At 44.2% G+C, this 72,089-nt stretch overlaps 1 protein-coding gene across 2 annotated transcripts; it reads right to left on the reverse strand.

Annotated features, from left to right (window-relative positions):
- Positions 1-16,009: 16,009 nt before the first annotated feature.
- LOC147111118 (ninjurin-1-like) lies at positions 16,010-59,689 on the reverse strand. Of its 2 annotated transcripts, none has more exons than XM_086001678.1 (4): positions 59,082-59,689; positions 28,897-29,125; positions 24,183-24,344; positions 16,010-20,579 (listed from the first exon to the last, which is right to left on the reverse strand). In XM_086001678.1, exons 1-3 carry the CDS (start codon positions 59,193-59,195, stop codon positions 24,184-24,186), a joined length of 504 nt encoding a protein of 167 aa, XP_085857804.1. In that variant the 5' UTR covers positions 59,196-59,689; the 3' UTR covers positions 16,010-20,579; position 24,183. The 2 variants fall into 2 exon arrangements, with proteins under 2 accessions (XP_085857804.1, XP_085857805.1); XM_086001679.1 differs by having other exon boundaries at positions 59,145-59,685.
- Between the last annotated feature and the right edge of the window lie 12,400 nt (positions 59,690-72,089).

A 72,089-nucleotide genomic window follows, 5' to 3' on the forward strand; every position in this document is an offset into this window, starting at 1 on the left:
GAGGGGAGTGGGGGGGGCTCTGATGATGAGCCAGTTGCCGGAACAAGCGGCCTGCAGCAACGCGAGGCGGGTAGGCAAGTTCGGCCACCAGCTCCCCGGAGGGCAAGGCAGGGAGTGATGACTGCAGCACAGAGTGCAGAGGGGGTGCGTAGCCTGGCTGAAATGAGCACCCAGGCCCGGCTCAGGCACACTGAGCTGATGGCTGCAGTGGGTAGGATGCCTCAGTCGATAGAAACACTGGCAAAGAGTGTGTTGGACTTTGGAGCAGCAATGGAGAGAACTGTCCAGGGCTTCGGGGCAGCAATCGAGAGGACTGTCCAGGGCTTCGAGGCTGCTATGGAAAGGACTGTTCAGAGCTTTGGACAATCCCTGGAAAGGTCTGTCCAGGGCTTGTCCGAGGCAGTGGAACGGACTGCTCCGGCCTTGTCCGAAGTAATGGAAAGAACTGTCCAGGGCTTCTCCGAAGCACGGGCACCTGCCACACAGGTTCTCACTGCTGCCACGCAGTCACTTGCTGGCCTCGTCCACACCCAGATTGAGACAACGCGAACTCTCACTGCAGCCACCCTATCTGCATCAGCTAGGATCACCCCGGGCCCTTCCAGTACCATACAAGGCCAGGAACCAGTGGAGCAGTCGATTGTGGCAGATGAGCCGAACCGGTCCCCTCAGAGAGCCAGTGTGTCGTCCGACCATGGTGCAGGTGTCCTCTCTCGGCAGGTGACCATTGCTCATGCCACCGCTGGTACGTCTGCAGTGCAGCTGCCACCACCTGCAGGGCACACTGCTTCCAGCCATGCTCAGATCAAGCAGCCTGCGTCCGCACCCTCCAAGACCAGAGGTCGTCCAGGCCGTCCCTCAGGGGCTTCTGCGCTTCCACACAGTCAGCAGGCGTCCCCCAGCCTTGACCATGCCACTGGGGTTCAATTACGTAGGAGCAGCAGGGAGGGAAGGGGCCGACCGCGAAAGAGAAGTCGTTCTCCATCAAGGGGCCAGCAGTAGAGGGAGGTGCAGAGACGTTTCTTTGGCCAAATTCAAGGACTCCCTCACCTGTTGTGATTGTTGGAAATGGTTTGTTTAGTTTTGCGGCTTTGCCGAAGAGTTAACTGTTATTTTGTTAGTTATGGTTTCTGTTGACATGACGTTGTTATGCTGGAAGGAAGGACTTGTTTGACAATAAAGAAAAGTTTTAATTTGCAATGTTACACGTTACTATTTACAGTCATGCTGGCCTTCAGAGGCTTTGAAAGATCCGAAGTGCGCAGGACGAATGACACCCATCATTCCGCCAGAGGGGCCTCAAACCGAGTCCTGATGAGCCTCTGACGGATGGCCCTTCCACTTTCAGGAGCCCTCCCATCTTCCTCCTCCTCGTCCGCATGCTCCTCCTCCTCCTCCTCGTCCACCTGCTTGTCCTCCTCCTCCTCCTCCTCATCCGCCTGCTCTGCTGGACCTTGAGGGACAGCTGGCATTAGCTGGGTGCGCCGAATCGCCAAGTTGTGGGGCATGCAGCAGACGACGACGATGTGACCCACTTGCTCCGGCGAGTACTGCAGGGCTCCCCCCGAATGGTCTAGACAGCAAAAGCACTGTTTGAGCACACCAATAATGTGCTCGACAATGTTCCTGGTCGCCTGATGGCTGCTGTTGTACAGCTCTTCTGCTGGGGTGGCGGCCAAATGGAGTGGTGTCATGAGCCATGGGCAGAGAGGATAGCCCTTGTCCCCAAGAAGCCAGCCTCGTGGGCGAGCCGGCCCCTCAAAAAGGTCACAAACTGAGGTCTGCCGCAGGATGAAGGCAGCGTGGCTGCTCCCTGGGAATTGGGCATTGACTGCCATGATCATTTGGCGGTGGTCACAGACCAGCTGCACATTGAGGGAGTGGAACCCCTTGCGGTTGCGGAAGTCCTCAGCATTCAGTAATGGCGCCCGCAAAGCCATGTGTGTGCAATCAATCGCCCCCTGCACCATGGGGAAGTCCGCAATGGCAGAGAAGCCCTGCGCGCGCTCCGCCTGCTTCTCCAGGGTCAGAGGGAAGGTGATGAATTGACGCCTTCTTCTATAAAGGGCAGCTGTCACTTGCCGGATGCAACAATGGACTGCAAGCTGAGAGATATTCGCAATGTCCCCAGTGGCTGACTGAAAGGATCCGCTGGCATAGAAATTGAGGGCAACAGTCACTTTAACGGCCACCGACAGAGAGGTCCTGCACCATAGACGCGGCTGCAGATCCTCAGCAAGCAGGTGGTGTTATGTTCATTAATAACTAGTCGTTTTTATTGCGAACAGCTAGCTTTTGCTAGACACGTTATTGAGCACATGTGGACTAGGTACAGTATCTGTAGAGGCCTCCATCTTGACTGCTGCCTTGTGGGTAGCCTAGTGCATCGTGGATAGCCCACTCTTATATACATACAGCACCACCTAGTGTACCATTCCAGAATGACAGGTCACTGATCATTACATCCCCCTTTCTTTGAGGTTAAACAAAATCAGTATCAATCAATATCAATCAATAACAACATAAACATCTTCAACAGTCAATACATTTTCAATGTAGTTTTCTTTGTACTCAAAGATTAAGTCTATCAGGCTTTTTTACTTCACGTGTGGATATTCTCAGCACAGGTAAGTCTGATGTGTTTTCATGAGAGCCTGTATGTGTATTTGTGTTAGATTGTTCTGGTGGTGAGTGACAAGATTCAGTTGCGGCATTGTCATCGATTTGCTCTTCGATAGTCTCTTGTGTTTTTAGGAGGGAACGGCGGTTCCTCCTGAGAATCTGTCCTTCCTCAGTTCTAACAGTGTATGACCTTGGTCCTACTTCCTCAAGAACTGTAGCTTTCCTGTTTCATGCATCTGGATCCTCAATCCTGACAACATCATCCCTTGTCAATGGTTTCAGAGTTTTGGATGACTTGTCATAGTATGATTTCTGTTTCAGCTTTAACAGTTGAAGTCTCTGTCTCAGTTCCTTACTCTGCTTTTCTTTTGCTCAGCAGGGTAGCGTGGTACGCAACTTGCGACCCATTAGGAGTTCAGCAGGTGAAGAACCAGAGTCTGAAGGTGAGGCTCGGTAGCTCAGCAGGGCGAGATAAGGATCAGACTTGCTTTCTGTCGCTTTCTTCAGTAGCTGCTTGTGAACTTGAACACCTTTCTCTGCCTTACCATTCGACTGAGCATACAAAGGACTGGATATGATGTGTTGAAAGTCATAATATGCTGCAAACTGTTGCCACTCCTTACAGTTGAAGCACGGACCATTGTCACTAACGGCAATCCTGGGAATTCCATGTCTGGCGAAGATGGATTTCACATGCATTATGACACTGCTTGCTGTGGTGCTTGAGAGCAGCGCCATCTCAGGATAGTTAGAATAGTAGTCAATCACTATTAGATAGTCTTTACCATTTAAATGAAAAAGGTCCATACCAACCTTTTGCCATGGTGCTGTTGGTATGTCAGCTACTATCATTGGTTCCTTTGCTTGTTTGTTTTGGTGTTTCTGACATGTCTCACATTTGCCTATCATGTTCTCAATGTCCTTATTTATGCCAGGCCAATAAACAGTGTCTCTTGCCCTCCTTTTGCATTTTTCAATTCCGAGGTGTCCCTCATGAATCCTTTTGAGCATGTCTTGACGTAGAGCCTGTGGAATGACTATTCTGTTCTGTTTTAGTAATAGTCCACTTGCGACACTCAATTCTGATCTTATGTGAAAATATTTTGGACAGGAACCTTTTGGCCAACCATGATGAATGTTCTCTATTACTGTTTGTAATACTGTATCTTTTACTGTTTCTTCTGCTATTTGCTTTGATTTTGTGTCTGACACGGGCAGCGCAGCAGTGACCATACTCACATGAACATCCACGTCTTCTTCAGTAGAGCTCACATGACTCATTGTGGGTGCTCGGGATAGTGCATCTGCTAACACTATGTATTTGCCTGGTGTGTAGATCAGTTCAAAGTCATATCTTTGCAGCTTCATCATGAGTCGTTGAATCCTTGGAGACATCTCATTCAGGTTCTTTTTTATGATGGCAACCAGTGGGCTGTGGTCTGTCTCAACTGTGAAGGTGGGAAGTCCATATATGTAGCCATGAAACTTTTCTAGTCCAACTACCAAGCCTAGACATTCCTTTTCAATCTGGGCGTATCGACACTCAGTATCAGTCATAGACCTGGAGGCATAGGCAACAGGCTTCCAATCTTCACCCTCTGCTTGTAGCAAGACCGCACCTAGGCCATCTTTTGATGCATCCGTTGACACTTTGATTCTTTTTGTTGAGTCAAAGAAGGTGAGTACAGGTGTGGTTGTCAGCACTGTTTTGAGGTTTATCCACTCTTGTTCATGTCTTTCTGTCCATGCGAACTCATTTGTTTTACGTAGCAGGTCTCGCAGACAGGCTGTTTTGGCTGACAAGTTAGGAATGAACTTTCCAATGAAGTTTATCATCCCCATGATGCGTAGCACTCCTTTTTTGTCAGTGGGTTGGGGCATTTTGAGTATGGCGTTTATTTTTTTCATATCTGGCTCTATTCCTTTACCAGATAGATTATCTCCTAGGAAAGTGACTTCCTGGATGCCAAACTGACACTTGGCTTTGTTGAGCTTCAGTCCATTCCAGCGTATGCTCTGTAGCACTTTAGTCAGTCTCTCATTGTGTTCTTTCAGTGTGGAGCCCCAGATGATGATGTCATCAACATAGACCCGAACTCCTTCCAGACCTTCAATTATGTGTTCCATCGCTCTATGAAAGATTTCAGATGCAGATATTATCCCGAAAGGCATTCTGAGGAAACAATACCTGCCAAATGGTGTGTTGAAGGTACAGTATTTGGTGCTCTCTTCATCCAGTTTTAGTTGCCAAAATCCTCGTGAGGCATCGAGCTTTGTAAAGTATCTGGCACCTGACATTTCACTGGTGATTTCTTCTCGCTTGGGAATCTGGTGGTGTTCACGTTTTATGTTTGCATTTAAGTCCTTTGGATCCATGCATATTCTTAGATCATTGTTCTTTTTCTTTACACATACCATGGAGTTAACCCAGTCTGTTGGCTCTTTGACTTTCCTAATGACTCCTAGTGTGGTCATTCTGTCCAGTTCATTCTTGAGCCGGTCACGCAGGTGTGCTGGAACTCTTCGTGGAGCATGTACCACTGGCTGAGCATCCTCCTTTAGCTGGATCTTGTAAGTGAATGGTAGAACTCCAAATCCTTTGAACACATCCTGGAAATTATTCACTACAGAATCCACCGAGTCATCTAGTCTGCTTATGGCACAGTTTATACGGTAGACTCCCTTGACCAGTTCTAAGTCCTCACAAGCTTTGTCACCTAGTAGTGAATCAAGTCCTTCAGCCACAACAGAAAACATGAGATGATGCACTTTGTCTTTGACTGTCACTAAGTCTGCATACACCTAAGCTATCTATTTTCTGTCCATTATAGTCCTTCAGTAGTACTGACTTTTTCTGTATTTTGGGCTTTTCTTTCACTTTGTTAATGTCACTCATACTGATTAAGTTTGCTTTTGCCCCAGTGTCTAGTTTCAATGTAACTAATACTCCGTTTACCTGCAGTGGGATCATCCATTTGTTCTCTTTTACTGCATTAACTTTATGTTCAGCATTGTTTATTCCTGAGGGCTGCACATTTTCTGTATCCTTTTCTATATTGTCACATGACACCATTCCTACAAAAAATGTCTCACTTAAAAAGTGTCCTCAATCATATTGACTTGTTGCCCTTTCTTTGTTGTTACTTTTGAAAAGCATTGTTTGGCAAAGTGGTTCTTTCCATTACACTTTGTGCACATTTTTCCAAACGCTGGGCATTGTCTTAACTGGTGTTTGTAACCACAGCGTTTACAATTAAAATTTCCTTCCTCCGATTGCTTTTCATTTCTGTTCTGCCCATGTTTCTTCACTTGTAGGACACAGTACCGACAGCAGCACTTACTACAATCGCATCATTATAGATTTCACTGAAGGTCTTCGCATGCTTTTGAGCTAGCTCGCTGGCTTGGCATATTTTCACAGCTTTTTCCAATGTCAGTTCGGTTTCTCTCAACAGACGTTCCCTGACCTTTTTATCCTGAATACCAAACACAATCTGGTCACGAATCATGGATGCTTTCAGTTCAGAGAAATTACATGTCTGCGTTTTCACTTTCAGATCAGTCACAAAGCTATCAAAAGTCTCATTTTGCTGCTGTGTCCGAGAACAGAACACATACCTTTCATAGGTTTCATTCTTTTTGGGAGAACAATGTGTATCAAATTTCTTTAGCACATCTTCTAATTTTTCTCTGTTCTCCTCTGGATTAAATACAAATGTATTAAATACCTCTATCGCCTGTGGGCCTGCAACCGTAAGCAGCAATGCTATTTTCCTTGCGTCTGGCTTCGTACCGAATCCGATGGCAGCAATGTAGAGTTTGAATTGTTGTTTAAAAGTCTGCCAATTGTAGTCGACATTTCCTGTGAGTTTCAAACGCTCTGGTGGCTTCAAATTCTCCATGTCGCGTTGCACAATATTCAGCAGATCTTACCAATCCTGGTACCATGTTATGTTCATTAATAACTAGTCGTTTTTATTAAGAACAGCTAGCTTTTGCTAGACACTTTATTGAGCACATGTGGACTAGGTACAGTATCTGTGGAGGCCGTCATCTTGACTGCTGCCTTGTGGGTAGCCTAGTGCATCATGGGTAGCCCACTCTTATATACATACAGCACCACTTAGTGTACCATTCCAGAATGACAGGTTACTGATCATTACAGGTGGCAGAGCTCAGATACAACCTCCTTACCGAATTGGAGCCTTCGAACACACTGCTCCTCCGACATGTCAAGGTATGACACCTGCTGCCTGAATACCCTCGCAGCGTACCCTCGGATTGGCCGACCTCCATTGCCCCTCCTCCTTCTGGTCAATCCCGGCCCTCTCTCCCGCCGTCTCTCTGCCCCTTCATAGTGTCCGGCCATGAGGACGTGGCCCTCCAAAGCAGCTCCCATTCCGATGCCAGTCGGTCAAAACGCTGTTAGGTGTAGCGCTCCAACTGCTCCGGACAGGTTTGAAGGTCCCAAGTATTCTAAGGCTAAATTCAAAAAAATCTGCTCCACAGTAGCTCACCAACTCTCTCCAGCAACGATCACAATGAACAGGCCAAGTGGCTGCAGCTTTTATACTAGAGCTGTCCCCTTTAAATAGCGCCCCCCCGACTCCGAGAAGGGCCTGGTAACGTTCCATCGAACTGTCACTAATAGCGCTAGGCGCAAAGGTTCCGGGCGCTGCCGAATATTCGGTCAGGGGCACCTAAAAGGCGTTGCACACTGAAATGACATCATGATCTGCCTGTGCACGCGGGCACGCGCTAACACTTAGCGCAGGCGTTAAATGTATAGTCAATATGGGAGGTGTCGCTATCTTCATTGCGCCCGCCCGAACATTGGGTAACGCCCCAATTCTCGGGCTCTTTAGGCGCTAATCGCTGGCGCTACCAACTGAATTTCTAGGCCAAAGAAGCATGTCCGCTCTGTAGAACAGGACAAAACAGAGGCAAATGACACTTCAGAGGAGGAACTATTACTGAATGTGCTGACTGTAGCTGGGGATTCGCAAGGCTACTGGGTCTCACCCTTGCTAGAGGGGCAGCCTGTGCGAATGCAGATCGATACCAGGGCAGCAGTATCTCATGTCAGAGACAGTCTACAAAAAGACATTAAAGCACCTTCCACTTCAGCCAGCTAACATAGCGTTGAAGACATATGCCGGTGAAAGAGTAACCGTGAGAGGTATCACTGAGGTCACAGTTCAGTTGAATGGACAAACTAGGAAGTTACCACTCTACGTAGTTAAAGGAGACTACCCCTCCCTGCTGGGACGTTCGTGGATGGAGAGAATAAAATTAGACTGGTCATCGGTCTACATGATGTCACACAATGATCCAGGCTTACCTGCCATCTTAAAGAACATGCAGAAGTCTTTAATGGAGAACTGGGTAGCATGAAAGATATTGCTGTGAAGCTTCGTATTAAGCAGGATAGCAAACCTAAGTTCATGAAGGCACGACCCGTACCTTATGCCATCAGACCAAAAGCCGAGGCTGACTTAGAAGCCCTAGTTGAAAGCAGAGTACTAGAACCAGTCAGCGTGAGTGAATGGGCAATGCCCATCGTACCAGTGCTCAAGAAAGGGGGTGGAGTTAGGATATGTGGAGATTTTAAAGTAACTGTTAACCCTGTATTGTCAGTGGAGCAATACTCGCTTCCCCATATTGATGATTTGTTTGCGGGACTTGCTGGGGGCCAGAAGTTTAGCACAATCGACCTCTGTCAAGCCTACCTGCAAATGCATGTGGATGAACAGTCACGAGAAATGCTGACTATTGTGACGCACAAGGGCCTATTTAGGTATCGTCGACTTCCTTTCGGAATTACATCAGCTCCAGCGCTTTTCCAATGTGCTATGGACCAGATCCTTAGTGGATTGCCTGGAGTACAGTGCTACTTAGATGATATCTTAGTTACTGGGTGAGATGACCAAGACTGAGGGATTACGGACTCAGAGTTCGCAGGGATAAATGCGATTTTTTTCAGGCATCAGTTGAGTACCTCGGTCATGTGATCGATGCCACAGGCCTTCACAAGGCACCGTCCAAGACCAAGGCAATCGTGGATGCCCCAGCACCTGAAAATATCAGCCAGCTGTGTTCTTTTTTTAGGGTTACTCAACTACTATGGATGGTTCATACCGAAACTAGCCTCGATGCTAAGGCCACTGCATTGGTTGCTATGTAAAGACAAGAACTGGGAATGGACTAACAAGTGCCAGGAGGCGTTCATGACAGCAAAGGACACGCTCCTGAAGTCAGAGGCTTTGACGCATTTTACCCTTTCATTACCAATACAGTTAGCTTGCGATGCATCGTCATATGGTGTGGGAGCGGTCGTTTCTCATATCATGCCAAACGGAAAAGAGAAGCCGATAGCATTCGCATCTAGGACTTTGAACAGAGCTGAAACTAACTACGCCCAAATAGAATGAGAAGCACTGAGCATCGTTTTTGGTGTTCGCAAGTTTCACCAATATTTGTACGGGAGACAGTTCACCCTACTAACAGATCACCGCCCTCTCACGACCATCTTCAGGCCACATACAGGGATTCCGTCACTTGCTGCGAGCAGAATGCAAAGGTGGGCGCTGCTGTTGTCTGCACACACATTTGACATTAGATATCGTAAGTCTGACCTGCACGGCAACGCCGACGGTCTTTCCAGGTTGCCACTGCCTGTCACCAAGCCTATGACGCGTAGCATGGACATCTGCTATTTTAGGCAGGTGGAGAACGTGCCTGTTACTTCGACACAGGTCCGACGAAACACCAGAAATGACCCAGTGTTGTCTGCAGTGCTGGACGTTATCGTCAGGGGCAAGCTTGACAGCGATGACCCAAACCTGAAATCATATCTCTTAAGGAGAAACGAACTGTCGGTGCAGTCTGGATGTTTGCTGTGGGGGAGGAGAGTGGTTATTCCACCATCGCTACGAAAACCAGTGTTACAGCAACTACACTCCGGACACTGTGGAATGGTTCGTATGAAAGAAATAGCGAGGAGCTACTTCTGGTGGCGGGTATGGATGGACAGATTGAGGACAAAGCTAAAACCTGTTCCTCATGTCAGAGAGTTCGTAATGTGCCACAGCTTGCACCTCTTCAGCCCTGGGACTTTCCGGAGGAAGCATGGCACCGCATTCATGTAGACTTTGCAGGTCCATTTGAGGAGAGAATGTTCCTGGTGGCTGTTGACGCGCACAGTAAGCGGCCAGAGGTTGTTATAATGAGGTCCACCACCGCTGAGAAGACCATCGAGAAGTTAGGTGAGGTGTTCAGCCGATTTGGATCTCCGATGCAACTTGTCTCAGACAACGGTCCACAGTGGGTGTCACAAGAAATGGCTACATTCCTGCAGGTGAATGGCGTACAACATATCAGGGCTGCACCATACCACCCTGCGACCAATGGTCTAGCTGAGAGGTTTGTTCAGACCATGAAACACTCTCTAAAGGCATCGCAAGATCAGGGAACGCTTCATCAGTGCCTGAACAGTTTCCTGTTGAGTTACAGGAACACACCACATGCGACCACAAAAGCATCACCTGCCACTCTACTGCTCAAAAGAGAGCTACGAACCAACTTTGACCTGCTGAAACCGCCAAAGGTGAAAGACGTGGTACAGTATCAGCAGGACAAGCAGATCAAGCGACGTGAACAACGCTCCAAAGACAGAGTCTTCAGTCCAGGTGAACATGTGTTGGCACGGAACTACAGTGGTGGACCTAAGTGGGTTCCTGCTACTGTCATTGCACAGACTGGTCCACTATCCTACACTGTACAGACAGCCGAGGACATTGTCTGGAAGAGACACACCGATCAGCTTCTACGAAGTACAGCAACACCCACTGAACCACCAACAGCAGTTTATCTGCCATTGGGTAACGCTGTGGGTCATCCGTCTTCTACACCGAGAGGCTCACCTTCTGAGGAAGCAGCTGCTTCAGCCCCTATCTCATCAGCAAGGGAGACCTGTATACAGGCACCTCAGCCGCCTACACCTGCGTTGACGTCACCTGTGAGAGGCAATGAACTGGAGAGCCAGGTTGACCGCCGGTATCCTACCAGAGAGCGGCGGCCCCCTATACGTTTGAACTTATAGTTCAGAGGCTTATCCTTTATCTGTGTTTTATTGTGTTTTAAACATTTTTGAATTATTGTGTTTTTAAATTTTGTGGTTCTATTGGGACATCTAATTTAAGAGGGGAGGAGATGTTGTGTATTTTGAATGCTGTATTTGAATTGTCCCACATAGCTTACCATAGTTGTGATGTGCAATGCACTATGGGAAATAGAGTGCATGAAGTGGAGAAGATTCTGGAAAGTGTTGGCTGTTAACTGAACTCTGTCTCCTGCGTACTCTTTTAATTGTTATACAAGCAAGGTTATTAAACCCTTGAGATTTAACACAAGCCAACTAAAGACAGAAAGCCAAACAACAGAACAATCATTCAATATGTATTTGACTTACGGCAGTTTTTATTACAACCTATCAGTCACAGGACAGGGGTATGATTTAGGAGTAACGTGAAAATATTGTTTCTCTTTAAAATTATTCGGACTGTACCAAAACTGGACTATAGCTTATTTTAAATGCTGTTGAGTAACAGGAAATATGCAGAAGTGATTATGCATGTGGAAGAAAATAGTGTCAGGAGAAAACATTACATTCCAGTCGATCCCCTCTATTAGGCTTATAGGGGTCATACAAAAAAGAGAACGGTGTCATCAGGGATTGATTGTCGGGTAGTGGTTAGTTTACTGGGCTAGTAATCCAGGAAGGTGAGTTCAAATCCCACGCAAGGCAGCTGGAGAATTTAAATTTAATTAAATAAATCTAGAATAAAAAGCTAGTATCAGTAATGGTGAGCCATGAAACTGTCAGATTGTCACAAAAACCCATCTGGTTCACTAATGTCCTTTAGGGAAGGAAATCTGCCATCCTTACCTGGTCTGGCCTATATGTGACTCCAGACCCACAGCAGTGTGGTTGACTCTGAAATGGCCTCGCAAGCCACTCAGTTGTAGCAAATCGCTACGAGAAACAATAATAGGAATAAAACTGGATGGACCACTCAGCATCGACCGAGGCACCGGCTTCAGACATGACAATGGCACACCCAGCCCAGTCGACCCTGCAAAGTCCTCCTCACTAACATCTGGGGACTTGTGCCAGAATTGGGAGAGCTGTCCCACAGGCTAGTCAAGCTACAGCCTGACATAGTCATACTCACAGAATCATACCTTTCAGCCAATGTCCCAAACTCCTCCATCACCATCACTGGATATGTCCTGTCCCATGTCAATCCAACAGAAGCAGCATGCTATAGACAGAGCTAAGCAATCCCACAACCAATGGATCAGATCAAAGCTGTGCAGTCCTGCCACATCCAGCCATGAATGGTGGTGAACAACTAACAGGAGGGGGAGGCTCCATGAATATCCACACCCTCAATGATGGCACAGCCCAGCCCAGCAAAAGACAAGGTTGAAGCGTTTGCAACCATCTTCAGCTAGAAGTGCTGAGTGGATGATTCCTATCAGCCTCCTCCGGAGGTCCACGCCAGTCTTCAGCCAATTCAATTCACTCCACGTGATATCAAGAAACGGCTGAGCGCACTGGATATAGCAAAGGCTATGGGCCCTGACAACACCCCGGCTATCGTGCTGAAGACTTGTGCTCCAGAACTATCTGCGCCTCTAGCCAAGCTGTTCCAGTACAGCTACAACACTGGCATCTACCTGACAACATGGAAAAATGCCCAGGTATGTCCTGTCAACAAAAAGTAGGACAAATCCAATCCGGCCAATTGCCGCCCCATCAGCCTACTCGCAATCATCAGCAAAGTGATGGAAGCTGTCATCGACAGTGCTATCAAGCGACACTTACTCACCAATAAACTGTTCACGGATGCTCAGTTTGGGTACCGCCATAACCAGGCCTCATTACAGCCTTGGTCCAAACATGGACAAAAGAGCTGAATTCCAGAAGTGAGGTGTGAGTGAAAGCCCTTGACATCAAGGCAGCATTTGAGCGAATGTGGCATTTAAGGAGTCCTAGTAAAATTGAAGTCAATAGGAATCAAGGGGAAAATGCTCCACTGGCTGGAATCATACCTAGCACAAAGGAAGATAGTTGTAGTTGTTGGAAGTCAATCCCTTTCAGCCGCAGGAGTTCATCAGGGCAGTGTGCTAGGCCCAACCATCTTCAGCTGCTTCATCAATGACCTTCCCTCCATCATAAGTGAGGATGTTCGTTGATGATTGCACAGTGTTCAGTGCCATTCACAACTCCTCAGATAATGAAGCAGTCCATGCCAGCATGCAGCAAGACCTGGACGACATTCAGGCTTGGGCCGCTAAGCAGCGAGTAACATTTGTGCCAGGCAATGATTATCTCCAACAAGTGACAATCTAACCACCGCTCCTTGACATTCAACAGCATTACCATCGCCGAATCCCACACCATCAACATCCTGGGGGTCACCATTGACCAGAAACTTAACTGGACCAGCCACATAACTAATGTGGCAACAAGAGTGGGTCAGAGGCTGGGTATTCTGCAGCGAGTGTCCCACCTCCCGACTCCCCAAAGCCTTTTCACCATCTACAAGGCACATGTCAGGAGTGTGATGGAATACTCTCCACTTGGCTGGATGAGTGCAGCTCCAAAAACACTCAGGAAGCAGGACAAAGCAGCCTGTTTGATTGGCACCCCATCCACCACCTTAAACATTCACTCCCTCCACCACCAGCGCACCGTGTCTGCAGTGTGTACCAAGATGCACTGCAGCAACTCACCAACGCTTCTTCGGCAGCACCTCCCAAACCCGTGACCTCTACCACCTAGAAGGACAAGGGCAGCAGGCGCATGGGAACACCATCACCTGTAAGATCCCCTCTAATCCTGACTTAACAACATATCGCCGTTCCTTCATCGTCGCTGGGTCAAAATCCTGGAACTCCCTCCCTAACAGCACTGTGGGAGTACATTCACCACACGGACTGCAGCGGCTCAAGAAGATGGCTCACCACCACCTTCTCAACAGCAATTAGGGATGGGCAATAAATACTGGTCTTACCAGCGACAGTGACACCCATAATCCCAGGAACAAATATTTTTTTTTTTTTTTTTTTTAAAAAGAGTTCTATGTGGGCTATACTTTAGGGAGTGATAAACAATACATACAATATAGAATCATAGAACATAGAAAAATAGGAGCAGGAGTAGGCCATTCAGCCCTTCGAGTCTGCTCCATCATTCAATATGATCATGGCTGATCCTCTAGCACAATACCATATTCCCGCTCTCTCCCCATACCCCTTGATGCCTTTTGTGTCTAGAAATCTATCTATCTCCTTCTTAAATATATTCAGTGACTTGGCCTCCACAGCCTTCTGTGGTAGAGAATTACACAGGTTCACCACCCTGAGTGAAGAAATTTCTCCTCATCTCAGTCCTAAATGTCCTACCCCGTATCCTGAGACTGTGACCCCTCGTTCTAGACCCCCCCCCCCCAGCCAGGGGAAACATCCTCTCTGCATCCAGTCTGTCTAGCCCTGTCAGACTTTTATACGTTTCAATGAGATCCCCTCTCATTCTTCTAAACTCTAGTGAATACAGGCCTAGTCAACCCAATCTCTCCTCATACGACAGTCCTGCCATCCCAGGAATCAGTCTGGTGAACCTTCGCTGCACTCCCTCTATGGCAAGTTTATCCTTTCTTAGTTAAGGAGACCAAAACTGCACACAGTACTCCAGGTGTGGTCTCACCAAGGCCCTGTACAACTGTAGTAAGACATCCTTGCTCCTGTACTCAAATCCTCTTGCAATGAAGGCCAACATATCATTTGCCTTCCTAACTACTTGCTGCACCTGCATGTTTGCTTTCAGTGACTGGTGTATAAGGACACCCAGGTCCCTTTGTACATCAGCATTTCCCAATCTATCACCATTTAAAAGTACTCTACCTTTCTGTTTTTCCTACCGAAGTGGATAACTTCACATTTATCCACATTATACTACATCTGCCATGTATTTGCCCATTCACTCAACTTGTCTAAATCGCCTTGAAGCCTCTTTGCATCCTCCTCACAACTCACAATCCCACCTAGTTTTGTGTCGTCAGCAAACTTGGAAATATTACATTTGGTTCCCTCATCCAAATCATTGATATATATTGTGAATAGCTGGGGCCCAAACACGGATGCCTGCAGTACCCCACTAGTCACCGCCTGCCACCCCGAAAAAGACCCATTTATTCCTACTCTCTTTTTCTTGTCTGTTAACCAATTTTCAATCCATGCCAGTATATTATCCCCAATCCCATGTGCTTTCATTTTGCACATTAACCTCTTATGTGGGACTTTATCAAAGGCCTTCTGAAAATCCAAATACACCACATCCACTAGTTCTCCCTTATCTATTCTACCAGTTACATCCTCAAAAAATTCCAGTAGGTTTGTCCAGTAATTTCCCTTTCATAAATCCATGTTGACTTTGTCTAATCCCGTTGATATTTTCTAAGTGTCCTGCTATCACATCCTTTATAATAGACTCTAGCATTTTCCCTACTACTGATGTTAGGCTAACCGGTCTGTTGTTCCGTTTTCTCTCTCCCTCCTTTTTTAAATAGTGGGGTTACATTTGCCACCCTCCAATCTGCAGGAACTGTTCCATAATCTATAGAATTTTGGAAGATGGGACTTAACCTCAAAGTTATGATTTAAAGTTCACAGAACAATATTTCTTATGAAAAAAACTGAAAAGTCATAATCCAGATTTTAAAAAGCCGACAGGAATCAATAGTATAGAAAAAAGATTATTTAACTTAGACTGTGAACATAGAACTATAATATACAAGTATAAAATTAACAAACCTTAGGCAAAGTTTGACTTTTTTTCCCCTTATAGAATCATGGAGTAGACTCCTAGTTAATACTGTGCTTACTGAGTATTTAGAAAAACACAAGCTGAATGCATTTGTGGTTGGGACTGGGATTGAGGACTATAATAAGTAGGGTTAGACATGATCGAATATGATGGTTCCTGAACTGTTAAAGCATCATTGCTGAGGAAGGCATCTGGGCAGGGCTGAATAAAGCAGAGTATAAGGTTGGATAGATATTGTGCTGTTCAGTTCCATTTGATTTATCTTTGGGAGAGGCAGGAGAAAACATTGCAGAATCTTTCCCTGACAGTTAAATGCATTGAGTGGATGGAGAGTGAACAGGATTACCTTTTTAAATTCTATGTTTCTTTTCTCTACATGTCCCTGATGTTTCCATGTTACTCAACACAGTGCTGAAGAAGTATGTTGAAAATTGCTGTAAGTTAAAGTACGATCCACATTCAAAACAAAAAAGGACAGGCAGAGGTGGTCAGAGATGCAATAATGGATACATTTTTATTAAAGAAAGTATTTCATTTGTAAAGTGCAACATTTTGAAACAAATACATTTAAAGTCATATGAAATAGAAAACAAGATGTCTACAATGTTCACAGCTGCTGTATACACTGACATTGGATCTACAATGCAAGTTGAATACTTAATTAATAACTTATCTTTGATCTTCAGCTTTGTTAAGTGAGCATTCGCTGAAAATTTAAACTTGACATTTTGGAAAGATGGGTCAATACTGCAGCATCATAGCATGTAGGTAATGTATGTTGAATATGAATGATCTGACTCAATCTGTAGCGTATGACAAAGCTGGGTGCTAATCCATCCTTGGAAAAGCAATGATGCATAAAAGAAAGCACTGGGGGTATAAATCCGTCTAGGGCAGTAGTGCAAAAATGGATGACAGTGAATCGGCAGCCCATTTTGCACTTTACCTGATTTTCTTTTCAATTGACTTAATTGGAAAAGAAAATGGGGTGAAGTGTGAAACAGGCTGCCAATTCGTTATTGTTCAGTATGTAAAGCTGCCCAAGATGAATTTATACCCCAACATATTTTTGTGTGTGTTTTCTTAAAAGAACGAGGAGCCCTACATTCAAGCACTCCAACAGTATTAATTGATTAGAATGCTGAAATACTTCAAATGTTTGGCTCCTAAACAGACCACCACAACCCACTGCTGATTTTGTCCAGTATGAGCTACTTGGTCACAACACTAATCTAGTTGTGGAGTTCAGCAGTTCCCCAATGCTTACGCTTTATTTACTGCAAGTGAAATTCTGGGTTGGATTTCCCTCTTTCCACGTCTCTGACCCCACCTTAACCCTGACCCATTTTCTTGGGTCAGGGTTAATTGGATATGCAGGGTAATGAGTCATAGGCCTAGAAATTCGGTGGGGTTAGCGCCCAATTAGAGGCGTTAGAGGGTCTTGCGCCGGAATTATAGCTGGTAACGAAATTGCGTTGGGCCCTACCATCGGCGTTAGCCGGTAGCGCTGCGCCGGCACCGATGACGTCATCGGTGTGCGCAGCGTCCCGGTTGCCGTGGTAACCCGGCCCCAAGCCCAAATTCAGTTGCGGCCGCCTCGCCCGTGGCAGCCGCAACCAACGATTGTTGAAAGGGATGTTACACACCTTTGCGCCGGCGCATAAAGGTGGAGCGGCGGCCGGCCGCTTTCCCGGCGGCCGCCTGCCCGCACCTCCCTCCCCGGACTCCTCCACCACCCCCCCGCGGCACTGATGTGTGTGGCCCGCGAGCCCGGCTCTTCCCCGAGGTGCCAGGCTCATTTGTCGGGCGAATCGACCGGCCAGCGGTCGGCTGCAGGCAGCTCCTCCTTAACAGAAGGAGGAGGCCTGCAGTACCCCAGCCTGCCGCACTGCCTCGGGTGCCGCAGCGGGGGATTTGCGCCTCAAAACTGCACTGAACGCCCATAGTGAGGCGCAAAAACCCTCCATTAGCGCCCGCCGCCGTCTGGGCCCGGGGCAACCGAATTTTCGTCGGGCGCAGCGGCATTAACGCCGGTGCAAAATTTCGGGCGCTAAAGCCCTGGCGGACCCACAACCGAATTTCTAGGCCATAATATTCTCATAAAATACTCTCCAGTCTGTGCTATGTTGTTCTTTTAAAAAAAGGTTCCCATATCTATTCTATGAAGTTAGGTCCCAGAGCGATCTTATGACAGGGATGTTTTCATCATTCCCTCACTAATGCACAGTCCCTTTTTGGGACTTTCTCTGTTTACAGCATTCAGTACCTTAAATGTACTATTATTTTGTCAATCCAACCACTTTTTACTTTATAAAAGTCCGCACAATGGGAAATGTTAAAGCAAAAAAGGAAATATACTGAAAACAAACCTAAGTAGAATACATTAACATTCAGTTGTACAAAAACCAAATCTAAACACTCAATTCATAAACAAAAGACTGTTAATATTATGATTTGCCTGGCTAAGTATACACAAGTGTGCATATGCGCAATATAAACTGTACACAATGATAGAAAATACAAAAGGTAAAATACAGCAATCATCTGATTTAAAATCTGCTGTTGGTATGATTGTTTTGGTTTATAATATTGTTAATTAAACAGTGAAATTCAAAGTGTAAGGCAGCAGTTTATTCCCCCACCGTTTGTCCACTTGACCCATTTAAAACTGTTTATGCTGTAATCTGATATAGACTGGCATAATGAAAATGAAGGAAGTAAGAGCAGCCTACTATTGTAATCTGCTTCACAGTACTGTGGTCATGGGGTGAGGTACAAGTCCTAGCTGACAGTTAGTTCTAACCACACTATTTTGTCTGTTCTCATCCAGGTGGCCAGCCTCGTAGACAGAGAACATCCTCTCACTGGTAACCATGTCATTGATTTAATACATGTTTCTGGTTGTAACTGATAAGAGATTCTTCTGACATCTTTTACATGAGATAAGCTGGGTCATACTACCTGCACATGCTGGAAGTAATTGCTTGTTGCCTATTTATAGAGGAAGAGGTAATACAGGTTACATATCTGTTATACAGTCTTTTAATGAATGGGCGATTTTAATCTTGGATGGAAATAACAATTTGACTCTCTTCCCTCGGAGCTTGTGCAGAATGTGGCACAACAGTTAGAAAGAGGCTTTCAACATGTCTGCTGTCCCAGCGCAGAAGGCCGCAGAGATGAATGGCCACCACAGGAAAGGGTGGGAAACATAAAAACCGGCAAATGGGTAAAGAGATAATAACTGTCCTAATATGAACAAATACTTCCAGTATTTAATGTAAAAATGTACGCTAATTAAAAAAAGCAAGTGTACTGCAGTTCGTGTATTTTTAAAATGTAATTTAAAAAAATATTTCAAGTGCGAATAGAAAGTACTTCAATTGGCAGAGTGAATCAATTATAAATAAAAAACAGAAAATGTAAGTCAGGGAGCATCTGTGGAGAGAGAAACAAAGTTAACGATTCAGGTCGATGACCTTTCATCAGTGAATCAATTATTTTGTTTAGATATTTCATGTATTCATGACCTTCAGGTCAGATGAAGGGGTAGAGGTTATAGAGAACCAGTCATGCCCGTTACTCAACCATCTGTGGTCTGCCAAATTGGGTCAACCAGCTGATGGGCAGGAGGGTGGAGTAGAAGTACTCTTATGCCCACATTTCAATCTCTCACCAAATAATCTTGACCAATTTTACTTTTCCCTCTTCTCCTGAAATTGTGGATTTTTATTGGGGTACAAGTCTATAGATGTGAGTGCTTCTCCCAATTAGCCGTTATTCCACCTTGACACTGAGTGTCAAGGTGCCAGCCAACAGTGGGGGGCATCACAGCCAAGCCCGGTGCTACGCTCACCCAACATCCATGCATGCACTTTCAGCAGAGATCACTGGATAGTGACGAGAAGTGGGACAGACACAACGAAAGTAATCAGAGCACAGCATACAAAGTTGCTCATCACTGTGAAGAATCGTAAGGCACAGATGGAGGAAGGTGAAATTTAAGCTGAACCAAAAAACGCAGGCGAAGGTGCAGAGGTAAAAATAACCAAAATCCAAAATGGGGGAAGAGTGCAAAAATGAAACATAAAAGGTACAGTGAAGAGGGAGAAACAAATTGAGGAATAAATCCAAACAAAACCCTCAAAATATGACGACAAGAGCAGAAAAAGAGATCAGGGAATCCAGAGGTTTACAGTTGCATTTCAGAGATATGTAAAGGGTACATGATAACACGTGATGTGAATGATCAAAAAGCAGAGCTACATTAACAAATCCATTTTAGCACTTAGGAGTCAAAAATAGAGAACAAATGTAGCAAAATTGCTCTGAAAGGAAATACAGTGTTTGTCCCAGTTACTGAAAGGGCTTAAACTTCTAAAATGCAACATTTCAAATGTTTTACATTATGTGCAGAAAAATGTCAAAGGTATGGGAGATTGTACAATAGATATATGATTGCATCTTAAGCAGGCAGCCTGTGTGTTTTCTGTGTTTCATATAGAAACAATCCATTATCGTTGTTTGTTTTGTCACACAGCAACATTCTGGTGCTAGGTTTACCTGTTACTGCTGGTAGGCTTTATTAAAAGGCATTTGAAATGTTGGTTGTTCTAATGTATTTAATCATTTCTGGTCTATTTCATAACTGATTTCTTATTTCTGAGCTCTAATTTTCAAAATAATTTATCTACCTATTAAGCTGCAGTTGTTTCTATTCACAATTTGCAATAAAACAATTATATTTTTTGCTGAATTTAGAACTGCCAGTTATTCCAGAGATGCACAATATTATTCCTCAAATGTTTTGATAGAAATAATAGAAGGCTGTATTTTACAGAACCATATAACCTTAAATACACTTCAAATACTGATACAGGATTCTTTAATGAATGGAAATATTTAAATAGCAAGGCAGCATTGTTCTAATAAGAAAGTGTCATGCTAAGAGAGCCATTTTGTGAGGAGGCCTGCCTTCTAAAGCTCTCTTCTCAATACTGTAACTGTACTAGTTGATGCATGCGATGTCCAGATTCTTTTGTGGTTCAGGATGTTTCAGTATGAGCTGGAAAAAATGGAATAAAGCAAATGGGAAGTCCCAATTAGAATGGCTAATTCCAAAATTCAGTTATCTCACAACAGTGTTCAAAATGGACATTCTGTTACAGTTTTCATTCTTTTACATTAAGAACAGCCTGACAGTGTTAATGATAAGGAACTCCTTTGACAATCAGAAATAGCAGATTAGGGATTCTAATCTGCTATTTCTGGATTCCGTCTTAGGTTGATCTGTAATAAGATGTGTTTTAGCAGTTGTGGTTTTGCCAGGCCTGGTCTGACAAGAACAATGTCTTGTGACAGCAGAGTTCAATCCTTGGGGAGCAAAGAGGAAAAAATGATTTTACCTCCCATCAGTCAGTTACACTGGAGATGGAGGTTGCATTAATGGGGAATGACTAGGGCTGAGGGTTGGGAGGTCATGTCCTTCAGTGACTTTTTTAAATGGATCTTGCAAACCTCAAGGCTGATCCCAGTAATGCAGTCATGCAAGGCCCTCAAAATCCTGTGAATCTCTACCTTACAGCATTGTGGGAGCAACTTCACCACATGGGCTGCAACGGTTCAATGAAAACCCACCACCACCTTCTCAGAGCAACTAGAGATGGGCAATAAATGCCGGCCTTGCCAGCGACAGCCTCAACCCAAGAATGAATTCAAATGAAAACTCCAGAATGTGAGCACATAATCTAGTCTGGCACTTCAGTACTGTTGGAGTGCTGCAATTTTTTAATACTTTTTCCTTTCTCTCCTTGTGCTCAAAAGCCTCCTTTAAAATTTAACTTTGGCCCATGCCTTTAATTCCCTCCCCTCCCCAATTCCTTCACTTCCTGTCTGGTGTCAATCTCTTTTGTTGAACTGAAATCATGTAGTACGTCACTTAAAAAGCTGGAGATCAGAAGACAGGATGCTGATGATTAATATTATGCCTGAAATGAAACAGTCTATTAGATGATTAAACCTCGGTATGGAAAATAATGAGTTTGTACCAAACTTTCAAACCTTAATTAATGCAGATTTCTGTTGGGAATGTTCACCTTTAATTTTAATAGATTTTAATAGTTTTAAAGGACCAAGTGGAAATTGAGTCCAAGACTGCACGGATGTTGATTTGACTGTATATATTCTGAGGAGATTTATTAGCAAGCCTATTATCTTTAAACAATGTGAGTTGCCAATACAATTAAAGGAACTCTGCCTCTTCAAACAGTCTGGCAGACATGGATTATTTTCAAGTCACGTATTTTATTCTTGTGAATGTGTTTTGGTGCTGTGAACTGCTTGTAGAAATCTTTATTGTGAGGTCAGATACAGGCAGGATATGGTTGATTCTTAATGTAGAAAATGTTGCATCGGTTATGGGAAGTCTGAAAACTTCACACAACTTTCGAAATGTGACTTATTTGTAACTTCTGCTTCCTCAATTCTGAATTATCTGGGAACAACTATTGTCATAAAACTATTTGCGATATTTCAACTACTTGGAACAATACAGCAAAGTACCAACCATATTATTAACATTGACTACAGTAACTGCTTGGTGTAATTAAAAGAAAACTCCAGAGTATCTATCCATCCCCATAACCTCACTACCTGTCTTCTGAAGATGGGCCTGGCCCTAGTAGCACAGGAGCCATGGTGTTCCGTAGAGCATTGGATTATCTCCAGATATAACTATCCCTGTAACCACCAATCCTGATCAAAATGGACATTTATCTAGATCCTTTTTTAATGGAATTTAGTGATGGTGTCATTATTTTTATGATCAGTCTGTCTTGAGTGTCTGTTACTCAGTTTTCTGATCTAAAATATCAGGTCTACTTAATAGAAACCTACAATGTGTTCTCTAATGTTATGGCCTAAATAAATTTATATTTGAAGTTTAGGATATTTTTTAGCCAGACATACAATTCATTTTCTCCAAAGAGATTACATTTTGAACGAGATACTTTTGATTGTGGTTTCAATGAATGGTAATTGCTTTTCAAAGGATTCCTAGATAGGCACTGTAAATTGAGATATGTAACCTTCAAACATTAATCAAAACATATATATAGTAACTTTGACCTATGCAATGTAAAAACATCAGTGGGATCTTCTTTTATAACAAACTGGGATGGTAAAGATGAACATTATTATAACAATCAAACAGTTTTAAAGGACCAAGCTGAAACGTGACACCAATGCACAGGTGTGGATTTGACTATACCTGTATATTATGAGGAGATTTATTAGCAAGGCTATTGGGTCAGATTTTGCTGGGACCTGAGTGAACAGGGCAAGTAACAGGGTTTCTCCTTAACCAATGAGATTGAAGGATTGGGAAATAAACAGTGGAAGGACTGAGAAGAAGGGTGAATTAAAGGGGGTGAATTAACGTCAAATCCGATATAGAAAGAGAATTAGAGAGAGGGAACGAAAGATTGGATTGAGAAAAGGACAGAAAGAAAAAAAAATTAAATTAATTTTTTTTAATCGCTCCTGAAAAATCCGCAATCTGAAGGAATGAGACTCCACACTTGTAATAGTTAATTTTAATTGCCAGAGAGGTTGATTGGCAGTCATTAACAATTATCACGTTGTTAAAAATTACTTACGCTACTAATTACTAGCCCTAAATATCTACAGTGGGTTTAGTTCATATCTACCGTGCAAATACAGAAACTTCATGACATTCAATGCCAGTCAATGGTGAAGAAGAACAAAATGCTGTTTTTGCGAAGCTAATGGCAGAGCGGCACAACTCGGACAGCAACTTTTGGATATTCGCATTTAGCCGCGCATCTGCTCCTCACCTGAAGTTGCTGTACCATTTACACTTAAATAACGGCGAGCGCATTAACCTCACCATTATTTTAACAGCAAAATCTGCCCCAATGTCTTTAGTTGTACTGGCACCTCTCAGGTTATTTAAAGGACTCTCTTCCTTTCCAAACAGTCTGTCAGACATGGATTATTTTCAAGTCACATATTTTATTCTTGAGAATGCGTTCTTTTGCTGTGGGCTGGTTGTCCTTTGCTTTCAGATCAGACTAGTTATGGTTGTGTTTATTCTAGCTGGTTGCACATCTCAAAAGTGCTTTGTCAAAATCTGATTGTACAAAAAACAATCTGATGTTTTTTGGCACTTCCTTTCAGGGGGATATTTTCTTTAACTTTTCTATTGAACCATCAAATCTCATTTAACATTTCTGGCTCTCGTTGTTGTTGACCTGACTAAATGATCGCTCATGTGTGGAGATTGTGCTCAAGAGCTCATACCTGTTTTTGACGGGTATGTTTTCATCTTAAGCCTAGAAATGGCAGACAATGGGGGCAGTTTCCTGTGTTTTCAGTCAATGCTGAACTCAATGTATTGTCTGAGAATACCATGCAGGTTAGAAGTTCCCACATTTTGAAGAGTTAAATATTGAAAGCAGATACCTTCCTAAATGTTTACATTAGAAAGTGACAGATACTAAGGTGACGCTCACATAGATTTTTATATGCATTCTCTGAGTATTTCTTCAAGTCAATTTACAGTGATTGCTTTAACGTTATACATTCAGACAGATACAAAGTATTCATATAGGCGTTGTATTAGATATGAAAGGGGAGATGATGTATGTACCTTATTTTATCAGTGGAACTGCTTGGGAAGAACCAGGCCTCTGTACTCCAAATGCTGTGATTAAAATATTCACAATGACAATTATGAACACTAGGCCTGTGGCAATGTTGTTGAGAAGTTCCAGCTTGGCATGCTTCCTGAGGTCATTCAGATTATATTTGCCTGCAAACGAGGACAAAAGCTGTAATTGAGCAATTGCAGTTGAAAAGTTTGACGTTCATCACTAAATAATAACGGCAAGACAAAAATGCCAAATCTGACAAACATCATTGCCATTCATTGTGGTCATATCAAGTGCCACCCAGGCAATTTTCAAATTGTGATTTAAATTATGGCAGAGTAAAATCTGAGCACTAACAATCTAACTGAAATCTTAAACATACTTCAAGACTGACTGGATTACATTGTTGATAAAGACTGCTCACTGACATAAAGCTACTAGGTGCTTGGTGCATATTCAGTTTGAGAGACGGTTTTGTAATGTTGTAAGCATTTCCTGTAATAGAAAGTCTGGTTGCAACAACATATGGGGAAAAAATAAAAGTAAAACATTCAAAATGCACATCTGGCTTATTACCAACACAGGAAAACCTTCTAAGCAGAGCTTCCTGTCCTTGGTTACATTGCTACCTTTCAGGATGAAGGCTCAATGGTCAGAAATGGAAATCTGTTGCATTGCTATATGATCTATACTGTATGCGTTGCTCCTCAGTATGAAAAATAATCACATTATTGCATTACACTACTTGTTAAATGGTGCTATTAAAATCAAACCTCAACAACAGTTATGTTCGTACACTTATGTTATTTTATCCTGTGCCCAGTGCCCTAACTCAACTGGTAAATTTACCGCATCAAAGGAGCCAATAATAACACAACACTGAAAATATTGCTTGAAACACTCTACAGTGAATCATTGGTTCAAATAAATGCCATACAGGAACACTAATGTCAAGCTGCTGTACTGATCTGGCTCAAAGACATCCTGTTCTTGGTAAGAAATTAACTTCATTGATGGAGAGAATATGTATATAATTAATGAAATACCAGGGGAGGAGTTTAAAGGAGTAACTATCTTAGCTTCCATATAGTTTCAATTGCATCAACTTTTTGCTTTGAGCATGACATTTCTTAAAACATATTTTCTCCCCTTCACGGTTAAGTCCTGCTTTTAGGTCCAAACAGCGGATGGGCTAATTTCATAGGGTGAAGTGGTCTTTGTATCTGAATATAGTCATTCAAGGGACGCACAATGAGAACTCCTGGCTCACTGTTAAAATTCTGGCTGTTTTCGGCAAGCTTCCCGCAAAAATATGAGGTCTGAGCCGGGTTCTAACTTGCTTTGCAAGCAAGCAAGCACCTGAAAATAACACCACTCCATGACTCCCCAAACCACAGCTGAGATCAGGGATATAGCAAGGCTCCTGATCCTAATCTGTGGAACTGTGGCATTTTGTTTACTTCATTAGCAAAAAATTACTGTGGCCTCATAGCAGACTGAGCACAACACGAACGCCTTATTTATGCAGCATCGACACTGTGGAGTGCTTCCCCTAACCAGGTAGAAACAATGCAGACATTATTACAAAGGAAATCTATATGGGTGCATGTGGACATTATGAGGCAGAAATTCCGGTCCCTACGGGTGTGTACGCGCTGTGTACTCACCCGTAGGGCCAATGGAAATGCCGGTTTTAGGCATGCACTGCGCATGCGCTGGAAACCAGCATTTCCGATCTGTCAAGAAAGCTCTTGACAGATCCCCCGGCTGCGCTGGAGCAGGGCCTCTGCGGGTGGAGAGTTCCGTTTTTTGGAGACTCTCCGCCCACAGAAAACACTTACAATTCTTGCGCCTGGTAAAAGCATCCCCCCCCCCCCCCCCCCCACACTCTTTGTATGGATTGTGGGAGTCCATAAAACCCTTCCACCGTACAGGACTAACCACCCTATTGGCTGGTAAAAAGAGATGGTTAGGATCATGGAAGAGGTGTTTGCGTTGCAGCCTGTCACTCTGTGAATCCTTCCACTACTTTATACCATTCTCCAAGGGAAGGGCATGAAGATACAAAAACGACCCAAGTGGCCATTCTTAAGTGAGCGCTGGCAAGCTATTCGAACATTGAGGGCATCAGAGCCAAGCCTGATCATTCAACATCCCCCCCAACACCTTTAATGGTGATTGGGATTGGGAATCCTGGCTGATCTGCTTTCCCTTTCTATCCCAGGTATGCTGAGGCCAATTACTGCATCCTGGTCGAGATCAGCTAACTCAGTACATGCTAGGAATTGAATCTGGCATCTTCTGGTCTGCACAGCTTGTAGCCATTACTTATTTGGCCATCAGGGGAAACCTCAATTCTAATGGTGTGGGAGCTGAATACTTGCAGTTGATTGATCGTGGTAGCATGTTGAAGTTAAAGAAAGTAAAAAAACACAAGTAATTTGGCTGCTGTTTGGAAGTATTAAGTATAGTGAATTTAGTCAATAAGAAAGTTACTCTATTCCAAATAATCTGAATACAGGATCTTGCCAATATGGATGGATTTGCAGTTGTAAAAGCACGGACACCACCAGCACCCACAGCCTGCACTACACCCAAGTACATGCTGTATTAAAAGAAAAAAGTGGGAAAATAACTTTGGCCCAGAACTTCCGTTTGCAGGCCTCCCGCGGGCAGAGGGCTGCGATCTGGAAAAATCTGCGCCTGGACCGGAGGGCTCCCGGGAGGCGCAGAGTTCCGTTGCTGGGCCTCCCCAAACTGCCGGTGCGCAGGGCCTACATATCCCAGAGGCGCAGGCGGTTCGCAGCCTCCCTGGGATCAGAGAAGGGAATCTCCATTCATACAGTTTTTTTTTACTTTTTTCAACTCTTATCCTGGTAAAAAGGCCTTTTTACCAGGATAAGAGTTGAAAAAAAGTTTTTTAAAAATTCCACTATTTTATCATTTAAAAATAATTTAAAGAAAGGTAAGTTTATTTTTAGCCCCGTTAAAAACTTTAATTTTTTTTTTCAAAAAATAAAATTTTTGTTTAAAATACTTAATTTATGTCATTTAAAGTCTTTTTAAAAATGTGATTAAAAAAAAAAGATTTAAAGTTTTACTATGTTTTGGGGGTGATCTCTATTCATATATTTGACAGGTCGTCCTGTCAAATATATGGAGATTCCCTTCTCTGATCCCAGGGACGCTGCGAACCGCCTGCGCCTCTGGGATATGTAGACCCTGTGCACCGGCAGTTTGGGGAGGCCCAGCAACGGAACTCTGCGCCTCCCGGGAGCCCTCCGGTCCAGGCGCAGATTTTTCCAGATCGCAGCTCTCCACCCGCGGGAGGCCTGCAAACGGAATTTCTGGGCCTTTATTTTCCCACTTTTTTCTTTTAATGCAGCATGTACTTGGGTGTAGTGCAGGCTGTGGGTGCTGGTGGTGTCCATGCTTTTACAACTGCAAATCCATCCATATTGGCAAGATTCTGTATTCAGATTATTTGGAATAGAGTAACTTTCTTATTGACTAAATTCACTATACTTAATGCTTCCAAACAGCAGCCAAATTACTTGTGTTTTTTTACTTTCTTTAACTTCAACATGCGACCACGATCAATCAACTGCAAGTATTCAGCTCCCACACCATTAGAATTGAGGTTTCCCCTGATGGCCAAATAAGTAATGGCTACAAGCTGTGCAGACCAGAAGATGCCAGATTCAATTCCTAGCATGTACTGAGTTAGCTGATCTTGACCAGGGTGCAGTAATTGGCCTCAGCATACCTAGGATAGAAAGGGAAAGCAGTTCAGCCAGGATTCCCAATCCCAATCACCATTAAAGGTGTTGGGGGGGTTGTTGAATGATCAGGCTTGGCTCTGATGCCCTCAATGTTCGAATAGCTTGCCAGCGCTCACTTAAGAATGGCCACTTGGGTCGTTTTTGTATCTTCATGCCCTTCCCTTGGAGAATGGTATAAAGTAGTGGAAGGATTCACAGAGTGACAGGCTGCAACGCAAACACCTCTTCCATGATCCTAACCATCTTTTTATACCAGCCAATAGGGTGGCTAGTCCTGTACGGTGGAAGGGTTTTATGGGCTCCCACAAAGAGTGTGGGGGGGGGGTGGCCCACACCCACCAGACGTGAGTAACCTGCTGGATGTCAATGTAGAAGATAGAGCCGGAGCTCTGGTCTCCACTCGCTGGAACTGTCTGGAGTGGGGTTTGAACCCTGCACCTTCTGACTCAGAGGTCGAATGCTACCACTAGGCGAAAGGCTTGCTCCACCACAGGTGATGTAGCAGAAGGCTGCCAGTACCTGTAGAACTGTGCCCCAGTAAGAATCGGGGCTTTCAGGAAAGGAGAGGAAAAATTGGGAGGGTTGAAAATTTGGGTTTCATTGCTGTGCTGTGGAATTCTAAGAGACAATGAAAATGTATTTTCTCCACAAACATTCCAATTTATAAAAAGTTGTAATCAAATAAATGCTCGGCATAATTTCTTCATTCAATAATAGACTGAAAATTCTTTGTAAAAATGCACTGTCTGTTATTTTACTAAGATTTTAATGCATTTCAGTCACAAATTTCTCTTCCATAAATTCTCTTGCATCATTACACTATTATACTGTAAATTGATACACCAGGGATCTATGTGGAGTACTGATAACAGGCTATTGGGTCTTCCATTCAAAATGTAATTATCTTACTGTGACTCAACATTTAACTCACCAATGAATATTAATAAGATTCCCGCTATTATCTGAAATGTGAATGATATACTAATTAGAATGATGAGTGGCACATAGTAGTTGAAGCTAGTCCCTTGATCAACCACTGCTTTGAGCTGGGATGCATTGGCCATCAGCAAGGCGACATCCAGCATGCTTTCTGCTGCAGTCTTCTTGCTGGCATAGTTATTGAAGTTGATGGATTGGCTTCGTCTCCTGCTGTGCAGATTCTGTTGTGGGAAAAATATGTGGAGAACAAAATTAGGTTTGTGGTACAGATAAAACTTAAAAATTTACATTGATTGACTGTTATTCTCAAATATCCGGCTGGTTCCTAACTACAATGTAGCCTGGTAAAGTTTTTCACTGGGGAGCATCATTCATCAGTGATTCTGATATGTGCAATCGACACTAAGGGCTATAAGACATCTGTTACGCATCCATAATATATTTAAAAATCTTACATCTGTGTACACTTCCTGTCTACAAAATCTTATTTCCTATTATCATATTTTTGTGTCAACCTTTTCCATTATAATTCCATATTTATAATGGAAACTGCCAATGTAAACTGTCACACTGTAATTATATCCTTCCACCAGAGGTGGCTCTGTAGCACTTCAGTTTTGCATCTCCGAGCTTCTCAGTATTATACTGTAGAGAAACGCCTATGCTGCAAAATTGCAACATTGATGGTACTGTAATTTGTGAAGTAGAGTTGGATCCTACTACTCTGCTTCCCAAAGTGCCTACAGTTTTGCGATTTAACTATAAATAATATAAAATCAAATTTTATACAAAAATAAGGACAAACTGTATGACTTAAAATGGAATAGCAAAATACTGCGGATGCTGGAAATCTGAAATAACAACAGAAAACACTGGAAACACTCAGCAGGCCAGGCAGCATCCGTGGAGAGAGAAACAGAGTTAACGTTTCAGGTCTGGGACCCTTCATCAGAACTGGAAAAAGCTGGAGATGTAACAGATATTAAGCGGGTGCAGAGGCACGAGATTGGGGAGGGGGGGGGGGTGGGAGGGGAGGAAGGAATTGAAGGAACATACACACCTTCACCTGAAGACTACAGTTGGTCTTCACTACCTGTGAGCAACACCACAGGAGAGCGACTAGTATTTGTTAGAATATTTCATGTTTTATACCAGTACAGTATTACTTAATCCCTTAATTTATCTAAGTATAGGATATATAGCTTTTGAGCCAGAGCGTTTTCCAATTAATCTAAATTTTGTATCTAAGTCTTTTTTGTATCTAGATGAAATGAGAACTTTTTATTAACTTGCTTTTTTTAGCATGTACACCACATATACCTACAATGTTTAATAATTTTTCAGCAACTGGGAAAAAACTATTTTAATTAATATTGTAATTACTAAAATTGCTTTATTCTATTAGCACAAGAAGTGTAACTTTTAAAATAAAGACTACTGAAACTCATTTGAATCATATAAATGTGGAACGACTTACGCAATGCTACTATTCTCTCCTCCTATAAAGTAAACACAATACAACAGCGAATATACCTCAATTCACAGTCAATCTTTCCTCAACCCTTCCATCAGTTTGGAACATATGCAGTGAAATGCAATGTTACTGTGACAGAGGTTCCTTGTTTGGTTTCCCTAAGGGAGGGTTAATACCGTTTTATTTTATGCTTGGTATTTTATGTTTGTTATGGCGTCCAGCTGCACACACTCAACAGCAGCAGACAAGGCAGGTTCACTTGGTAATGATCACCCATTTCGTTCTAACTTCCAGCGGCTGGAGAGCTACATCTGATAACCCAACAAAGATTCAACATGTGGTGTTTGCACTGGGCAAAGCCACAGTATAAGATTCCACAAAGTATGGGATCTCAACTAATGTCTTAGTCCATAGTGCAGTGTCTCATCGGGTAACTGCACTGTGTGATGTGACACTGAGCCATACAGACTGGAAGATGTGATCCCTGTCTCATGCTGATTTCAGGTGGGATGGGAGGATTCTATAACTGGCATAATTATCCTGGGTTAAAGACTGGAAAATTTTTATTCAGGTTTCCTGCTTCTGATCACTAACCAGTGATTCATGCTGGAAAGTGCATATGTGAGAGTTTACTGTACTTCTTAATATTATGTAAAATGTATTAAACCTGGGCTTTTAACTGTCACTGGTCTTCAATTACAAAATAATATGGGCTCCTGTGTTCTTAATTTACTTAACCACCGATGTGTGTATGACTGGTTGACAATACCCTCTTTAATAACATTTTATTCAGTACTTTACATTAAGCTAACTATGGCAACATTTCGATTATCAAAATGTCAAATCAAATGCATCCAACATTTTGTTATGCCAAATATTAAAAATCTTGAATCTATTTTAAAATCTGTAGTCTGAGGCCGGTGGTAGATAGCAATCTCTTTGCATGCCTAAGGTCAAGAGATGTTGGAAATGTTTTTGGTAGAAGAACAAATTGTTTAGGAAATACTTTGTTTTCTCTTGTTTTATGAACAACAATGCTAGTTGGTTCTAGTCTGAGGTCAGGAGATATCGAGACTCCCTTCGAGTACATTATATGATTATTATATTTTTTTCGAAGCACCGCAGTGGGAATGCATTCCATGTAAACATTTATATAATAAATGATGCACAAGAATAGATGGCAAGGCCAATATTTGGACAATTTTGGTAGATTAATGCAATGGGATAATCTCATTAAAATGTTTCTATCTACAGTTAAAGGAATTCAATCATATTTAACTGTTTATTTTGAATGTTTTTATTAAACCTTTCAGTATTTATAAGTGCTTGTCCACAACTGGTTAGGAAATACCACAGTAAATGCACTCTTCTCACTCTTCTTCATACACTGCGATTCTTAAAATGCAGCACGTTGATGCGTGGACTTATCTGACAATCTCTCTCATGCAGCTTGCACCTGTGCTTTTACCGGAAGGCGGTCTTCAGCTCCAGTAGGCCCCTCTTTCTATGGTACACCTTCTGCAAATGACAACCACTTGTACTTACATAGTGCCTTACTATAGAATGGCAGATGACAAGGGAGTATTCAGTACCACTACTGAATACAAAGGGAAGAGTTCACATGCCGACTGATCTTCTATCTGCACAGTGTGAATTGTCTTGGAACTAACGTGCCAGTGAAGTCCTGGTACTAGTAAATATCTACAGGAAACTTCTTGATTCTACATTTTAGACTTGACATTTATTAAGGGCAATTGTGAAACAAATGATTTTTTTTGCAAACGAACTGCTTGGATTGTATTTTGGTGTATCCATCCACATTTGGCCATTTCTTGGCACACACACAGCAATAGGTTGTGCAAGATTTAATTGTAAAGTGTATGGACATTCCATCATCTTATAGTACAGTTCAAATCATTATTACTTGGATCCTAAATAAAAAGTGCCTTTTTCCTGAAGGCATTGCTATTGAAATGAATGGCTGTAAAAGTTATAAATTATGTTTTAACTGGCATCTGCCAGACTCGCAGCACAAGACTGTCTCTGTTTCTTCGCCCAGCTATAGACATAATTTAGTACTGATGGCGTTCAACTAGCTACTTTTAAAACTCGAGTAAGCATCAGACCGTTTAAGAGTACTACGTACAACAGAGCAGGCAAAGCCAAAATGTTGGTTTGGTAAACTTGTCACCAAACTAAGCAAAAATTAGGGTAAGCTTGTCGCATCCACACTATACAATTTAATTACATTTTAAGGTATAAATCATTTTCTAAGGGTAATTCTTATTAGTCTGAATTGAAAAACTGTACTTGCCAGTAAGACAGTAACAACAACAAATTGCATTTGTATACTGCCTTTAACATAGGAAAGCGTCCCAAGGCGCTTCACAGGCGCGATTATCAAACAAAATTTGACACCGAGCCATGTAAGGAGATATTAGGACAGATGACCAAAAGCTTGATCAAAGAAGTAGATTTTAAGGAGCATATTAAAAGGAGGAAAGAGAGGTAGGTAGAGAGGCATAATCCATTCAGATTCATAGTAAATCTATTAGCCAAGTGAGTTAGAACAGTTTGGGCAGAACTATTTTGTTTCCTATTTATGGGTGTGATTGTGTACATTAATGAATCATATTTCAACATTATACTGCATGTAACCAGGGTTTCCAACCTCTCCTGGAATTGAGGGTTGCTCTCTGGGCGCTGCTGCTAGCAACCTGGGAGATAAGTGCATTGTATTCGTGGCTCGCAGAGCTTTGTGCCTGCGTGCCTCAGCCTCCTCTGTTGTATCTACTTGAAACTCCCGCCCCCTCCGCCTTACCCAGCGCTGCTTGAGGACCCTGTCTGGCTGTCTCAACCATTCCCTGCCCCATGACCTCGCATTTCTGGCCAAGTTACATGTGGAGCGGGACCAGCTAACTGTGTTCAGTCTGCAGTAAAGTCAGTTACTCGTACTGGAAATTTAGTCAGCCAACATCATAATTAGTTTATTTCTTGCAATACATGTGATATATTTATGGTAATTGGTTAAAAAGGATTTCTGCAACTTATATGCTTGCCATAAGCTGCTGTGGGAGCTCCAACATTCATATGAATTAAGCCTAATCTGTGGAGGAAAAAACAATTTTTGGTGTAAATTGTTACTAATTCCTTCCACCGTTTCTTTTCTGAAGCTTCCTGTGCCACACAGGATAGTCTGAGTCTTGCCAAAGCTTAGCCATAGCTGGTTGCTGGGAGTCGATAAGAGTTGGCCAGGGTAACTCTCAATTAAATATCTCCTCAGCTGGAAGTGCAAATATGTGAACATTGGATGAGGACCAGATTGCGCTCGGCAGTACTGCAGCCAATGCCTTCAGAAGAGGAGAAAACTAGAAAAAAAATCCTATTTTGATTATGTGACCCAATCTCTCAACAAAAAATTATAATGAAGGCAGGGACTCTTTGGGGGGCGACATTTGGCTCCTTTGCGCCCCCCCCCTCCCCGAGACGCTAACGGGGTGCAAAGCAGTTATCGCCCGGGGGTGGGCCGGCGAAAAAAGCACCTCCCGCAAAATTCGGCTGGGCGTTGCTAAGGCGCTACCCGATAGCACTGCGTCCCCACCGGTAGCACCCCAGGCCACCATGCCTCCGGCGATGATGACAGAAATTTGGCTGTGCCCCGCGAGCAGTGTCAGCGCCAGCCTCGCGGGTCGCGAGCCTGGCCGACTTCCACTCGCGGGGCGGTAGTTAAAGGGGAGGTGCGGCCACGCCCTGCGCCGCCATTTTCCCTTTTTGGCCGACCTCCAGGTCGTCCCTCCGTGGTGTGCCGTGGCAAGGTCCTGGCCGCCAACGTGCAGCCCGGCACTGCGTCTTGGCGCCAGGCTGCTGCCATGGCACCACGCCACCCTGGTGGCCTAGTTGGGGCCATCGGAGGCCCTGCAGAGTGCGCAGCGGAGCACTGCCAGCTTTCAACGCCCCTCCCCTTCAGTTAAAGGGGAGGGGGCGATGAAACACGGCAGTGCTCCACGGAGTGCTGCCGATCGCGCCCCGACATCACCTTGGTTACCGCCCCACCAAGGAGTGGAGCGCCCAACATTGCGCTCCACTTCCTGGGCGGGGCGGTAAGACGAATTTCGCGGCCGGGACAGGATTTCCTTGCCGGGCGCAGGTTGTCCCACCTCGCCAGCATTACCGCCCCAAAACGGGGAGCTACTGAATTTCGCGCTCTTCGTTTTTAGCAGTGTTCCCGCCCTTTCCCTAAAGACTGACCATTCTAACACATCACTCCAGCCATGCTTAAAGACTTTGGTGCCTTGGGATAACACTTGTTAAATGACACTGGTGTGATCAGCTGCCATTTATTGTAATGTGACCTTTTTCACTCTGCAAGCTGATAAACAGGAGCAATGCTACAGTGTCAGCTGTAGCACAGTTGGTAGCACACTTGCCTTGAAGGTTGTGGGTTCAAGTCCCACTCCAGCAATTTGAGCACATAAATTTAGGCTGACACTCCAGTGCAGTGCTGAGGGAGTGCTGCACTGTCGGAGCTGCCGTCTTTCGGAAGAGATGTTAAACCGAGGCCCCGTCTGCTCTCTCAGGTGGACGTAAAAGATCCCACGGCACTCTTTCGAAGAAGAGCAGGGGAGTTAACCCCGGTGTCCTGGCCAATAGTTATCCCTCAACCAACATAACAAAAACAGATTATTTAGTCATTATCACATTGCTGTTTGTGGGACATAGCTGTGTGCAAAATTGGCTGCCGCGTTTCCCACATTACAACAGTGACTCCACTTCAAAAATATTTCATTGGCTGTAAAGCGCTTTGAGACGTCTGGTGGTCGTGAAAGGCACTATATAAATATATGTCTTTTTTTCTTTCTTTGCTGAGTATTAATTCTTATGGTACTAGTATTTGTATCTTTACAAAATGAATCAAGCCAACTAAAATTGAAAAATGCAAACCAGTGCTGTGTGAATATAGTCTTGTATGCTACAAGGAAAACCACATTTAAGATGATTTATTGTTGCACTCATAAATTTCTTCTGTAATTGTAAATCATCACCTCAAATTCTTACCACCACAATTGCCACCAGTGACAGACTCTGTAACTACCAATACTTCACCCCGGGTGTTGAATAGTTAAAGAAATGCTCTCACCAGACACAACCCAAGTCTGAAAGAATAAAGTATATAATGGCTTACTGGATGTTTTTCACTATTGAAGTTGATATAGTGTGAACCTTTCAGACACATACACAGACCAATGCATTTTTGTTTAAATAGTAGTAACAATATTGCAAACCTTGTTTTATGGTTCAGGCTTTCTGCCAACACTTTTGTCTTGTGCTTATAACAAAAAGTCACCTAAAACAAAGCCGCTAAATCCTCACATATATGTTGTACTTTCTGGCCTCCATTTTGAAATTTGGGAATGGAACACATCTTCCATTTTAACTCTAGTCATTTTAAATCACTGTATAAAATAAAGGCAGAAATGTCCCTGTTTTGTCACATCTTCTTCACTAGGCTTGCAACTGTGAATCTGCAACAAAAGTAGAAATGTACAACTGTTCACCCCTCTTACTGAGCTTTTTTCCCCCGACAGTATGTGGCGACTGTCAAATGTAGCACAGAGGTTATTGCATTTACACAGCAGTTCCTTGTTTTAAACCCTGTGGAAAAGACGATCCTGAGAGTGTCCTATTCCAGCTTGTATAAAGACGCATTCATCTGAATTGAGGGTATACACAATATTGTTTTATGTTAGTGCACCTCTAACTCTGTCAGTGATATCCAATAATACCCCCGACTTCACCTTGAGCTGCAGATGTTGCAAGCAGCCAAACAGAAATTCCACCAAGACTTGGGCCTCTTCAAAGTTCCCATACAAGACCCTACCCACACACCTCATTAGTAGGCCAAAAAAAACGCACCACACAAATAAGCATAATGTAGAAACTGCCAAGAATCCAGGCCACTTAGTATGATGCATCCAAGTCCACGCCATTATCTATACAAATACATTCCAGTAAGACAATATTGGTTTTACAATAAAATGCCAGGTCATTAGAAGGAATCCCGAGTTTAAATTCCAGTTCGAACTGATTTGCACCCCATCAAACATTGGGGGTAACTTTTTGTGTCTTGGCCTGAAAAAGTGGGGACCCCGTCATATCATGGACTGTTAATTTGGGCTAGACAGTCTGACTTTCCTAAATGAAGGGAATAAGATAGATGTGGAAAGGAAAGAAAAACTATTACACAGTGTAGGTACAGTAGCCTACAAAACACATGGGGAGGAGGATAAACAGGAGTTAGAGAAGAAATACGAATATGGCATCTTAACCAACCCCACCTCTCACACCAATGCACAAAGTATTCATATTGTAGATTGCCCAACAGAACTTTGATCAAATTGCAAACTATTCTGGGTGACTGTTTCTTTCATGGAAGTGACTAAAAGATTTGTCTGTGTTTGTGTTGAAACCTAACCATGGAAAGATTGGCGCAAGTGGGAAGTCCCCATTGGTGACTGAGGTTATCTTATCCGGCCACAGGGCAAACACAGAAGTTTACACAAGTTGTTTATTGAAATTTAACTTCAGGAATATGCCCAGTATAGCCACAAATAGAACCTGTTATTCCAGTGAAATGACAACCAACTTATTGCATGATGATACAACAACCTGTTCAGTAATGCCAAACGTGGCAGTAGTGAGTCTATGCAGACATATGATTATGGACAGTGTTTAGTCAGGATTATTTTGTTTTTTTTAAAACCATTTATATGAAATCCTCACTCAAGAGTTTGAGACAATTACCCGCAGCTCTGAAACCAACAGCACTGTAACAGCAGCAAATCAAAATTAAAATGTTTCTATTCAGAGAAGAAAACTGTTCAGTTTTATTGATGCCTCCTCTTCTAGTTTATAACAAAGACAATTGCACAAAATTTAATTAATGGAGATTATTTGAAAGGAAAATTGTATGTTTCTATGGTTCTCAAAGGGTTAATTGGTTTGCTGCGACTACTCTGCACCCATTTTGTTTGTCATTGTCGGTATTACTGAATTTACTGCTTTGGACACATGTACCCGAGGACTTTATAACCTTGACATTCCCATAACTTCCCGCCCTATACAAAGTCATTATTGCTAATGGGAGTAAGGACATCCAGAGTTCTTAAGAACATGAACCCGTAATGCAAAAAGATTTAAATTCCAAGGCTAAATCTGGAGACCAGAGTTTCCATCAGCACAATGTGTTATTAAGATGCTCTGTATCACATGCACCTCTGCCGAATGCAGGTTTGGTCTGAAGGTTTTTTTAGATTTTTGACTCAGTCTTTATTAATAAACAAGAGTCAAAAATGTGTTGAATAAAGCACAAAAGTAATTAGGTGCAATGCCCAACAATATGCCTTATCCCCAGCCTCAGAAGGGTTTCTGCACTTGTCTGACAGTTTCATTTCCCAAAGCAGTTACCCTTGTGGTACCTTTAAGTGAGATTGCCAATTAGTGCTAAATTAGAGCAATTTCTGTCCACGTTATTAGGAAATGGGTTCAGACTGCCAAAACCGATCTCACATACGACCCTTAAAGCAAGCAGAGAGAAAAGGCCTTCATTTTATTGGTCTCAACTAGATTCAAAGGCATGTTAAAGGGCAGTGTGCAAATTCACTACATTACCTGTCCAATCTGGGAGGTGAACATTTTGGGGGCAATTCTGCAATTTGGATTGGGGGGGGGGGGAATAGACATAACTTGTGCCTAAAAAACTTGAGAGAGGGGCACACTTCCTTTCCCCTTTCCTTCCTCCCTCAAATAGTTCCATTTACGTTCTAGGTTAAATTTATGCCAAGGCTGAGATGGACATTCTCTCTCTCTGGCTGCAAGAAACACCACAGAAGATGAAATAAAAACAGAAAATGCTGGAAATACTCAGCAGGTCAGGCAGCATCTGTGGACCTGCTGAGTATTTCCAGCATTTTCTGTTTTTATTTCAGATTTCCAGCATCCGCAGTATTTTGCTTTTGTATCATATGAGTTTGAACAGTTTCATCCCTTAGTGGGCACTAGCCTGTGTGGTCAGTTTGATATTGTCACTGGGTGTATGAAGTGAGAAATTATTCTACTCCCCGGCACGAACATCTCTCACCTTTTATGTTAATACAAGCAATGACCAATTTGTCATTTCTAGATCATGACCATTTTTGTACATTCATCTCTTTTATCATTTTAAAATATCCAAAGAAACTTGTGGTTTGCATTAGCAACAGGCTCAAAGGAAATGAGTCACTGTAAATTCTAATGGCATCGTGACTGATTAGCTTAAGTATATGTTGGTTCTCATTGTCGTTCTGTGGTATTTACAGAATTGTGCCTTAAATAAAGGACATGTAAACAATGCTCTAAACAATATATTGAGATTCTCTTGGTTTAATTGTCAAAGCTGAAACTAAACCCAGATGTTAGTGGAACCAACTTGTTCATAAGCAGGGCAGATAAATCCCATATTCATTCAGTAGCTACTTAATGCAGTGCAGCAGGAAGTTAATAAGAGCTGTAAGTGTGGGGACACTTGAATTCTTTATCCCTTCATGTGAAGCACTTGTGTACTGTAATGGAAATCCTATAAACAGGGACTGAAATTAGGGAAAGATTGAAAAATATTTCTTTCTAGCCCATTTATAGAGAATGAAAATACCTCCCAAAGATAGAAAGATACTGTGCGAGATTTGCAGAAAGAAAGAGACAGAGGCATAGGGAAGTTACAGATGAACAGCAATTTTCCCGAGAATAAAAAAACACAGAAACATAGAAGATAGGAGCAGGAGTAGGCCATTCGGCCCCTCGAGCCTGCTCCGCCATTCAGTGAGATCATGGCTGATCATCCAAATTCAGTACCCTGTCCCTGCTTTCTCTCCATGTCCCTTGATCCCTTTAGCATTAAGAAATATATCTAGCTCCTTCTTGAATATATTTAATGAATTGGCCTCAACTGCCTTCTGTGGTAGAGAATTCCACAGGTTCACCACTCTCTGGGTGAAGAAATTCCTCCTCATCTCTGTCCTAAATGGCTTACCCCTTATCTTTAGACTATGACCACTGGTTCTGGACTCCCCAGCCATCGGGAACATCCTTCCTGCATCTAGTCTGTCTCGTCCTGTTAGAATTTTATAAGTTTCAATGAGATCCCCTCTCATTCTTCTAAACTCCAGCGAGTATAAGTCCAATCGACCCAATCTCTCCTCATACGTCATTCTTGCCATCCCAGGTATCAGTCTGGTGAATCTTCGCTGCACTCCCTCCATGGCAAGAACATCCTTCCTCAGATAAAGCGACCAAAACTGCACACAATACTCAAGGTGTGGTCTCACCAAGGCCCTGTACAACTGCAGCAAGACATCCTTGTTCCTGTACTCCAACCCTCTCGCTACGAAGGCCAACATACCATTTGCCTTCTTAACTGCCTGCTGCACCTGCATGCTTACCTTCAGCGACTGGTGCACAAGGACACCCAGGTCTCGTTGCACTTCCCCTTCTCCCAATCTATTGCCATTCAGATAATAATCTGCCTTCCTGTTTTTGCCACCAAAGTGGATAACCTCGCATTTATCCACATTATACTGCATCTGCCATGCATCTGCCCAATCACCCAACCTGTCCAAATCATACTGGAGTTTCTCGGCATCCTCCTCACAGCACACACGCCCACCCAGCTTTGTGTCGTCTGCAAACTTGGAGATATTACATCTAGTTCCCTCGTCTAGATCATTAATATATATTGTGAATAGCTGGGGTCCTAGGACCAATCCCTGCAGTACCCCACTAGTCACTGCCTGCCACTCGGAAAAAGACCCATTTATTCCAACTCTTTGCTTCCCGTCTGCCAACCAGTTCTCTATCCAAGTCAGTACCTTACCCCCAATCCCATGTGCCTTAACTTTACACGCTAATCTCTTATGCGGGACCTTATCGAAAGCCTTCTGAAAGTCCAAATACACCACAGCCACTGGTTCTCCCTTATCTATTCTACCAGTTACATCCTCAAAAAATTCCAGTAGATTAGTCAAGCACGATTTACCTTTTGTAAATCCATGTTGAATTTGTCTGATCCTGTCACTGTTTTCCAAGTGCTCTGCTGTTACATCTTTTAAAATGGGCTCTAGCATTTTCCCCACTACCGATGTCAGGCTTACCGGTCTGTAATTCCCCGTTTTCTCTCTACCACCTTTATTGAATAGTGGGTTAACATTAGCTACCCTCCAATCCATGGGAACTGTTCCAGAGTCTATAGAATTTTGGAAGATGATCAGCAACAATCATAGACAAAAATGGTGATGCTTTAAAAGAGAGAAAAAGGAAGATTGAAGGAGCAGAAGACAAAGGGCCAGATTTTCAGTGTGCCGTGAGGCGGGCTTTTAGGTGTGCGGGGGGCAAAAATCCCAAATTCGGGGGTCCCGACACCATCCCGCCCAAAACCCCCCTCCACGTAAGTTTCAGAGGAGGCGGGTACCCGCCCCGCACTGGGACCCGCCGACCCGAGGCGGGAAGGGATTAGTGCCAATTAACTGCCTGTTAACAGGTAGTTAACAGGCAGTTTTTAGCCTAATCCCTATTTTGAGGGGTGTCGTGTGGGATTCCCGACGGCTCCAAACCACGCCAAGTTAGAGGAGTCGGGCCATCGGGTTGAAGGACTTGGAGGGGTCGCGATGTTGGTGTTCAGGTGAGTGATGGGTGTATGAGTGCAAAGGTAAGTGTGTTTGGTGTGTCTAAAGTGTGTAAAGAAGTTTAAATTACCTGTACGTACCTTAACAGCCTTTCTTCCTCTAGGCGTCTGGAGTCCATCATTCAGCCGGCACTGAAAGCTGAATGGCTGCGATCTGTCAAAAGTGACAGCCTTCAGCTTTCAGCGCTGCTGAGAGTTCTAACTGAGTCTGTGTAGAAGGACTCAGGTTAGAAGTCAGACTGTCAGTGTTTGACAGCTTCAAACAGCTGTGAAACACTGATATTTCATCTGTCAGCACGTCCTGAGAGATGAAATTGCAGTCTGTGACATCACCTGTTGCCGGGTGGCCCTTAATTGGCCTGCTGAGCCCGCTGAGCGGGCTCACCAAGGTCAATCAAGGGAAAATTGCATGGATTGGCCGGACGTCGATGGAGGCGGGACTAAAACCCGAAAGTTGTAGTCCCGCCTCCTTCCCGAATGCTGGAGGAAAATCCAGCCCTTTAGAGAATGAAAGATGAACAGACAGTTTCAGCAAGAGAAAGATGCACAATTTTTTGATAATTGTGTGCACGAGCAATTCTATGGGAGATCAACTACTCTTTAATAAACTACGGCGCAAAAATTTAATTAAAACATTTTTTTTAGGCAGCATAACCTCATGCAACTGCATACATCTCATAAATTTTACACTGGCAGTAGTTGGGAGTACAATATGACTTGGGAGTTGTACTGGAATATCAACAGATATGTAACAGATCTCAGAGCCCAAAGTCTATTCCAGCAACTCTTGGTTCAACAGCCACTGATTAACTCTATATATGTGTATTCTAGAATAAAGGAAACCGTGCATAAAGTGCCGACTCGCTGCTGTCACTGAGATTATTGAGGTTATTGAGGAGCTGTAGCAGCTCTTGTGTTTCTGGGATACGCATGGTTTGTCTGAAGCTCAAGCCACACTTGTGGTTCTGATTTGGTCATCTCCTTGAAAAGAGCTAATGCCCTGCAATATTTCGGCAGTGATGTAAGGGATGATTTTGGCAGGAGGTAAACAGCTACGTTCATTATAACTTTAGACTGTACTGAATCCAGAAACAAAGAGGTTTTTCTGCATATCATGAAACAGGGTTACAGTATTCTATCGCTGGCCAAATTTAGACCACAAAGCACTGACATTTACAAGTAGGGTTATTAGAGAGTTCTTCCCAAAATGTTGTGAAATGCTATGTCCTTTATTTGATTTGAGGACCTAGGCTTTCTGCTTCTCTTCCAAAACCCCCCTCCCACCATCAATTTTTCAGCAGTTCAGATGGGAGCAGAAGCAGAAAGCTACTCCAGGATGCACTCAGCCATTTTCTAGGGGCCAGTCCCATCAGGGCACAATATACCCACTCATAGGTGGGCAGGCATATGGTCACAACATGAAAATGTGGGAAACATGGCCTCTGCCATATTTCCTCCCCATTTGCAGTCTCAAACGCTGGTCTGTTGGGTGTCCAGAACTCGAGGGCTGGCGGCTGAGGCCTAAAGGCATAAGGCCAGTGAAAGCGCTCTCCGAGTGCCATCATGGACAGGTCCCATCAGCAACATAAAAAAAAATGTTTTGGACAGCTCACCGGCTGCCTTTGTGTCGGACCACCTGAGGCCTGGCACAACAAGTCTCTGCACTCAGCCTGTCTGAGCCCAGGGCCGGAAATAGAGCCAGGCTTGGGGGTGCAGTATCTCCGGGGTGGGCAGAAGTCCCATACCACTGGAGCAACACCCTAATCAAGGGGAGGGCAGAAAGTCTAGACCGAGGCCTCTCTCAGCCCACTGTCCGCCTCTTACTAATTGAAGTCTTTCTGTTGTTCCTGTTATATCACTATAGTGCCATTTATGCAGAAATAAGAGGTCGAAAGCACTGAAAATTGCCATCTACACATTGAGTTGGAATCAGCCAATGACATCACTAGTGGGTTCAGTTACTACTGAGAAATGTTAGCCTTTGTTTCTACAATGCAAGCCAGACATGGAAATGATTCACATTGTTGTAAGTTATAGTGTCAGTGGCACAAAATGGTTCATTTTGCTGATACATTGTTTGATATCTTAATAATAAGCTTAACTATTGCAACCGATGCACCATTTATAATTTTATCACCATGGAGATGCTAGTATGCCATTTAGATCTGGCTCCTTGAACTGGGTGTAGTTTCCTGTATGATTTGTATAAAAGGCTATCCTGTGTCAGTTCATCCTCTGGGAGATATTAAATTCACTGCTTAATAGAATTGTTGGCTTAATTCCAACAGAATCTGCAAGAGATAACCCTCTCTTGTTAGACTGAAGTGAATCTCTTGCTTTGCAACCCTAATGCAAAATTTTCTGTGCATGAAGTGTGCCTTTGTTTTAGTGTTTCCTAATTTTCCTCACCTTTAAAGCTCCCATATCATCAGCTAAAATAAGTGAGCTGTCTTCAGTTGACAAAGCAGAGCAGCAAATTGCCCCCAGCTTCAAACAATGGTATTCTTACCTAAGGAATGATATACTTGCCTTAGAGGGAGTGCAACGAAGGTTCACTAGACTGATTCCTGGGATGGGGGATTGTCCTATGAAGAGAGATTGAGTAAACTAGGCCTATATTCTTTAGTGAGAAGTCACACAACACCAGGTTATAGTCCAACAGCTTTATTTGAAATCACAAGCTTTCGGTGGGGTCACAAGGGGTCGAATGTTGCAAATGCTGGGGTCTGTATGAAAAACAAAAAACAGACAAAAAACAATAAATAAAAAAATTTAAAAATGTTTTTGCTGGAAATCACAGCAGGTCCGGCCGCACCTGTGTAGAGAGAACAAGCCGACGACGACTCGAGTCTGGATGACTCTACGTCGGGTGGGGTTACATGTAGCGTGACATAAACCCAAGATCCCGGTTGAGGCCGTCCTCATGAGTGCGGAACTTGGCTATCAGTTTCTGCTCGACGATTTTGCGTTGTCGTGTGTCTCGAAGGCCGCCTTGGAGAATGTTTACCCGAAGATCGGAGGCTGAATGTCCTTGACTGCTGAAGTGTTCCCCGACAACAATCGCCTCATTGTTCTTTGATGTAATGTTTTCCTGACTGACCTGTTTGGACACCATTCACACCTTTGATTGCTGTGATTATCTCTCTGCCGAGGTGTGATAAAGGGCAGTTAGAAAGATTACCTGTAATCATCTGGCAGTGTTCTCTGACTATATATGCTGTGCCTATATGCATCTCTTCATTTCATCTGACGAAGGAGCAGCGCTCCGAAAGCTTGTGATTTCAAATAAAGCTGTTGGACTATAACCTGGTGTTGTGTGACTACTCACATTTGTCCACCCCAGTCCAACACCGGCATCTCCACATCATATATTCTTTAGAGTTTAGAAGAATGAAAGGTGATCTCATTGAAACGTATAAAATTCTTAAGGGGCTTGACAAGGTAGATGCTGGGAGGATGTTTCCCCTGGCAGGGAGTCCAGAACTAGGGGTCACGATCTCAGAATAAGGGGTCGGTCATTTAGGACTGAGATGAGAAGAAATTTCTTCACTCAAAGGCTTGTGAATCTTTGGAATTCTCTACCTCAGGGAGCTGTGGAAGCTCAGTCATTGACTGTATTCAAGACAAGAGATCGATAGTTTTTTGGATACTAAGGGAACCAAGGGATATGGAGATAGTGCGGGAAGGTGGCGTTGAGGTAGAAGATCAGCCATGATCCTATTGAATGGCCTACTCCTGCTTCTATTTCTTATGTTTTAATGATGCTCTGCAACTAGCCAGGAGAAGGCACATAACTGCACTGGCTTGCCTTCCACCATCCCTTCTTTCCTCCTCACCATGGGAAGCCCCTTTATACAACTGATATGATTTCAGGGGCAGTATAATGACATTTTTCATGGAACTATTTTGGCAGCTGCTGTCACTCTTTACAATAACATTTTGAGAGAAAAATCACCAAATGGTCCACTAAATTTAAATCCCTGTGCTATCGATCCAAAATGCTGGGATATCCCCATGTAATAAAAATCCCAAACTATGTCCTGCCATTGTTCGGAGTAGTACTTTACTTCACAAACTTGCTGCACTGATGAGTCAGTGTGGGGGATTTTTCTTTGCCAGTCTGATTTCCATTTGGTTCATGAGGAGTATTTCAGCATGTTGATCAAATTCACAGTGGTTTTTCACATCACTCGTTGGTTTCATTACTGTGGCGTGCTTTGGGAAGTCCTGAGTTCATGAAAGGCGTTATAAAAATGCAAGTTATTTCTTTCTTTCTTAAAAGTGCCCTGCCTTCCATGCAGAGATAGGGGCAAATCTGTCAGAACAACAGAAACTCCTATTTTTGCTAACAGAATTGAAGCACACAGATTTAATAGTTTATTTTTTTTCTTAAAACTATGGACACTTGACAACCATGAATGGGAATGATTTTGTTCTTTACAGATGGTACTTTTGAAATTCTTTCTGTGCTACTGGATATGTCTACGTTCTGCATAAGAATTAATGGCGCATCACTACAGTAAAAACCCATTCCTTTCCTAAGTTAGAAACAAGTAAATATACACCTTTTTGAATTATAATGATATGCACACTTTTTAAAAAGCTCACAATGCATTGATAAAGCTGTCTGTTCCTATAACTGCAGGGAATTGCTTACTGAAAACTTCTAAAGGGGTCTGATGTCATGCAATAAGTGTTGCAGTGGTATACTAAGCCTAGATAATTCCCACTTCCTCTTCAAGATGGTACAAATGAAGTTCACAAAGTATTCTTTAATCTGAGCTTGCATCTCCAACGTGTAAAAGGTTGAGTTTTCAAAATCATGCTCCCAGTAGAAGGCTTGCCTGTTAGGGGCGTGTGGTAAACCACTGTTGTTAGTATTGTTGTTCACTGTTAGTACTGTTGTTCACTCTTGCATATTGTTGTACTTGTCTGTGCATGCCTCAGCTGACTCCGCCCCTGGCTCCACCCTCATGGCTGGGTATAAAGGTCGCTGCTCAGAAGCCTCCGGCCCTTTTGGATACCAGGCAACCACAAGAGGCATGCTCTGTTCTTTGGTAATAAAAGCCTGTTTATTACTTTCTCAATCTCCAGTCTTTTGTAGCAATTGATAGTGCATCAATTTTATTACCAAAGTTAAATGTTGGCTGCGGATGCTGATCAACCGATGGCGCAAAACGCTGAGCAGCAGGCGCTGCTGCGAGCCCTCAGACCAACATGCCTGGACTTAGACCCCCAAGAAGCAGGTTCGTCGACTAAATTCGCACAATGGCTGCGTTGCTTTGAGGCGTATCTGGAAGCCTCGACCGTGACTCTTGATGAAAATAAACTGAAAATCCTGGCCTCGAAGGTGAGCCACCAAGTCTATACTTTAATCCAAGATGCGACGACCTACGCGGCGGCTATCGACCTACTGAAAGGGCAGTATGCACGCCCGGTTAACACGGTCTATGCCAGGCACCTTTTAAGATCTCGCAGACAGCAGCCCGGGGAATCGGTGGAAGCCTTCCTACGGGCACTGCGGGTACTCGGACGCGGCTGCGACTGCAAGGAAGTATCGGCCGCGGCACATGCGGAGGGACTGATACGAGACGCTTTCGTTGCGGGTCTAAGGTCCGACTACTCCCGGCAGAGGCTGCTGGAGAAGGGTGAAATAGACCTGACAAAGGCAGTGTCCCTCGCGCTCTCGCTCGACGCGGCCCACAGAAATATGGACGCTTTCTCCACTCATCGCCCCGCGCCGTGGACGCCGCAATCTTGGGCCATGGGACCGCCACCTCCGACTGCTGCAGCGATGTCCAAGGCACAAAAATGCTATTTTTGTGGCCAAGCTAAACACCCTAGAGCACGCTGCCCCGCGAAGAATGCTACCTGCTCCGGCTGCGGGAAGAAAGGTCACTACGTTAGCGCCTGCAAAGGGAAGACCGCTAACGCCAGCAGCGCTGCGTGCGAACCGTGGGCGCAGCCATCTTGTCCGCCATCTTGGGCTCCCCCAGCCGCGTGGGGATCGGGACCGTGGGCGCCGCCATTTTGTCCGCCATCTTGGACGCCTCCGACTTCAACCACGGGGGACCCGGACTCAACCACCGCCTCATCTGACGACCACATCGACTCGCTCGACCATACGCTGGCCTCCGTGACGCTGGACCAATCTCTCCCTCATCAACTGTCCAGGTCCATGATGGATATTACGGTAAACGGCCGCGCCACTACCTGCCTTTTTGACAGCGGGAGCACGGAGAGCTTTATCCACCCCGACACGGTGCGCAGTTACTCTCTCCCGGTCCTGCCGACGCGCCATCGGATCTCTTTGGCTTCCAAAGCCCAGTCAGCGGACGTCGGTGGCTACTGTGTAGTGACCCTTTCAGTAAGGGGCACAGAATACAAAAATTTTAAACTTCTGGTCCTGCCCCATCTCTGCGCTGCCGTTCTACTGGGGTTGGATTTTCAGTGCCACCTTAAGAGTGTCACATTAGCGTATGACGGACCCCTCCCCCCACTCACAGTCTGCAGCCAGCAGCTTTTAAATCGCCCGCCGTGCACCATTTGCAGCCTCTCCACCCTTAAAGTCCCCCCCCCCTCCTTGTTCGCTAACCTCACCCGCGACTGTAAGCCCATCGCTACCAAAAGCAGGCGTTACAGTGTTGGGGATAGGAGCTTCATTAAATCCGAGGTAGCGAGACTCCTGAAGGAAGGGATTATTGAAAGTAGCACCAGCCCATGGCGAGCACAAGTGGTGGTAGTGAAGACTGGCGAAAAACAGCGCCTAGTTATTGACTACAGCCAGACGATCAATCGCTACACCCAACTAGATGCATACCCACTCCCCCGCATATCTGACATGGTCAATCAGATAGCACAATACCGGGTGTTCTCGACGATTGATCTGAAGTCGGCATACCACCAGCTCCCCATCAGGGCTGAGGACCGCCAGTACACAGCTTTTGAAGCTGACGGTCGGCTCTATCACTTTCTCAGAGTTCCCTTCGGCGTCACCAACGGAGTTTCTGTCTTCCAACGGGAGATGGACCGGATGGTTGACCAGAACGCGCTCCAGGCCACTTTCCCATATCTAGACAACGTCACCATCTGCGGCCACGACCAGCAGGACCACGACGTTAATCTAGAGAAATTCCTCCGGACGGCCCAGCGGCTGAATCTCACATACAACAAAGACAAATGTATGTTTCGTACTACGCGCCTTGCTATTCTTGGCTGCGTAGTGGAGAACGGAGTCATCGGCCCAGACCCCGATAGAATGCGCCCCCTTATGGAGCTCCCCCTCCCCCACTGCCAGAAAGCACTGAAGAGATGCCTGGGGTTTTTCTCTTACTATGCTCAGTGGGTGCCCAACTATGCGGATAAAGCCCGACCCCTCATCAAGTCCGCCTCCTTCCCCCTGACAGCAGAGGCCTGTGCAGCCTTCACTCTCATAAAAGGAGACATTGCGAAGGCCACAATGCACGCTGTGGATGAGTCCCTTCCTTTTCAAGTGGAGAGCGACGCATCCGACTTTGCCCTAGCTGCAACCCTTAACCAGGCGGGGAGACCCGTGGCCTTTTTCTCAAGGACCCTCCAGGGCCCCGAGATTCGACACTCCTCTGTCGAAAAGGAGGCCCAGGCCATTGTGGAAGCCGTGCGACATTGGCGGCATTACCTGGCCGGAAAACGATTTACCCTGCTCACTGACCAGCGTTCAGTGGCTTTTATGTTTCATAATAAGCAGCGGGGCAAAATCAAGAATGACAAGATCTTAAGGTGGAGAATCGAACTCTCCACCTACAATTACGATATCTTGTACCGGCCCGGGAAACTCAATGAGCCCCCAGATGCCCTATCACGTGGTACGTGCGCCAACGCGCAGGTTGATAGGCTACAGACCCTCCACAATGACCTCTGCCACCCGGGGGTCACCAGGTTCTTCCATTTTATCAAATCCCGTAACCTGCCCTACTCCATCGAGGAGGTCAGGACCATGACCAGGAACTGCCAGATCTGTGCCGAGTGCAAGCCGCATTTTTATAGGCCAGACAGAGCGAGCCTGATCAAAGCCACGCGCCCCTTCGAGCGGCTGAGCATCGATTTTAAAGGGCCCCTCCCCTCCTCTGACCGCAATGTGTACTTCCTCAATATAATTGATGAGTACTCCCGTTTCCCGTTTGCCATCCCTTGCTCGGACATGACCAGTACCACGGTCATTAAATGTCTGAATGACCTCTTCGCCTTGTTCGGTTTCCCTAGCTATATCCATAGCGACAGGGGCTCATCTTTTATGAGCGACGAACTTCGGCAGTACCTGCTCGCGAGAGGCATTGCTACAAGCAGGACCACCAGCTACAACCCCCGGGGTAACGGCCAGGTGGAAAGGGAGAATGCGACAGTCTGGAAGGCAGTCCTTTTAAACTTAAAATCTAAGGGCCTTCCGACCTCCCGCTGGCAGGAGGTCCTCCCTGCGGCGCTCCATTCCATTCGGTCGCTGCTCTGTACACCCACCAATGCCACTCCTCACGAGAGAATGTTCTCCTTCCCCAGGAAGTCCACGTCGGGGATTTCGCTACCAACATGGCTGACTTCTCCAGGTCCCGTCCTACTGCGGAAGCACGTGAGGACCCATAAGGCGGACCCCCTGGTCGAGAGGGTGAGCCTCCTCCACGCCAACCCGCAGTATGCTTACGTGGTGTACCCGGACGGGCGGGAGGACACAGTCTCCATTCGAGACCTCGCACCTGCAGGTGCTCCTGAAACACCCTCTTCGCCACCCACCGCTACTCCTGCCTACCCCCAGGACACAGTCCCCGCACGAGACCTCGCACCTTCGGGTGCCTCTGAGAGACCACCATCGCTACCTCCCATTACCCATGCTCTGACCCCTGTAGACGGCATGCAGCAGCCCCAGGGTCCGCCACCTGCTACACCTCCTCTGAACGAGACACCGGGTTCACCGTTGGATGCTGCACCATCACCGCCGCTGCTGCGACGCTCAGGACGGCTTACAAGGCCTCCTGATAGACTTCAGTACACGAATTTTTAGTGCACTTCACCCCGCCGGACTCAATTCTAAACAAGGGGTGAATGTGGTAAACCACTGTTGTTAGTATTGTTGTTCACTGTTAGTACTGTTGTTCACTCTTGCATATTGTTGTACTTGTCTGTGCATGCCTCAGCTGACTCCGCCCCTGGCTCCACCCTCATGGCTGGGTATAAAGGTCGCTGCTCAGAAGCCTCCGGCCCTTTTGGATACCAGGCAACCACAAGAGGCATGCTCTGTTCTTTGGTAATAAAAGCCTGTTTATTACTTTCTCAATCTCCAGTCTTTTGTAGCAATTGATAGTGCATCAGGGCGCGAGTCAGGAAAATGAGGGGTGCTTCCCATGATTGTCCATCCATTCACTTTAATCATGTGGATCTCACCTGCGATTTCCTAATATGTGCTCCAGGTAAGTGAGCTCTCCGCTGGGAATGCCATTCTGTAAAATTGGCCCTATAGACCCAGATTTTCGGCTCAAGATTGGCTAAGAGCCACGTCACATTAGGTTTGTCCAAAGAAATGCGTGAGCAGGTGAATTAGGCCTGATTTACACCTAAATCCCACCATGCATTAATTTCCTTGATTATTTCTACCATTCCTGAGTTACATCCATCCAAACACCACTTAGCTTATTAGCATAGTTCCCCTGTGCAAAAGACCAGAGAACACAGGTTTCCTGCATTTACACCCATTCTCAATGGAGGTACATTTATGCCCAGAATATGGAGCAGAACCCAAGGTCACCGTTGCTGGTGTTTTATAGCGATTTTATTTTCTCTTTCCATTTCTCCTTGCTGAGACCAGCACTGTCTTTTCTATATCTCTGAATGCTATTTTTACGCCACCAGAATCCGTTATATTAAAAAGAAAAAGGGGGAAAAATTGGGTTGCTTTGCGCCTCCCATTAGCGCCCTAAGAAATTCAACGGGAGGTTAGCGGCAGCACTAACCGTTAGCGCCCTGCGACACTGCGGGCGATGACGTCATCGCCGTGAGCAGCGCCCCGCCCACGATCCTCGGGAACGCCCCGACTTACCGCCGAACGCTATGTCCGATGGGATCGGGGGGGCCTACCTGTGGCCGGGGTGGCGCTATTTAAAGGCGAGGTGCTGGGCGGCCATTTTTGTTGCTGGCCGCCTGCCAGCACCTGCCTCCGCTCCCGTCCCCAGCCTCCTTACCCGCCCCCCCGTGGAGTGCCGGCTGTGCTCCAGGAACCCGGCACTTCTCGAGTGCCGGGCTTTTTTGCCGGCACTCCCGATCCCCGGGGGCCCAGTTGGGCCCCACGTCGCACTGCGCAAGGCCATTCCCCTTTAAGAAGGGGAGGAAGGCCTGCAATACCGTGGCACATTGCGCCGCGATATTCCCTCGGAGCACCCCAAGAGGGAGGCGGGGCGCTTCCAGTAGATGATGGTTTGACGGCTTCAAACTTAAATTTTCTTAACATCAGTAAGATAGAGAGAGGCTTAAGGAAGATGGCTCATATTTTGCGTTTCCTTGGGCCTCGATTGTTTATGCTCATTGCTGCTTATTTAACATCCATTCATTGTTATATTGCAGCGTATGCTAAATGATTCTCAGAAAACTTTGGTGCAAGTCAGTTCGAGGAAATTCCAGCCCTGCATAGTGTTTAAATCCATTGAAGAACAGCAGTGCTAAAATATCTCTGTATTCAATCTTGCACTTCCACTAAGGTTTGGGGACAATTGTTGAGTGCTCAGTGAGAATATCTAATCAATGTGAAGTGATCAATAAGGCTACGGAAATACTGGGATGTATCTGGAGAGTGTTGGAGTACCTGTTTTGTTTTACAATTAAATCTTGTACAGATCATAGGTGAGCCCTCATTGGGAATATTACTATTTGGCCCCCTACCTTCAAAAGAACATTGATGCACTGGAGATGGCTCAGAGGACAAGGATATTTAGGTTATAAATTAGGATAAAACCGTCCAGACACAAGTGGCAAAGCAAATGAGAATGGATTGAAATTAGGCATAATCATAAATGATGAGATAAATGGTTAACCTAATTACAAGTGGATTTCTAGAGTTTTGCTCAAGTTATATTAGGCAAGTCATGAAGTAACTTTTTTCCTCATAAGATTAAGTGTGATCCACAATAGAGTATAGTGTTGGCCATCTCCATAACTTTTGTTGCATTAGGGAATATTGAATTCATGGGCTGAATGAACTTTTCTCATGTCATATTTTATATTCTTAATTCTTGGGCAATTGAAATGTATCTGAAGTTTGAATTCAAGCCATAATTAAACCATGGTAACCTAAAATGTTAACATTTTACATTTATATATATATCTATTCTGAAGTAATAAGCAACAAATTAAATTCAGACATTGTATATCAGCTCAATGCACTAATGTACCAATGATGAATGCATTTGCATACCAACAACAACTTGCATTTATATAGCACCTTGAAAGTAGTAAAACATCCCAAGGTGCTTCACAGAAGCATAATCAGACAAAAATTGATCGAGACAGAAAAGGAGACATAGGTGACCAAACGCTTGGTCAAAGAGGTAGGTTTTAAACAGCGTCTTAAAGGAGGAGAGGCAAAGAGGTTTGGGGAGGGAATCCCAGAGTTTTGGGCCTAGACGGCTGAAGGCATGGCCGCCAGTAGTGGAGCGAAGGAAGTGGGGGATGCACAAGAGGCCAGAGTTGGAGGAACACAAGAGTTCTTGGAGGGTTGTAGGGCTGGAGGAGGATACAGAGATTGAGCAGGGAGGGGGCGCGATTGAGAGTGAGGCCATAGAAGGGTTTGAATGCGAGGATGAGAATTTTAAAATCAACAATAACTTGCATTTATATAGTGCCTTTAACATAGTAAAATGTCTCACGGCACTTCACAGGACCGTTATCAGACAAGATTTGACACCAAGCCACATAAGGAGATATTTGGACCTGTAAAGAGGTAGATTTCAATGAATGTCAAAGGAGGAAAGAGGTAGCGAGGCGGAGAGGTTCAGGGAAGGAATTCAAGCTTAGGGCCTAGACAGCTGAAGGTACAGCTGCCAAAGGTGGGGCCAAGGAAGTTGGAGATGTCCAAGAGGGCAGAATTCGAGGAACGCATAGATTAGGAGGGTTGAAAGGCTGAAGGAGGTTACAGAGATAGGGAATTTTAAATTTGAGGCGTTGCTGGACCTGGAGCCAATGTAGGTCAACGAGCACAGGGGTGATGTGTGAACAGGACTTAGTGCGAGTTAGGATAAGGGCAGGAGAGTTTTGGATGTGCTTAAAACTTACGTAGGATGGAAAATGGAAGGCCGACCAGGAGAGCATTGGAATAACTGAGTCTGGGGCTAACAAAAGTATGGATGAGGGTTTCAGCAGCAGATGGGCTGAGGCAGAGGTGGAGACGGGCGATATTACGGAGGTGGAAGTTGGCAGTCTTTGTGATGGAGAGGATATGTGATCGGAAGCTCAGCTCAGGGTCAAATAGGATGGCGAAGTTGTGAACAGTCTGGTTCAGCTTGAGACAGTGGCCGGGGAGGGGGCTGAAATTGGTGGTTAGGGAATGGAGTTCATGACGGGGGCTGAAGGCGATGGCTTCAGTCTTCCCAATGTTTAATTGGAGGAAATTTCAGCCCATCCAAGACTGGACAACGGACAAGTAGTTTGACAACACAGAGGCAGTGGAAGGGTTGAGAATGGTGATGGTGAGGTAGAACTGGGTATTGGCAGCGTACATGTGGCACTTGATGTTGTGTCGTCGGATAATGTCACCGAGGGGCAGCATGTAGATGAGAAATAGGAGGGGGCCAAGGATCGATCCTTGGGGAACTCCAGAGGTAACAGTGCGGGGGTGGGATGAGAAGGGCCGTTATTGACCTATGACTTTATCCTCATATTAACATTATATTAGTAGGCATACAGACCACACTGCAAACATCCACTACAGTTATTTTTTCCATTTTAACTTTATATATGTTGAGTAGCAAAACATTCCTTCAACCTCAGGTCAGCAGGGCGAGTCCAACACTACAAAACAGCTGTGAAAGGATTTAGAGAAATATGTTTATAAACGTCAACATGATGCATGAAATTGACTTTTTGAACCACAGTATGAATTTGCTTACAGCGACTAAACTTTAAAATACTTGTTTGATTTAATATCCTAGATACGTTTCATTCCCTTTTGAATGAAATATGGTTCTTATTTAATCTTGTTACATTATTATTTTCTACTCCTGGACATTTTTATATTTTATAATTCCACATTGGCAAGTCAATGTATAACTATTTTGGCAGCAAATTTTCCAGTGGTTTACTGTGTAATGATGTATTTTGTCTCAAAGACACTCTTTGCTGAATATCCACACCTGTCAGTGAACGAAAAGCTGTTTGAAAGTTATTTCATGCAGACGTGTGAAACTGTTCGCATTATCATGTGGATTTTCCAGCTGGTATATTGTTGGATTTCATATTGTCCTACTGATTTTACGGGAGTATGAGTAGTTTGCAATTACTATTCTGTATTGTGTTTCAGTCTTGTGGAAAAGGTCTAAAATAATGTAAAAATTAATCTTCTAATGCTTTTCCTTCAGTTATATGATCATGAATGTACAAAGACAGTCACATTTAACAGTAATACGGTTTTATTTCTACTATCTTTATTCTGAGTCAGTTTTCACCTGTAGCCTTCACAATGCTGAGCACATTTCTTTTTTTTTTGCTAAAGACAAATATTGTTTAATAGACAGGGTCTGGGTAGCACAGTTGGTTGGACACTCTACACCCTGGCACCTTGGATCAAATCCCACCTAGACTGGTGGGATGAAAGCTTACTCTATCTACTGATTTTCTCCAATTAAATATTGGGAAGACCGAAGCCATTGTTTTCAGTCCCCACCACAAACTCCGTTCCCCAGCCACTGACTCCATCCCTCTCCCTAACATCTGTCTGAGGCTGAACCACACTGTTCGCAACCTTGGTGTCAAAATATTTGACCCTGAAATGAGCTTCCGACCACATATCCGTGGCAGAACTAAGACCGCCTATTTCCCCCTCTGTAACATCACCCGTCTCTGCCCTTGCCTCTGCTCATCCGCTGCTGAAACCCTCATCCATGACTTTGTTACCTCTAGACTTGACTATTCCAACGCACTCCTGGCTGGCCTCCCATGTTCTACCCGACGTAAACTTGAGGTCATCCAAAACTCGGCTGACTGTGTCCTAACTCGCACCGTCCCGTTCAGTCATCACCCCTGTGCTCGCTGACCTACATTGGCTCCTGGTTAAGCAATGCCTTGATTTCAAAATTCTCATCCATGTATTTTTTACTGAAATCTGTGCTGGGTCCTAGCAAACTATTAAAAAATAGAACACATAATGGACTTAATATTTTGGTAATCAACCAAAGATTGTTTCTCAGAAAACTTGCAGTAATTTTATCAAAATTGTTAATTTTGTTGTATGAGTATTGCCACTTGTCAAGGATTGAGTGGCCTGGTAGTAGATGTTCAATTGGATCACTGCTGTCACCAAAACACCAGTAACAGAATAAACTTCCCTGCCTACAGACATACACACAAATTTCAAACCACCTATATTTATAAATAAAGTTGTTCAGAGATAATTGCGAGGCTGTAATCTCATCTGTGGGTCGCCACTACTGTTAAAATGCAAGATAAGATCACGTGATTTACAACAGTAGTCAATCCCTTGGTTAGATATGACCTTGTAATCACTCTCTGGTAGCCATCTCCATACAAGTATGGACTTTATTTTTTGACTATGGATTACTTGGTACAGTTGCAATAATTAAATCACAATCATTGTTCTTTGGTTAAACACAACTGTGGTCAAGGTATGATACTGTAGCGGTTTTGTTTTGGTTATGTTACTGGACTAGTAATCCAGAGACCTGGATTAATAATCTAATAAGAACATAAGAAATAGGAGCAGGAATAGGCCATTCAGCCGTTCCAGTTCAATAAGATCATGGCTGATCTTTCACCTCAACTCCACCTTCCCGCACTATCCCCATATCCCTTAGCATCCAAAAACCTAATAATCCCGAGAATGTGGTAGTTTGAGAATTTGAATTCAGTTAAAAATATCTGGAATTTTTTTTTTTAAATCAGTAAAAATGATCATGAATCTCTTGGATTGTCAAAACCCCAACTGGCTCACTAATGTCCTTTAGGGCAGGAAACCTGTTGTCCTTACCCTGCCTGACCGATATGTGACTCCAGACACACGCTTGTGCTTGAAGTGGCCTCGCAAGCCACTCAGTTGTAACTCGGGGTGGGGAATAAGTGCCTGCCTTGCCAGCAACGCCCACATCCTGAGAGTGAATGAAAAAAGAAACTGTACAGATCACACTGGCCACACGTATACATTGTGACACCTGCTGTCAACAAAAGAAAATCTGACTGCCAAGCCCACAGAACATGTACTGTAAAAAAATGGGAAGCATTAATACTAAAAATTCAGGATTCAAACCTCCCCAGGCTTGCGTTCTTAATCTCTGACATTACATAGAAACATAGAAGATAGGAGCAGGAGTAGGCCATTCGGCCCCTCGAGCCTGCTCCGCCATTCAAGGAGATCATGGCTGATCATCCTAACTCAATACCCTGTCCCTGCCTTCTCCCCATATCCCTTTAGCCTTAAGAAATATATCTAACTCCTTCTTGAATATATTTAATGACTTGGCCTCAACTGCCCTCTGTGGTAGAGAATTCCACAGGTTCACCACTCTCTGGGTGAAGAAATTCCTCCTCATCTCTGTCCTAATTGGCTTACCCCTTATCTTTAGGCTGTGGCCCCTGGTTTTGGACTCCCCTGCCATCGGAAACATCCTTCCTGCACCTAGTCTGTCTAGTCCTGTTAGAATTTTATAAGTTTCAATGAGATCCCCTCTCATTCTTCTAAACTCCAGCGATTATAAGCCCAATCGACCCAATCTCTCCTCATACGTCATTCCTGCCATCCCAGGTATCAGTCTGGTGAATCTTCGCTGCACTCCCTCCATGGCAAGAACATCCTTCCTCAGATAAGGCGACCAAAACTGCACACAATACTCAAGATGTGGTCTCACCAAGGCCCTGTACAACTGCAGCAAGACATCCTTGTTCCTGTACTCCAACCCTCTCGCTACGAAGGCCAACATACCATTTGCCTTCTTAACCGCCTGCTGCACCTGCATGCTTACCTTCAGCGACTGGTGCACAAGGACACCCAGGTCTCGTTGCACTTTCCCTTCTCCCAATCTATTGCCGTTCAGATAATAATCTGCCTTCCTGTTTTTGCCACCAAAGTGGATAACCTTACATTTATCCACATTATACTGCATCTGCCATGCATCTGCCCAATCACCCAACCTGTCCAAATCATACTGGAGTTTCTCTGCATCCTCCTCACAGCACACACGGCCACCCAGCTTTGTGTCGTCTGCAAACTTGGAGATAATTGGCCCAGAAATTCGGGTCTCCATGGGTGAGTATGCACGGGGTACTCACCCGTAGGCCCAATGGAAGTGCCGGTTTTGTGCATGCACTGCGCATGCGCGGGAAACCGGCACTTCCGTTCCCTGAAAGATGGGGTTGAGAGGTGGAACGCGTGCGTCAGTGAGGCGGCGCGTGCGCATTGAACTTACGTTTTTTTTCCAGGTTTCTCCAGGAGGGTAAGTCTCCAGCAGTTACACTTTTAAAAAAGCAGGTGTAAGGCCTGCTTTTAACAAGGTAAGTGGTGAATTAATTAAAATTAAAACATTTTTTCCACAGGTTTATTATTTTTAAATACTTTAAAGAAAGGTAAGTTTACTTTTAGCCCTGTTAGAAAAAAATTTAATGAATTTTTTCAAAAATTTAAATTATTGTTTAAAAGTTAATTCATATAATTTAGTTATTTTAAAAATGAGATTTAAAAAAAATTTATTTGAAGATTTAGTGATGTTTTGGGGCTTATAGTATTTATAGGTTTGACAGCTCTTCCTGTCAAACTTATGAATGAAGCATTCCCTGCTACCATTGGCTCTCCATGGCCCACATGATCCCAGGGGACACATTGAACTAACTGCGCCCCTGGGATACGCAAGCACTGCGTGCCGGCAGTTGGAGGAGGCCCAGGATCGGAATCCCACGTGGGCCCAAAGCTCAACGGCCGGCGCGCTAGGTAAGTGCAGGTCGGGGGCTTGCACCCACGGGAAGCCCCCGACCCGAATTTCTGGGCCAAATTACATCTAGTTCCCTCGTCTAGATCATTAATATATATTGTGAATAGCTGGGGTCCTAGGACCGATCCCTGCGGTACCCCACTAGTCACTGCCTGCCACTCGGAAAAAGACCCATTTATTCCAACTCTTTGCTTCCTGTCTGCCAACCAGTTCTCTATCCAAGTCAGTACCTTATCTGAGCATTCCACACATAAGGTATCTATCTATCTACTGCACAACGAATTATTATTGAGAAGCCCTCATACCTTAGACATAAAATACTAATGCAATTAACAAATTAGTGATGAAAATCTCTACTCTCAGATTTGGAAGAATCGTTTTGAACAGTCATTGTTTATTATCGAAAACTTCAGATAAAATTAACGAGAAATGGAAATGTATTGAGCAAAGTTGTTCTAATCAGCCTCTTTCATTCACTGGATACCCGGATATGGCCTATTCTCAATCCAGATACCTGTCTTTAATGGACATATGCCCGTTATCTGGGAAAATACTTGCCAATTTCAACCAACTGTCTTGGAAACACCGCTGGGCCGTTCATAAGTTGCAAAACAAATTAACTATTTTATGGACGCGTCCACTCAGATATATATTTACATCTCCTGACTCTGTTCTTAAATCTCTATTGCAACAACGAAGGGTTCGTGGCATTAAATGCAAGTACGGCCTAACTGTTGCAGCAAAGCCAAACATATTCATCTTTGGCCAACAGTAAGTGGCGCGACCGAGGGCAGCGCTCATTGTAACTGGGCTCTCGCCTCGCCTACATTGTATCGAGTTGACTGAGTGTCTGGGGATTGCAGCTGCTCAAGTGGCTGTGCCGCTCCTACCTCGCCAGCATCCCCGGGTTCGCCGTTCAGCTCGAAGTTTGTGGACGCCATCGTTTCTTTTTTAAGCGATTTCCCCTGGAATCGAGGAAATATGGGCCAAGTCCGGGAAAGGCTGTGCGCGGTGTCACTTTGAGGACTGTACAGACTCTTTGAGTCACACCGGACGAGGGCGTCTTCGGGCCACAGCTCAGCTCCAAGGGGAAACTCCACCTAGTGGGCTCACCCGAACACCGGCTTTCGGTTCGCTATTATCACCCGCTTTCAAATCCTGAAATCACTTGAACTGCTCGGCTATTAAAATCGTGAATCCTCAAGTGTGCGTTTTTCTTAAGTTAGTGAAGCTTAACGTGCTGTACGGATTGTAAGGTTGTTTTCCCCAGACCTGTGAAATGCCACTCGTTCAGATTCATTCGCCTGATTGTGGCCTATTTATAAGTATGATGATGATACTGAGAAATAGACAGGACCAAAAAAGTTCGTAGTTTGCTTGCTGATTATAAACATCACTCCTCCTGCTGGAGGATGAGTGTTACTGAATGTTATACCTCTTGGTTTTTTGACAGATAAACTAAAAGGGTAGGTTTTCCCACAAACTGACTTAAACTTGTACATCAATAAATAGAATTCAGTCAAACATCACTCGAAATATTTCCTCGACGTTGACAGCTTTAAACTCTCTCCACAATCGCGAGCAACGACTTCCATGCCAAAGCTGTTCTATAACATTACTGGCATAGCTTTTCAATTAAGATGTCAAGTTTTATTTATTTTTAAACGGGAACTAGGTGGTGCAGTGGGTTAGACTTATAACGGAAACCTGGATTCAAAACCATCCCAAAACAATGAAGTGAAAGTATTCTGGCCCGGAATTTGCGGTCAGCGGCGAAGCAAAGGCGAAAGCTGCCCACAAATATCTGTCGATGTCTGTGGCGAGAAGTTCGGCTGTTCCGACGTGTAGTTGAAATCCGTGTCAGTTAATGGGGATTCCTAGAGCGCTCTGCTGTGACCTCAATGTGATGAAATATTCCATTCATCACTGCCTGTGACTGTGGTTGGTTTCAGGTTTCCCCTCACCATTGTATTGCCTGTGACTGTGGTTGGTTTCAGGTTTCTCCTCACCATTGTATTGTATATTGGAATGTATGGAATGTGTTGTGTGTAGGGCTCCGCCCATACCTGGCCTCTATGTAAGCCAGCTCAGTCTGGCCTCATATCCAGTACTGCAGAGCTCCAGATGGAAGTTACCTCTCTCCACTGCGTGTTATCTTCTAAGTTAATAAAAGCCTTGTTTTGTTCCGCTAACATCGAGTCTCGGGATTATTGAGGCACATCACTCAACAAGCTGTCTAAGCAGCCAATCACAATGCAGAATTCCCCGGACAGGGAACCAGGAAGTGAAGAAGTTGCTTTTATTCAGACTTTTTAAAAATGTCACAAAGGGCAAAACAAAGATTGGGGCTCTCACATGGGGAAAAGGTAAACCTGAAATAAATATGAACAAACTTTTAAAAAATCTTAATTTTTTTAAGTTTCTTAAAAGTTGTAATTTTCTTCATTAGGGAGAAATTTGACACTAACAAATTAAAATTAGTTTTTTAGGGCCAAAGCGTTTGTTTAGCAGTCAATAGACTGTTAAAACCCCAGTTACACCTAATCCAACAAGGCCTAACTTTTAATGGGGTATTTGACAGCATTTTTACTGCAGAAAAGCCCAAGCTTTTGTCAGTTTCACTGATTGCCCACTATGTTTTTGGGGGTGGGGGGGTGGTGACGGCCAACACAGCCCGTGTTGGAGCGGTGAATGACAGACCGCAACTTCTGATTTCAGTTCTAAATAGCCTCGTTATAATTCTAAAATTATGCCCCCTTGTTCTGGATCCCCTCACCAGAGGAATTTAGTTTGTCTGAATCTACCCTATCGAATCACTATCATTTTAAAGACCTTGATTAGATCACCACTCAACCTCCTAAACTTAAGAGAATACAAACCAAGTTTATGCAACCTGTCCTCATAATTTAACCCTTCAAGCCCTGATATTCTGGGGAATCTGCCCTTTACCGGTTCCTGAGGTTCATTGCCCAAAACTGAACACAGTGCTCCAGGTAGGGTCTGACCAAGGCTCTAAACAACTGAAACATAATTTCCTCACATTTGTATTCCAACTCTCTTGAGATAAAGCTCAACATTCCATTAGTCTTTTTGATTTCTTTTTGTACCTGTGCACTAGCTTTTAGTGATCTGTGCACATGGACACCCAAATCCCATTGCTCTTCCGCAGCTCCTAGTCTCTCACCGTTAAGAATATATTCTGATTTCTCTTTCTTGGATTTAAAATGGATGACCTCACACTTCCCCAGATTGATCTCCACCTGCCATAGTTTTGCCCACTCAGTCTGCCTATGTCCCCTTGTATCTTCCTGCTCCCATCTACACAACTTACTGTGCCTCCTGAGAAAAAGTTAGCAAAAAGACTAAAACTGAAATGCAAAAGAAAAAAATTATTCCTAAATACAACAAAAACAAACCAAAAAGTAAAAAAAAGCAAAAAAATTACAAATTTAACTTAGAGGTACACAACTTTAAAAGGTTCCATATGTAGGAACGTAGGAACAAGAGTAGGCCATTCAGCCCCTCAAGCCTGTTCCACTATTCAATGAGATCACGGCTGACCTGTCGCCTAACTTCATTTACCTGCCTTGGCTCCATATTCCTTAATCCCCTTGAGTAGCAAAAATCTATTGATCTCAGATTTAAAATTATTAATTGAGCTAGCATCGACTGCTTTTTGTGGCAGAGAGTTCAACGCTTCTATCACCCTTTGTGTGAAGAAGTGTTTCCTAACTTCTCTCCTGAATGGCCTGGCTCTGATTTTAAGGTTATGTCCCCTTATCCTAGACTCCACCACCAGCAGAAAAGGTTTGTCGCTATCTACCCTAACAATTCCTTTCAAAATTCTATAAACCTCGATCAAATCACCCCTTAAACCTTTATATTCCAGCAAATACAAGCCTTGTTTATGTAATCTCTCCTCATAATTTAATCCTTGGAGCTCTGGTAACATTCTGATGGATCTGCTCTGCACTCCTTCCAAGGCCAATATATCCTTTCTAAGGTGCGGTGCTGAAGTAAGATTTAAAAATTAGCGTAACAGGGCACGTTTAGTAGAACGCAATTGCGGCAGCAAAATGTGTAAAGATGAAATGTACTAATTATTCTATGTTTAATTGCAGAAATGACCATACCAGTTTAGAAAGATGAAACTTACAAAAAGAGACACTGACATAACCCTTTTCTGGAAAAACGAAACTTAGTAGTGGTCAAGAGAGAGAGGGTCTCGTTTCTCAGAAATCACATGACCTGATGACTCATTTCCAAGAAATCAGAGGGTCCACAGGCCCCTGCAGGGAAAAGTGAAACTTATGTTATAGGCTACCTTGTATAAGTTAGACACACCTAGTTAGTGATTAATGTATAGACTTTTAAATCGATTGGACCTCTGGAGTAGGAGGTCTCGGAAAATGTGTATAACTGTGTGAACATCAAGAGGTTCGGTGGAGTCGGAGCCTTGTGTTGGGACGCAAGAACCATAGCTCCCCAGGCCTGAATAAATCGTTTTGACTTCAATTATTGGGTCTGTCTTTCTTACAACAAGCCAGTGACGTCGACCATGTATATCACTTGGTCCGCACTTTGGGGGCTTACATCAGGTGCCCAGAACTGTACACCGTACTCCAGATGTGGTCTAACCTGGGCTTTGTATAGCTGTAGGAAAACTTCCTCCCCTTTATAATCTATCGCTCTAGATATAAAGACTAACATTCCATTAGCCGTTTTGATTATTTTTTGTACCTGACTACTACATAAGAACATAAGAAATAGGAGCAGGAGTAGGCCATACAGCCCCTCGAGCCTGCTCCGCCATTCAATAAGATCATGGCTGATCATCGACCTCAACTCCACTTTCCCACCCGATCTCCATATCCCTTGATTCCCCTAGAGTCCAAAAATCTATCTATCTCAACCTGGAATATACTCAAAGACTCAGTATTCACAGCCCTCGGGGGCAGAGAATTCCAAAGATTCACAACCCTCTAAGTGAAGAAATTCCTCCTCATCTCAGTCTTAAATGGCCTACCCCTTATCCTGAGACTATGCCCCCTAGTTCTAGACACACCAGCCAGGGGAAACAACCTCCCAGCATCTACCCTGTCAATCCCCTTCAGGATCTTGTATGTTTCAATGAGATCACCCCTCATTCTTCTAAACTCCAGAGAATATAGGCTCATTCGACACAATTTCTCATCATAGGACAGCCCTCTCATCCCAGGAATCAATCGAGTGAACCTTCGTTACACCGCCCCCAAGGCAAGTGTATCCTTCCTTGGATAAGGAGACCAAACTGTGCACAGTACTCCAGGTGTGATCTTACCAAGGCCCTATACAATTGTAGCAAGACTTCCTTACTCTTATACTCCAACCCCCTTGCAATAAAGGCCAACATGCCATTTGCCTTCCTTATTGCTTGCTGTACCTGCATGCTAGCTTTCTGTGTTTCTTGCACGAGGACACACAAATCTCTCTGAATACCAACATTTGAAAGTTTCTCACCATTTAAAAAATATTCTGTTTTTCTATTCTTCCTACCAAAGTGAATAACCTCACATTTCCCTACATTATACTCCATCTGCCACCTTACTGCCCACTCACTTAGTCTATCTACATTATATCCCTTTGCAGATTCTTTGTGTTCTCCTCACAGCTTACTGTCCCACCAAGCTTTGTATCATCAGCAAACTTGGATACATTACACTCGGTCCCTTCATCTAGGTCATTAATATAGATTGTAAATAACTGAGGCGCCAACACTGATCCTTGCGGCACCCCACTAATTACAACCTGCCAACCTGAAAAAGATCCGTTTATCCCTACTCTCTGTTTTCTGTCCGTTAACCAATCCTCTATCCTATTACCCCCAACCCCGTGAGCCCTAATCTTGTGTAATAACCTTTTATGTGGCACCTTATCGAATGCCTTTTGGAAATCCAAATATACTACACCCACTGGTTCCCCTTTACCCTGCTAGTTACTCTAATAAATTTGTCAAACACGATTTCCCTTTCATAAAACCATCTTGACTCTGCCTAACCATGTTATGATTTTCTAAGTACCCTGATACCACTTCCTTAACAATGGATTCCAGCATTTTCCCAACGACTGATGTCAGGCTAACTGGCCTGTCATTCCCTGTTTTTTCTCTCTGTCCTTTCTTGAATAGCGGTGTTACATTTGCGACATTCCAATCCGGTGGGATCATTCTAGAATCTAGGGAATTTTGGAAGATCAAAACCAATGCATCCACTATCTCTTCAGTCACTTCTTTGAGAACCCTAGGATGTAGGCCATCAGGTCCAGGGGATTTGTTGGCTTTTAGTCCCATTAGTTTCTTTAGTACTTTTTCTCAACTTATATTAATTACGTTAAGTTCCTCACCCTCATTAGATCCTTGGTTCCCCACCATTTTTGGTATGCTTTTTGTGTCTTCTACTGTGAAGACAGATACAAAATATTTGTTTAACGTTTCTTATTCCCCATAATAATTTCACCTGTCTCAGCCTCTAAGGGACCAACATTTACTTTTGCTACTCTCTTCCTTTTTACATACATGTAGAAGCTCTTATAATCTGCTTTTATATTTCTTGCTAGTTTTCTCTCATTCTATTTTTTCCATTTTTATCAATTTTTTGGTCAACCTTTGCAGGTTTCTGAAACTTTCCCAATCCTCAGGCTTTCTATTATTCTTTGCAACATTATAAGCTTCTTTCAATCTAATGCTATCCTTAACTTCTTTAGTTAGCCACAGTTGGATCACTTTTCCCGTGGAGTTTTTGTTTTTCAATGGAATATATTTTTGTTGAGAATTATATAGAAACATAGAAACATAGAAGATAGGAGCAGGAGTAGGCCATTCGGCCCCTCGAGCCTGCTCCGCCATTCAATTCGATCATGGCTGATCATCCAAATTCCGTACCCGGTCCCTGCTTTCTCCCCATACCCCTTGATCCCTTTAGCCTTAAGAAATAGATCCAACTCCTTCTTGAATATATTTCATGAACTGGCCTCCACCGCCTTCTGCGGTAGAGAGTTCCACAGGTTCACCACTCTCTGGGTGAAGAAATTCCTCCTCATTTCTGTCCTAAATGGCTTACCCTTTATCCTTAGACTGTGTCCCCTGGTTCTCGACTCCCTGACCATCGGGAACATCCTTCCTGCATCTAGTCTGTCCAGTCCTGTCAGAATTTTATAAGTTTCAATGAGATCACCTCTCATTCTTCTAAACTCCAGCGAGTACAAGCCCAATCGACCCAATCTCTCCTCATACGTCATTCCTGCCATCCCAGGTATCAGCCTGGTGAATCTTCGGTGAACTCCCTCCATGGCAAGAACAGCCTTCCTCAGATAAGGTGACCAAAACTGCACACAATACTCAAGATGTGGTCTCACCAAGGCCCTGTACAACTGCAGCAAGACATCCTTGTTCCTGTACTCAAACCTTCTTGCTACGAAGGACAACATACCATTTGCCTTCTTAACCGCCTGCTGCACCTGCATGCTTACCTTCAGCGACTGGTGCACAAGGACACCCAGGTCTCGTTGCACTTCCGCTTCTCCCAATCTATTGCCATTTAGATAATAATCTGCCTTCCTGTTTTTGCCACCAAAGTGGACAACCTCACATTTATCGATGTTATATTGCATCTGCCATGTTTCTGCCCAATCACCCAACATGTCCAAATCATCCTGGAGTTTCTCGACATCCTCCTCACAGCACACACGCCCACCCAGCTTTGTGTCATCTGCAAATTTGGAGATATTACATCTAGTTCCCTTGTCTAGATCATTAATATATATTGTGAATAGCTGGGGTCCAAGGACCAATCCCTGCGGTACCCCAGTAGTCACTGCCTGCCACTCGGAATAAGACCCGTTTATTCCAACTCTTTGCTTTCTGTCTGCCAACCAGTTCTCTATCCAAGTCAATATCTTGCCCCCAATCCCATGTGCCTTAACTTTACATGCTAATCTCTTATGCGGGACCTTATCGAAAGCCTTCTGAAAGTCCAGATACACCACATCCACTAGTTCTCCCTTATCTATTTTACCAGTTACATCCTCAAAAAATTCCAGTAGATTAGTCAAGCACGATTTACCTTTTGTGAATCCATGTTGACTTTGTCCGATCCTGTCACTGTTTTCCAAGTGCTCTGCTATTACATCTTTTATAATGGACTCTAGCATTTTCCCCACTACCGATGTCAGGCTTACCGGTCTGTAATTCCCCGTTTTCTCTCTACCACCTTTTTTGAATAGTGGGGTAACATTAGCTACCCTCCAATCCATGGGTACTGTTCCAGATTCCATCGAATGTTGGAAGATGATCAGCAATGCATCTACTATTTCTAGGGCCACTTCCTTAAGTACCCTAGGATGTAGATTATCAGGCGCTGGGGATTTATCGGCCTTCAATCCCATCAATTTCCCTAACACCATTTCCCTGCAAATACTGATTTCTTTCAGTTAAGAACATAAGAACATAAGAACATAAGAAATAGGAGCAGGAGTAGGCCAATCGGCCCCTCGAGCCTGCTCCACCATTCAATAAGATCATGGCTGATCTAATCCTAACCGCCAATCTACTATCACAGAACCATCTCCTGAATCTAACAGAATTAGACACACGAAATAGGAGCAGGATCAGGCTACACGGCCCCTGGGCCCGCTCCGCTACCCACAGGGCCATGACCGATCCGAACCTAGGCTCATGTCCAAATTTCTGCCCGCTCCCCATAACCCTTTATTCCCTTTACTTCTAGGAAACTGTCTATTTCTGTTTTAAATTTATGTAATGATGTAGCTTCTACAGCTTTTTGGGGCAGCATATTCCATGGACCTACCACCCTCTGAGTGAAGTAGTTCCTCCTCATCTCAGTTTTGAAAGAGCAGCCCCTTATTCTAAGACTATGCCCCCTAGTTCTAGTTTCACCCATCATCGGGAACATCCTCCCCGCATCCACCCGATCCAACCCCTTCGCAATCTTATATGTTTCAATAAGATCGCCTCTCATTCTTCTGAACTCCAATGAGTAGAGTCCCAATCTACTCAACCTCTCCTCATATGTCCATCCCCTCATCCCCGGGATTAACCGAGTGAACCTTCTTTGTACTGACTCGAGAGCAAGTATGTCTTTTCTTAAGTATGGACACCAAAACTCCCTTTCATCAGACCCTTTGTTCCCCGGCATCTCTGGGAGGTTATTTGTGTCCTCCTTTTTGAAGACAGAACCAAAATATGTATTTAGTTGGTCTGCCATTTCTTTGTTCCCCATTATAAATTCCCCTGATTCTGACTGCAAGGGACCTACGCTTGACTTCACCAATCTTTTTCTCTTCACATATCTATAAAAGCTTTTACAGTCAGTTTTTATGTTCCCTGCAAGCTTACTCTCATATTCTATTTTCCCCTTCTTAATTAATCCCTTTGTCCTCCTTTGTTGAATCCTAAATTGCTCCCAATCCTCAGGATTATTGCTTTTTCTGGCCAATTTATATGTTCTCTCCTTGGATCTTTTGCCATCCCTAATTTCCCTTGTTAGCCACAGTTGAGTCACCTTTTTTGTTTTATTTTTATGCCAAACTGGGATGAACAAATTCTGTAGTTCATCCATGCGGTCTTTGAATGTTTGCCATTGCCTATCCACCGTCAACCCTACCCAACTCGCGCCTCAGACCATCGTAGTTTCCTATATTTAAATTTAGGACCCTAGTCTCTGAGTCAACTACTTCATTCTCCATCTTAATGAAGAATTTGATCATATTATGATCGCTCTGACCCAAGGGGCCTACAACAAGATTGCTAATTAATCCTTTCTCGTTACATAATACCCAATCTAAGATGGCCTGATCTCTGGTTGGTTCCTCGACATATTGGTCCAGGAAACCATCCTGTAAACACTCCAGGAATTCCTCCTCCACAGTATTGTTACTAATTTGGTTAGCCCAATCTATATGAAATATTTCACAGAATCACAGAATCACAGAAACCCCACAGTGCAGATAGAGGCCATTTCGGCCCATCGAGCCTGCACCGACACATATCCCACCCGATCCCCGTAACCCCTACACCAACACATATCCCACCCTATCCCCGTAACCCCACGTATTTAATCCCCCTAACACTAAGGGTCAATTTATCATAGCCAATCATCCTAACCCGCACATCTTTGGACTATGGGAGGAAACCGGAGCACCCGGAGAAAACTTCTTTAAATGCTAGCCACTGCTTATCTACCACCATACCTTTTTATCTATTTTTCCAATCTACCTTAGCCAACTCACCCCTCATACCTCTGTAATTGCCTTTATTTCAGTTTAAGACTCTAGTTTCGGACTTAGGCAAGTCACTCTCAAAATTAATGTGAAATTCTATCATATTATGATCACTCTGCCCCAGAGAATCCTTTACTATGAGATTGCTAATTAACTGTCTCATTACACAGTACAAGGTCTAAAGTAGCCTGTTCCCTGGTTGGTTCCATGACATATTGTTCTAGGAAACTGTCCCGAATGCATTCCATGAATTCGTCCTCCAGACTACCTTTGCCAATTTGATTTGTCCAGTCTATATGAAGATTAAAGTCCCCCAAGATTATTGCATTACCTTTGTTGCATGCTCCTACTATTTCTTTATTAATATTCTGTCCAGTGGTAAAGCTACTGTTAGGGGGCCTATATATGAATCCTACCAATGTTTTCTGCCCCTTGCTTTTCCTTATCGCCACCCATACTGATTCTACTTCCTGATCTTCTGAGCCAAGATCCTTTCTTGCTACTGTCCTTATTTCATCCTTCATTATCAGAGCTACTCCCCCTCCTTTTCCATTCTGCCTGTCTTTTCGAAACGTCATTTAGTTCCCAACCTTGGCCACCTTGCAACTATGTCTCTGTAATAGCTCATAGATCAAACCCATTTATCTCTATTCATGCCACTAGTTCATCTATCTTGTTATGAATGCTTCATGCATTCAGATAAAGTGCCTTTAATTTAAACTTTTTACCATTATTCCCTGCTTTGACCTTATTCTCTGCTGCACTACTCCCATTAAACTCTCTGTCCCTTCCTGTCACACTCTGCTTATTTTTACCCAAATCACTACACTGCTCTATTGCACTGACCTTTCTCTTTAGATTTCTAATTTTCCCCTCACCTTACCCCTTTTCCCCCCTTTTTTAGTTTAAAGCCCTATCTACAGCCCTAGTTATTCAATTTGCGAGGACGCTGGTCCCAGCCCGGTTTAAGTGGAGCCCGTCGCGATGGAACATCTCCCTCTTTCCCCAGTACTGCTGCCAGTGCCCCATGAATTGAAACCCCTTTTTCCCACACCACTCTTTGAGCCACGCATTTAACTCTCTGATCTGCTTGGCCCTATGCCAATTTGCGCGTGGCTCAGGTAGTAATTCAGAGATTATTACCCTTGTGGTTCTGCTTATTCATTTAGACCCTAGCTCCTCAAACTCTCTCAGCAGAACCTCATTGTTAGTTCTACCTACGTCATTGGTTCCTACATGGACCACGACAACTGGATCCTTCCCCTCCCACTCCAAGCTCTTCTCCAGCCACAAGGAGATATCCTTAACCCTGGCAGGCAACACAGCCTTCGGGACTCTCTTTCGCAGCTGCAGAGAACAGTATCTATCCCCCTGACTATACTGTCCCCTACTACTACCACATTTCTTCCTTCTCCCCCCACTTGGATGGTCCCCTGTACCATGGTGCCGTGGTCAGTTTGCCTATCCTCCCTGCAGTCCTTTTCCTCATCAATACAGGTAGAAAGTACCTCTTGCCTGTTGGACAAGGTCCAGGGCTGAGGCTCCTCCATCACTACATTCTGGGTCCCCATACCTTCCTGACTCGCAGTCACACCCTCCTGTCCCTGACCACTGACGAACTCTAACGTACCACTTAACCTAAAGGGTGTGACTGCCTCCTGGAACAAAGTGTCCAGGTAACTCTCCCCCTCCCTGATGCATTGCAATTTCTGTAGCTCGTACTCCAGCTCAACAATTCTGAGCCGCAGTTCCTCGAGTTACAGACATTTTTTTTTTTTTTTTAATTCATTGATGGGATGTGGGCGTCGCTGGCTGGCTAGGCCTGCATTTAGTGCCCATCCCTAATTGCCCTTGAGAAGATGGTGGTGAGCCAGCTTCTTGAACCGCTGCAGTCCATATGGTGTAGGTACACCCACAATGCTGTTAGGAAGGGGGTTCCAGGATTTTGGCCCAGCGACAGTGAAGGAACGGCGAAACAGGTCCAAGTCAGGATGGTGTGTGGCTTGGAGGGGAACTTGTAGGTGGTGATGTTCCCATGCGTCTGCTGCCCTTGTCCTTCTAAGTGGTAGAGGTCGTGGGTTTGGAAGGTGCTGTTGAAGGAGCTTTGGCGAGTTGCTGCAGTGCATCTTGTAGATGGTACACACTGCAGCCACAGTGCGCCGGTGGTGGAGGGAGTGAATGTTGAAGGTGGTGGATGGAGTGCCAATCAAGCAGGCTGCTTTATCCTGAATGGTGTCGAGCTTCTTGAGTGTTGTTGGAGCTGCACTCATCCAGGCAAGTGGAGAGTATTCCATCACACTCCTGACTTGTGCCTTGTAGATGGTGGAAAGGCTTTGGGGAGTCAGGAGGTGAGACACTCGCCGCAGAATTCCCAGCCTCTGGCCTGCTCTTGTAGCCACAGTATTTATATGGCTGGACCAGTTCAGTTTCTGATCAATGGTAACCCCCAGGATGTTGATAGTGGGGGATTCAGCGATGGTCATGCCATTGAATGTCAAGGGGAGATGGTTAGAGTCTCGCTTGTTGGAGATGGTCATTGCCTGGCACTTGTGTGGTGCGAATGTTACTTGCCACTTGTCAGCCCAAGTCTGAATGTTGTCCAGGTCTTGCTGCATATGGACACGGACTGCAGATGTGGTTGCTCGGGATCGCGATGCTCGCCACAGACTCCCACATGTTGCAGTTACGACACACCACCTGCCCTATCATCTCTAACCTTGTTTTATTTTTTTATTTATGAATTAATTAAAGATTTTATTCAATTGATATTTTAGGTTTATTCTTTGATTATTTTATTCAGTTTAAGTTATTAATTTAATAAGTACTAGCAAGTTACAGTTTCTCAGCTCTTAATTTAGCCCCCTTCCCTAACTTAGAGAGCAAAAAAGAGAGCTGTAATACTCACCAACTGATCACCTACCTGCTCTCCTGTGACGTCACTACATTTTAGTAATCTGTGTACATGGACCCCTAAATCTCTTTGGACCGCCACTGTTCCAAGCTTTTCACCATTTAAAAAAATACTCGGATCAATCCTTTTTTGGTCCAGACTGGATGACCTTACACTTACTTGCGTTGAAATCCATCTGCCACAGTTTTTCCCACTCAATCTATGCTCTTTCCTTTAGTTTCAAGTTATCTCACTTGCGACGGCTGTGTGTCTCTTCTCTGATGGAGCAAACTGTTGGAAGATGCAATGCAGGGGAGGGCCGTGCCTTTATTTAAATATTTTTTGAAGCTCTAATAAGGCTCGCATCCTGGGAGATCACCAATCTCCTGTTCCTCCAGCATTGCCTGGTCAGAAAATAAGGGGCAACATGTTTGCAATGCATAGCAGGTGCAAGGCCTCGGCCCCCGATTTTTCAACCTTGGCCCGCACCTGAACCACTCTATTCCTCTATAACTCTATTCCTCACTGTAATTCCAGCAGATGGGGGCAAAATATTCTTGGGAGCCGGCTCCCCACTTTCCAGTGCCGCTTCTGGGATTTACCATCGTAAGCGATAATAGAATGTGAGCAGTTTTAAAAACATTGTCCTTGAGTGCATGGAAGCCACTAA

Source organism: Somniosus microcephalus, chromosome 11 (genome assembly GCF_052327205.1).
Source record: "Somniosus microcephalus isolate GS21.2 chromosome 11, FLI_Smic_1.0, whole genome shotgun sequence".
Taxonomy (NCBI): domain Eukaryota; kingdom Metazoa; phylum Chordata; class Chondrichthyes; order Squaliformes; family Somniosidae; genus Somniosus; species Somniosus microcephalus.

Bases quoted from the DNA above. Each gene is read 5' to 3' on its own strand.
- LOC147111118 (XM_086001678.1), bottom strand. From the start codon at position 59,195: ATGGCGTCCACAAACTTCGAGCTGAACGGCGAACCCGGGGATGCTGGC. The intron at 29,126-59,081 runs GTAGGCGAGGCG...TTCCCACAACAG, and splicing joins CTCAGTCAACTCGATACAAT to AATCTGCACAGCAGGAGACG. The intron at 24,345-28,896 runs GTGAGTTAAATG...CCTCGTTTGCAG, and splicing joins AATCTTATTAATATTCATTG to GCAAATATAATCTGAATGAC.